This window comes from Callospermophilus lateralis, chromosome 15 (genome assembly GCF_048772815.1).
Source record: "Callospermophilus lateralis isolate mCalLat2 chromosome 15, mCalLat2.hap1, whole genome shotgun sequence".
Taxonomy (NCBI): Eukaryota; Metazoa; Chordata; class Mammalia; order Rodentia; family Sciuridae; genus Callospermophilus; species Callospermophilus lateralis.
In genome coordinates, this window is record NC_135319.1 from 76,650,425 (window position 1) to 76,722,513 (window position 72,089).

The following is a 72,089-nucleotide window of genomic DNA, read 5'->3' on the forward strand; positions in this document are numbered from 1 at the left end:
TTGAGTCGGCAAATGACAGATGGTCCCGCAACAGGCCTTCTTTTCACAATCTCATGGCTTCTGCTCTCCCCGCCTAGGGAAGCAGGTGGCCGTGTTGGCCTTCACAGACCATCAAGAACTGCAGCCTGCTCCTTGGGTTTTCATCGTATATGCTCCAAGAAAACTACTTGCTCCCAGTGAGTTCCAGGAAACAGTGGAACAAATATGAACCTCTTTATTCTGCCTGAAGAAACCATTTTAGGCACAAGGGCTACTCAAATTCCACAGTAAAAACTAAATTTAACTGATTTCCAGTATCTCGAGAATGAGTCACACTATCAAATTTCTTTAAAATAGAACACCACATACCCCTCTTCCATAGATGTCTTGCAGAATCAAAAAGAAATGATAGGCTTTTAACAACAGTCCTTCATTGGAGAAAACACAACTGGATTACTACAGAGCAAATCCTGCAGCTACAAGTAATGGAACTTCAGAACAACAAATTCCAACTGTTGAGCTCCAGCACCCTAGCATAATTAAAAGACTACCGCAATCCACGCGAATAAACTAACGTAATCATGCACACTACAGCATAATCTTGAGGATGATATAAGGCCAATTTAGGTAGGTTAGCCTAAATAGCAATCAAATGATCAATATCTCGCACACTGTCTTGTTCATTCTCCTTTGCTATAACAAAATTCCTGTGACTGGGTAATTTAGAAAGAATAGAAGTTTATTTGTTTTATGGTTCAAGACTGGAAATTCTAAGAGCATGATGCCAGCATCTGCTTGGCTTCTTTTAAAGGTCTTCAGTCTGCATCATACAATGGTAGAGGGCAGCATGCAGTGAGATGGACCAAGCGGGCCAGCTTGGATCTCTCTTCCTCTTCTTAGGAAGCCATTCACTAATGCTGTCACCAGAGTCCTAGCCTCATGACTTCATCTAACTCTAATTACCTCCTCAAGGACCCACCACTAAATACCATTTAATATATGAATTTGGACATTAAGTTTCCAACACATGAGTTTTTTTTTTTTTGAGGGGGTACATTTAAACCCCAGCACATGAATTGAGGAGCATCATGGGTCTAGCACTGAATTAAGATTTATTTGTTGTCCCAAACATGGGAGTCCCATCATTATCTGTTTTATAGCTAGACAAGCTAAGCCTTAGGTGAGGCTAAGTAACAGGTCTCTCTCTCTCTCTCTCTCTCTCTGTAACTCTCTTTATCCTCTGACACCATTTCTGTTTTATTCCCTACCTGTCACTGGACTGAATTAAGAGAATTTAACATGCTGACAATAATATGCTACCTAAATCCTTCAAGTTTTGAAGACTACTTTTACGTTTAGAATGACTTGGGACACACATGTCAATTGAATCCATCCTCATTTCTTGTAACTATCTTGTGATGGGGATAATTGCCCCTGGAGGCAGTAAAAAGGTCCTCAGGTTTGGCTTAGTATTTTCAGAACCATTGAGAAAATGGGGGAATGATTTGCCAGAGGCTAATCCTTAGGAAACGCATCCATCTAATTTCTCAGCAACTTTACTTGTATATTTAATCTGATGTTGAAAGGCAAGTACGCGTAAGAGAATCAGGTGACAATCTCCCTGACGATCTGTGATATAGTCATTATACCAAATTTCACAGATAACAACACAATGTTTCATAGTCATGCACCCAAGTCACATTCTCCCCACTTAATCTGTGAAACACCTGGGAAGCAAATAGCCGCTTCCCTATTTCGGGCCGTGGCAGATAGCATCATGCATGGTATTTGTCTTAGGTTGGCTTCCCCCAGAAACAGATCCTGAGATAAAGACTAGAGTATAAGAAATAGATTTGTCCTACCAGGAAACCAAGGTAGGGAAATGAGAAGCAAGACAAGGAACTAAAGAATGGAAGGCAGCCGGTACCCACGGCATATCAAGAAGCCCATTTGTCACCTCTGACAAAACCACAGACCTTGCCTCAGGTTCTCCTCCACAAGGGCACAAGACTGAAGGTGTTTTTCACTTAGTTCCTGGTATTCCCAGGAGCATTAAGGGCTGCCTATCTTACTTATGCTAACTACCTGTTCAGGTAGACACAGGTCCCCCTAACAGGTAGAAGTCCTAGAGTCTAGGAGCACAGAGCCCTTGAGTGCAAGGGAGGTATGGATGGGGGTGCTGGCAAGAGTGGGCCACACATGGTTTCTTGCTACATGCAGAAGTCCTTCTCCACCTGCCCTACAGGAAGTCCCCACCAGTGAACTAGAATTGATCTGCAAACTGACACTTCTTGGGCATTTCGGTTCTGACTTTGCTAATCTGATACATGGATGATTTGTGCTTTGATTGCATTATAAATGATGATCACAGGCGACATTGTCTTATGTTTTCTAAAAGAGAAAGGGCAGTGCGGTACAGTGGTTAAGAGCACTGGCTCTGGCAATGGATGACCTAGGTTCTCCCCCAACTCCCAGCTTTGCAACCTAATTGCCATATGACCTCAGACAAATGACTTAACTACTCCATGCTTCAGCATTTTCACTGAGAACTTTGAAACAAAATAGTACTACTTTCTTTTCCTTTTTTTAAATTTTTAGGGAGACATTTATCTAGATTTATTATTGATGTATAATTCAGATACAATGCACCGATTTAAGAATGCATGCTCAGCATGTGAAAAGCCCTGAGTTCAGTCCCCTGCACCAAAGGGAAAACAAGTATATTTAGCCAACGATTTTACCGTGTTCACAGAGTTGTATAACCATCATCACAGACAAGTTTTGAACCTGTTTATCACTCAAAAACAAATAGCATGTTCATAGCAGTCTCTCCCCCATTCTCATCTCTATCTGTTTAGCCTTAGGACACCTGCTAATCTATCTCTGTGGATTTGCCTTTTCTGAACATTTCATATAAATGGAATCATATGATATGTGGCCTTTTGTGACTGTTTTATTTTACTTAGCATAATGTTTTCAAGTTTCATCCATATTATAACAAGTATATTAGTGCTTCATTCCTGATTATTGCCAAATAATATTCCATTGCCTAGATATACCATATGTTGCTTATCCGTTCATCAGGTGATGGGCTGTATTACTTTGTGGCCATTTTGAATAATGCTGCTATGGATAGTCCTGTGCAAAGATTTGGGAGGACATATATTTTGGTATATACCTAGGAGCAGAATTGCTGGGTTGTAGGGTAACTGTTTATCTTTTGAAGGGACTGCAAAATTATTTTTGAAAACAGCTGCATACATAGATTTTTGTGAAAAGTAAAAGAGTATCTGTCTATCTGTCTCTTAGTAAACAATATAAATGCAATCCATTATTATTATCAATATACTGCATACAACTTAGAAAAAAGTAGCAGAACAGATTTTAAAAGGCAAGTGCAGTGAGTCTTTAGTAATTTCATTTATCATTCTACATGGCCACTCTTACGTCATTGGGAAATCCAGAGGCTGAGCTCATATAGCTGTACTTGCTAACTGAGGAAGGGAAAAAAAAAAAAAAAACCTAAGAAAGAAAGAGCACCACTGCCCCTCGGTTTTTTTTTTTTTTTTTTTTTTTTCCACAATTTACCCAGAAAGAAACCCTCCTGGAAATGGAACTAGGACCCATATACCCTAGTGCCTTTAAGCCTGAGCGCTGAAAGTGCCTTGGTTTTCATTGCTTTCATCTGGTAAATTGTCCCTGGGCTTCTTTAATGAGGCAAAATTGAAACCTAGGTCTTCAAAGCCTGTACTCTAACAATTCAAAAATCTAAAATCACAGACGATACAGGTACACGTGTAAGAGAAGAAAATCCACACCATTTAAATGAACCCTTTCTGCTTTGGGATAGAAACCAAGCCAATGTGACATCTGACTTATAAAGGATATGTGCTTCCTTCAACCTCCTGGCTCAGGTCAGTCACAGGTTAGGCAAAGAGGACTGTTGGGCAGCTTTTGCAGAACAGAACATAGATCCCTTTCTTCCAAATCATGAGCTCTGGCAACTATCCTTGATATGTCACCAAGCATCAGTGGACATCCAAACCCTTGCCCTCGTGTGGGGAAATCCCAAGGAATCACTGAATGCATTGAAGAAGAAATGTCCATAATCTGAAATCACCAGGGATATATTTTTCTACTCACTTGCTTCCTTTCCTTTTTCTTGTGATCACAGATATGCCTTGAATGACATAGCTTGATATCCAGAGCAAGGCAGATAATAGGATCTTTTAACCAACATAATGTAGTCATTGTACCAACCTGTTTCAAAAGTAGACTCTGTGCCATGCACATGTATTCTAAATTTTAAATTACTTTCCCTCTGAAAGCAAAGTGTATATGACAAAGGACAAGCTATAAAATTTTAGGTTAGCTACATCTGTCAATAAAAGATAATAAAGATGGGAAGTTCCTGAAATCCTATGGGCTGCAATTGTAGACCTCCAATGAGAGAGAGAGGTTAGGGGGTAGGGAAAGAGAGAATGAGTTGTTTGTTGTTTGGAATGACTTGGAAGCTGAATGCAAGGAAAATAACATTTGAAAAACATAGTATGTTTTTCACAAGGCAAGCAATATGAAGCCACATCATGAATTTTTCACTTTTTATTTACAAGTAAGTGCTTGGAAGTTTGTAGAAATTCTTAAGAAACTAAATAGCAATGCTAAAACTAATGCAATACCTGTTAGTCTACCCCAAATGCCAACTGCAGCTCCAGTGGACTCTTCTTACCCAGACTTCAAGGACAGGTGACATTCTGCTTGAAGACCTTTTCTGTCTATAGACAACATTGATGAAAGGAGCCATTTCCAGCCAACAAGGGATAGAATGTGGAGGAGGATGGATACCTGAGGCTTCTTGTCCCTCAGTGAGACAACCCTGCAACCGAAATGCCAATGGGGAGTAAACATTCTGAAAGAATGGAAGGCATCCTTCATAACGCAGCACTCTTACTAAATCAGAGCCTTTGTGTGGCACCATCTCCAATAGGTTGCACAGAGTCCCAGAACTTAGGGATGAAAACTGGAGTGTCCCCATACGTGCTTCCTGTTCCCACTACCCTGGGCTCTTCAGTATTGGAGATGCTGGTCTCAGGGGGACACACTCTGCAAAGGGGACACAACAAAGGTGTTATGGAGTTATGGCTGCCACCAGGGGGCACTTTGAGCTACTGTTTTCCAGGGACCAGATGGTGAAGAGGGACCATCATGCCCAGGGGTGACTGCCTCTGATGAGCAGGAGGAGGGAGGGCTGCTTTCGCACAATGGAGATGGGAGGATACATGCAGAACCCACGTGGCCTATGGAGACGCCTCCTGTCATTGCCTGTTAACTGAGAACTGATATGTGTTCCTAGACTAGAGAGGATATTGATATCAAGCTTTCAGATAGCTCAGGTATAGAGGTCTAGATGACATCACCAGACAAACCACCATGACTCACGGAGGTAGCAGGTCAGGGTGAGAGAAATTTGGAGTGGACAATGGATAAGGGAGAGAGTATCAGCCGTGGCCCCAAGTTCAACAGCAGGTGTGGAGTCTGTCCATCATCCCATTAACCTTTAAGTGTCCCTTAAGAAGAAAGCCCCAAGGAACTATGGAGAGTTTATTCCCTAAACCTGTATGGAGACAGAATTAAGTGGGTGAGGATTTTGTTAGGAGAAATATTTATGTGAAAGGAAGTGAGGAGCTGGAAAATGTTGAAAAGCCATTGGTCTGTCCTACAGATCTGACCCCAAGTGAAGGAGAGAAGGGAGGGAAGGTTGATAGAAGAGAATTAAGCTGCTCTGTATTCTGATCTTTCAGGGAGTCAAAGTTGGCCAACATATCTTCAGTTTGCTTAAAACATGAGGGGAAAATAAATCGTGGACTAGAGAACAGATGAACCCCTTGGTAAATAAATGGAGGGAGGTGGTTTGCATTCACGACCTTGCAAGGGAAGAAAACAGAAGACAGTCCACTACAGCGGTGATTCTCAATGAGGCTTAGGGCACCAGAAAAGCAAGAGTCTCAGAAACAGGAAAAGTTAATGAAGGCTGGAAAGGTCTTTTGATATTGGCTAATATTTACATTTCAGAGAATTTTAGAAAATTATATTTTATAGACTACCATCGATTATTATTTTTAATTTCTGTGACATATAGCCATCTTTGTAGTACTTAGAATTATTAAGGGTCTTCATGTGGCCTGGGTTGAGGTGAGGGGTGTGTGTGTACATCAGGAAAGGGAGGAGGAGGATCTCAGCAGGCAGAGGACCTTATGGAATGAGAAAGTACATTTACTCTACCTAGTAATTACGTTAGGGCCACCAAAACATGGCCTTTCACAGGTGTCACCTCCATCTAGTCTTGTTTTAAAGGAAATGTCCCTTTCTCTGAACAGATGACTTCTCACTGTTTCTTCTACCTTCCTTCCCTTCCTCCTATTTGGCTTCTGGATCCCATTTTTATGCTTGCACAGTCTCATGTATAAATTTGTCATTCTCTTTGAATTAAAAAAAAAAAGACATTTAAAGAGGCTAACATTTTTTTTTCCCCAAAGAAATCAAAATGTTTAACAATCCATCAGGCCCTGGAGAGCCCTGAGGGCAAAACGAAGACAGGAGGTGGGGAAGAGGGCAGAAAATTCAACATGGTAGATTTTCATTCGGGAGCACAAGAGGTTTGTCAGTCTGAAATCCTTATTTGACCTATCCGCCCAAACTTCCTCCGCCATCTTTGGTTTATAAACCTTTTGTTCAAATCTTCCTTTCATCTAAAATTTGTTGTTCAATAGTTGCAACCAATTCCTGTACACATTAGCCAATTGGCTCCTTACTAGGCAGTGATATCCATGACAGCAGAGACCATGGCAGAGAGCAGTTCAGCCCCAAAGGAGTGCTCAGCAAGCACTGGTGAATAGTCCCATTTCATTTGAACGAATGTTTTATTCTTTAAGGCAAGATATCGCATTTGTTGCACAATCCCCTATGTTTAAGGACTTTGCAATCTAGTGGGGTGCAAAACCATAAAGGAAAGTTGAACATGCTGAAAACAACTTGCTATTCACTTTCTTTTGTTTTCATGCTACAGGCAACGTTGAACCTCATTTCCTGTTTGGATTGCTCACAGCCAATTCCCCAAGTCCCTCAGTGACAATGCTGGAGTTTGTTTTGGCTCTCTGTAGATGGCTCCATATTTGGAGAAACCAAAGTAGGTGATGGGAACAAAGACAGATGGACCTCCCTCTTGGGGAAACATCAGGTTTCTCTTGTCTTTTTCAAGCATGAGAAGACATGTCAACTGAACTTATTCAGCTCAGCACCATGGCAAACATTTCAGGGGGTCAATCATATTTCTCCTCCCCAACTATGTGCCATACGGGATGGCAGGCACCTGGGAAGCAGTGATGGACAGTTGATGGGCCTTCTATTTCTGAACACATTAACAATGAATCAGCTAACTACCATGCAGCAAAAATGGACAAGGTGCTGTCTCAAGCCTTTAAGAATTTCTAATCCAAATAAAGAGGTATTAGAAGAGCCAGGTGAAAAACATGTAGGAGAAAGCAATAAAATCTTAAAAATTACATACCAGAAGAGGTAGGGAAACCATAATCTTACTCAGTGCCCTCTGCAAATGGTTATGGTAATCACTTTTAAATGAAATTACATTTCAGGTGTAACAGCAATAACACATAACAACTTTCACTGAAAATAATAGAAAAATTTCTCAGTCACAGAAACTCATCAAATGTTTTTTCTTTCAATCGCCCCAAATCAAAGCTTATATTTACTGTTTTCTGCTCTGCTTTCCTAATCTTGAAGAGCACACTGGCCCTAAATCAGATTATATACCCAAACCCCCAGTGTAGTCAAACATAGACCCAGGACTACCAATGGTTAGCAAGATGACCCTTGGCAAATCCCTATCCTTCTCTCAGCATCTATAAAGCATCTTTATAGATATTCCCTATCTATAAAGTAGGGATGATGCTATGTATTTCATGGGCTCAGTGTAAGTAATAAAGGAAGTGAGATAATGTATATTAAATGCCCAAATCAGTAGTGATCAATGATTAGTATCTATTATGATCATAGTGGTCATTACTGCTAGAATTATTATTGATGCCTAGATTGTATCCCAGTTTTTATATATCCATCCTGTCTCTCAGAATCTTAGCTCCTTGGGACACAGAGATCACACTTTATAAGTTTTGAGCAAAGTCCATACAAATGCTGGAGATAACCTTCTATATAAAACATTAATATTAATAGGTGTACTTAGGTTTTATTTTTCTTGACTTAGTAATTAATTTCTTTTCAAAAATTATTCACTTCATTTTAATTTTCAAATGTGTTGGTATGAAATTTTTCAATATTAGTATTCTGAAATTTCTTCTCCAGTAGAATTGCTCCTCCCCTTTCACTATATATTTTGCTCATTTGCCACACTGGTTTTTTCCTTGCTAAGTCATACACAGCAACACTAGTGGATATACCACTGCAGTCTGCACCAGCTGTAGCGTAGCAGGACTGGAATGGCAAGAAAGTGGTTCCAGGGTTGAATCTTAGTCTCACCCAAGCAATAAGCTTTTCTTAGACTAAGAAAGTCGTAGCCCAGGCTTGTACTAGGTTCTCTTCAATAGTGTTTGTTGTCACTAATTATAAATTTAAGGGGCTACAGGCAGCAGCAAACATACAGGAACCCCACAAGGCAGGCCTGCCTGAAGCCATGCTCATTCTCTCCCATTAGTCCTTCCCCAAGCATTACCATTTATTTCAAAAATTCAAAAGCTGGAAAGTTTAATGTGCAAACCAAAGGTCAAAAAAATACCTACAGTTCTGCTCAGTATCCTGATGAATGTGTTAAGAAGAAATGTGATTAGAGAAGTGATACAGTTAGCCAGGGCCTTATGTGGCCTACTCATGTTTTATGGATTCCAATGGAGAAAGAGGAGGGGAGAGGGGCAGTACCAGTGCTCTTCTGAATGGTAATAGTCCAAAAATCATGTGCTGCTCGTGACTTAATTTTTTAATGCAATATGGAGGCTTAAAGTGCCTCAAGTCCTGATCTGCATAATACTTCCCAAATCTTTTACTTTTTACTGGAAAAATTTCAAGGATAAATTGGTCCTTTTGAACCTTTTTTATTATTAGAAGACTTTTGTTTATATATGTGGGATGGGAGCACTAGAACCACTCAGAAGGTCACCAACACAATTTGCGAAGTAAATTACAAAAATTTTAGTCCCAAGAAAAAATGTTAAATTTCAAGCCAGGATATAGGCAGGACTGTATATGGAAGGACATATGATTTAGTTGCCAGTGTATCTCGTTAGTCTTCCTACTTTGGTCTGCCATAAAGATTCCAGATTCTACTGTCTGGAGATTCTGTGTATTTTGTCTGCCTCCTTATAGTAATACCTCTCATATTTGTAGCTCTAGAGAGCTCACAATGCATTTTCTTGAGTATTGTTTCAATCGCTTTCTGTGTTGTCCCAGGAAAATAAAAGGGACAGGTATTATTTTCCCATTTGTAAAGATAGGAAAGAACGAGGCCCAGAGATTCAGAAACTCAGTAGGTGGTAATAGGTGAAAACCGCAAGGTGGGTTTAGTTTGGAATCCTAGCTCTGCCAGTGATGCAATGTATTCTTTTCTAAGGCAACTTGGACAGTGTGAGTCACAGTTTCTCCCTCAACAAACCGTGGATGATCACACACACCTGACTTGGCTGTGATAAGGAGCAGAAGTAGCATACCTAAGGACTCACTTCCGTGTCCTACAGGGGAGAGGCTCAGAAAACACTAGCTTTCATTATTAGCTAAGTTTAACAGGGTCTCCCAACATGCCTTGTGTGGGCCACTGACATCACCAGCCAGGAGTTGTCTAACAGAAAATAATATCATGAACGCATTAAGAACGATGCCAGAAAGACAGTGTAAATTAATTAAATATATACAGTCATGAAATATTCAAAACAACTAGATCCAAAAGGAATTTTAAAAGAGATCTGGATGTGATGCTCACTGAAATCCAGAGAACAATTCCCCATGTGTTTTTCCTGAAATGTACTTGTGTTCAGAACACAATTACTTGGGTGATAGGAAACAGCAGAGGCCATTTCCAGAAGATTAGCAATTTTCCTGTGCCTAATCATCATGGCAGTGTATGCAAAAGCAAAGGTGAGGCCAAGGTCACATCATCCCAAGATCTGCAGTCCGATCTATTGGTATATATTACCAGGTCTCTTTCTGCTGCCTTATGAGCATTCTGATTTTAGGCAGGAAGGGATAAGAAGCAGTAGTTCATGAAACCAAATCTAATCTCCATGCCCTGGGCCAAAGGAAAGATTGGAAAAGATATAAAGTCCCATACAAGGACAGAACAGTTTTAAATCAGTCTTCTATCCAGTGTCTCCCTAAAAATGTGAGCAATAAATCTACAGATAATCAGAAAATAAAAATCTGAATTGTTAATTATCTTCTTCTGAGGATGTGCCTGTTATATGTGCTAGCATACCTATATTCCACTTTACTGACAAAGGAAGAGCTAATAAAATTCCACATGCCCATAGATGGCTAAGTCATAATAGAAGTCCTTTTATCAGCTGGATAGAAAGCAGCACTGTAAGAGAGAAAATGCTTGTACCCTGGTTAAAGGCATGGAAATATTTCTCCCTATACTTTCTCATTCTCTGGGAGAGCTTATGTACTAGAGGAGCATCTCATTAATTCAGCTAGCACTAATTGGGAAGGGGCAGAAGTGAGGTTGAAGAAGGGTACATACAACATAATATGTGAGGTGTTTCAAGATGATTAAGCTCTGCATTTACTAACAGCTAACCTATGTGATCTGCTGACTTGTAGGTGTCTGTCCTGGTGGCCATCAGTCACAAGTCTTAGCTCTGCTTCTGGGAACACAATGCCGTGGAGCATTTCAATCAAAGCAAAGTAACCAGACCCTGCCTGCTGATTCATGACTTAAACACTCATCCAAGTGGGATGAGTAAGGCAGGGGATCTGGAGATAGGCTTAATTAGAAACAGACAAAGGAATTCTTGCCGATATTTTTGCCTGGACAACCAGAGTTTGTTTGGACCATTGCATTCAATAATTGAGACTCAAGGCTTTTTATTTGAAGCATTGATTTTACCTGCTGAACCAGGAGAGCTGGTTTTCATCTTACAGACCTGTGATGAGATTACAAACTCTACCTTCCGGGCAAGGAACTCAGCGAAGGGAACTGTATTAATTGTTCTGATTCCACAAAAGAAAAAGAATCTGCAGATAGGTGTGCAGTAGAGGATGACAGCATATTCCAATTGTGAGCAGGACTCTCCTCTCAGGATCGGGGAGCAGCCCCAGCTAGTTTCTTTGGCTGGTTGTTTGGCTCTGCATTCCCACATCACGTTGCAAACCAGCTGGGCGAGCTCAGGCAAATTCAATAGGCTCTGAAAGGACTCTTCTATACTCTGTAATGACCTCTTAGGGTTGTGGTGAGCAGGAGATAAAATTATGCATGCCTGTTATCTTAATAAGTTCTCGATAATTATGGCTGCCTTATAAATCTTCATGTTTATTGCTAGAACTCATGAAAATGAAAAGGAAATCTATAGTCTCTGTTTTGTGTAAACTACTAGAAATACCAGAGAAATGTCCACGAAAGAGACAGTAAATACAGAAACATACAAACTGAGTAGGGACACATGTCCAGTGGGGGATATTTCTGGAAGGCTGCAAAGACTGATGCTACCACCAACCACAGACATGTGTTGAGGGCCTACTGTGTGACATGCAGCATGTGCCCTCCCTTGCTTATTTCACACATATGTGGCTTTTTGGACAAGCTGGCTCAGTAGGGTATGGAAAGGAAGAAAGCTAATTTTTGCTTCTCATCATTGCCATTAAAACCTGCTTTTTAAAAACAATTAAAGTTCAGTAAAACATCAAATGGATTCCCCATCGTTTGTTGTCATTTCACATATGACAATTTCTTATTTGGGGGAGGTATTTTGCAAGTCCAGTGTTTTCTAATATCAAATTTTTGTTCTCTCAATAGATTTACAATGACCCACCTTGAGGTTGGGTTGGAAACCTACAGTGGGAAGGTGAGGACCTCAGCATCCTCACTAAACCCTTGCCTCACTCTTTCACGTCTCCATCCAAGTGACTAATTTGGCTCCCTTTCCTCCAGGGTTTTTGCAGGAAGGGGAGAGGGACGAGCAGGAAAGATCCCATCCAATGGGGCCTACCTTAATTGGGCTTGGTGGCCCACTAACTGTGGCAACTGACCAATGCTGGTGCAGAGAACCCTTCTTGATGGCTCCTTTCCTACCTTTGGGATGTTCCTTCTGCTGATCACTGGTCACTCCTTCTCAGGTCCTTCTCTGATTGGGGTTGTCCTTTTGGACTCACTTATTAAATTATCTGAGCCAATTTCAACCCTCTGCACACACTTGGCCCATATTTTTTTTCCTGACTAACTCACTGTAGACTGCTCAGTTCCTGTCCTCAGGGCCTTTCAAAACAGTGTGCCCCCTTCAGAGAGTCAGGTGCACTGCATCTCCCAAATCGAAAGGACATAGGCATTACGTTGTGATTTAACTCATTTTAAGAATGTATTGAAGCCCTACCACTCCCCAGGTACCATTCAAAGCACTTGGAATATAGTGACAGACAAAACATGGACCCTGTTCAGATAAAATTTACCTTCTTGGGAGGAATAGAGAATTAACTAAATAACTGACAAATTACATGATAAATTAGAAAGTAATATATGCTATGGAGGAAAAAAATGAAACAGTAAAGAGAGATGGGATTTTCTAAAAGGCAATTGTAGTTAAATGGTCAGGGAAGACTTCACTGAGCAGAGGAGTTGAAGGGGATACAGACATCGGGTGAAGACTCTCCCCACATTCAACATTAGTCCCTGAGTGATCATGGGATCCCAGCTGCCCAACTCCCAGGTGCGACAGGGGTTAAACTTCCCTTTTGAAAACATTCTCTTCTACAAGAAATGGACTTGAGGTGAGGGAAGCACACTCTTCCATTCTTATCTTTTCCAAAGAGACTCTGCTTCTCTTCTCCATCTTCTCATAAACTTAAAGAAGTTGATGAACTGTGAAACTACCCCTCAGCAAACAGTTTGGGCTTCATTTTTAAATATGCATGAGTGTTTCATATCCTTTGTTCCTCAGCTTTTGGACCTCAGTCAAAATTCCAAGACAACAGGACATCTCACCTGACTTTCTAGTCGCCTGGATGAGAATGAAGATATTGAGGTCCATCACTTGCTGAAGTTTTCACAGATGAGAGGCTACCGGGATTTAGAGCCAGTGTGTGTGTCTTTTCCTCTATTACATCCTGTTGGAATCTTAAAAAGGTATGACTAAAGCAAGTAAACCACACAAAGTGAGACTATTTAATGAGTTGCCTATCAAACTGTGGCTTATTCTATATCAGTTTCCCAAGAAGAATCATTAACATCCCCGCAGTTCCATTTTGCATAAACTCTACTCCCAATTTCTCTGCTTTGATGAGATCATTAAAAAATAAAATCATTGAAATGTTCTTGTAATGGATGTGTTCTGGTGATGTCCCTCGCTGAACAGGTAGTTCAACAACTAGAATCACTTGAATCACTTCCTTGACCAAAAAAATAGCTATGACCAAGTACCTCTTGGGAGAGAAATCTTTCATCAAGAAAAAGAAAAGTACATTATCCTTTTAACAGCATCAATTTCTTGTCTTCCCTTTTGTAAGGGCATATCCTGGTTACTAAGCCATGTTTTAGCTTTTCTCTCTTCTTATCATTTTGCTCCAAATAATGTTATAAGCTTTTAAAAGAATCATACGGCTCAGTTGAAAATTAATTCCAACTTGAATTTGGAAAGTAAATTACCACTTTAACCCGCCGTGTTCAAAACCATTGAGAGAGCTGGTGTTGGAAGATATGGCTCATAAATGGAATAATTTTCTCTCTGCATTATTTCGCAGACATTTTGTGCACCATGATACATTTTCTTGCACATATTGGCACATTATTTAGAGTGGCCCAACAGTGGGCAAAAAAAATTCCAGTAAGCTCCATCAGATCATTACAGAATTTAGGGTCATTTAACCCTTATTAAAATTATGCCAAGGCAAAGTTTTCAAATATCTACAAAATGTATTAATAAATTAACTTTCCATGCCTTATTTTCCTCAGCCATTGAGTGGCAGAAACTAGGGATGCCATGTGATGCAGCCTCATCCTGCCACTTACAGCTACCTGGGTCAAGGATGGGCAACTGATCTAGGAAATCTACTGTCCCACAACAAAACTTAGCGTGAAGGACTTCATCCAATAGGATCTGAGCTGAAGCTACTCAGATTTACTCTATGGAAGCAAGAATTGGGAAACTAAGACGCTCAGCTCTGAGCAACTGGACCCATGGGTCTACTAGACTTGAGCTTGAGGCACCTGTTATGAGACAGATTTAGTAATGATAAATAGAGAAAGATGCTTTGTAAAGACTGGAGAGAAGCAAGCAGAGAAAACGAGGTGGAGAACAGCCTCAGAAATCCTTCTTTGCTTATTTCCAAGTTTTGGGTTCCAGTAAGGCCTGTCTAGCCTTTGTTTTCAACTACATTCCCTTGAGGCACCTCTTTGGCCTGATAAGAAATCTGATAATAAATCCTTTTTATTTGAACTGGTTCATGTAGACTCATGTTACTTGTAACAAGTAAAGTCTGAATTAAAACTATTCATTTTAAGATAGCTCACCTTGTGCCACTCCTTCATCTATTCACCTTGACAAGTTCGATCTTTTTATTTTTGGCATAGTGTGCAGTCCATGATGAATGCTTAATAAATATCTGTTGGACTCATTAGTGGCTAGTGAGTGATGGTCAAGAGCTTACATCTATATCTTCTCATGCTGTCTTCATTATACCATACTGCTTGGTCAACCAACAACTGATTTAGTTGCTAAATTATAAAATATATAGTCATAGACATCTGTCAATGCACATGGGGTTAGTGAGCCAAAGAGGAGGCAAAAGAACCACAGGTGTTCTGCAGGTACCACCAAAGCATGCCCCTTAGCTGGCCAGAAAACATTTCTTGAATGAACAAAGAAAGATAGTACTAAATGTATTTAGCAAAAAGTGGGTAAATAAGCACCCTCTTTTCAAAAGTCTTTGAGAATGTTAAATCATGAAATGTACAGATTAGCTGCTTTTGGATAGAAAATACTAAACAGATTAATAAAATAGTTTTTCCTTGAATCAAAGGCCTAGGAGAACATTTTGGAAATGTTCCCCTGCACATTAATAATGGTCTAATAACTTAAAATTGTACCATATGCTTTCAAAGCTGGACTTTGTTTTCTCCCCTTTTAAGTACAGGAAAAAGCTGACCATCAACTAAGGGAAAAAACTCCCCAGGGAGCATAAGGATTAACTTTCCCCCATTAACTCAGAAACAGAAATGGCCCAAGTACCACAATCCTTATTTGAATGCCTGTGGCTATGCAGGTGCAAATTGGATTAAAATGTCTTCCAAGTGACTTGTTCTCCCAAGGCATAAGACGTTTACCCTCCTGGTATCTTGCCCTACCTCCCACCATGCAATTCATCCCACTAGTTCAGTTGTCATCTCAGCACCTGTTGAGTATTTTTTGAATGAATTCTCCACCAACTTTCAGCTCCCAAGACCAAGGTCTGAGAAATCTTTTGCAGTTTTTAGCATCTAGCCTTGCTCGGCCCATAGTTGCTAATACCTGTACCCATGAGATATTAAATTACATCTTGGTTAAGAGTTCAGGTTCAAAGTTGTTCCACTGTATTATGCCTCAGTTTTCTTATTTGTAGAAGGGAGCATTAATACTAATCCACTTCATAAGGTCATGCACAAAGTGAATGACGTGACACAAGATTAACATTCTATATGGTCCAGCTATTGTTGTTGTTCTTATTATTTAATTATCATTGAATGTGTAAAGGACTGTCCTTAGAAATTTCCCAAGTCCTTGTTTCTTTCTATCATAGCATTCAGTGCTGTTGGAACCTAATGGAGGAGGTCCCCAGCACCACAAATGGGAAGTTAGGGGGCCATGGATGGGCTTGTGGTAGTAGGACTGAAAACCATGGAGATCAATAAAAGGAAAAAAATCTTGTCTATTACCTATCCTCTCTTCCCCACCCTGTGGGTTATAAGCATTGTTCTGAGCCCCGGGGTCACCAAGGGAGATTGGGACAGGTGGGTGCAGAAGAACACCAATGAGACAAGGTAATTATTGAGCACCCCTGGGTACTAGTAGGTCTGGATACATGAGACCTCAGAGGCAGTCTTCACCTCATGGAGCTCACACATGTCCATCAGGGAAGACAAACATTTAACAAGGAACACAGCATTATGGGATGAAGGAGCAGGTGCCTGGTGCTACGGCGGAATTGAGTAGCGGTACCTGACCCAATCCAGTGCATCAGTGAGGTTTCTGGAAAGATGCATTTTAATTGATACCTAAAGGACAGAAGCTTTAGTTCAATGAATGGGGGTGAGAATGTTTCAGGCAGAAGGAAGAGCAGGTCCAAAGGCCCAAGTGGGAAAAGACAATGTTTTATGGGAACTAAAACAGTATGTCTGGAGGACAGAGAAAAGAGAAGGGGGGGGGGTGACAAGAGATGGGGGCGTGATGACAGCTTTTCCGTTGATCCTGCCCCGTCACTTCCCCCTCGACTCAGACTCTCTCTTGCATTCAGTGTCCACCATGGAAACCTCTGACCTATTACCACCCAGAATCCCCCTTTCCTTTTCAGTTTGATTCTGTCATTTTTGTTTTTGAATACTTTGTTTTGACACACCTCATCAAACATGTAGTGCTTATTAAGACATGGATTAATTACCTCATTTTAATTAAAGTCATCTTTAATTGCTAGTCACAGTATCAGATCACCATGATGTAAACATTCCTATCACCAAAGCGGATGGAATCCCAGTGAAAAGCATACATATGTGACTGCTGGTTTCCTCATTAGCAGTAATGGCTCATGTTGGTTTAACTCTTATTATATGCCAGGCATAGTAGTAACACTTCCTGAGCATTTCATGTTAGTCTTCCTACAGCTTTGGGAAACATCCATTTTCCGAAGGAGACAATTGAGATTCGGACAGGTTAAGTAAGTTATTAAAAATCCCAGTGCTAGCAAGGGGCAAACCTGGGATTGCGACCTACACAGTGCGACCCTGGCCCCCGCACTCTGAACAGCTACTCTTAGAGATTCTGGTCACACAGACTTGTTATTAGTAAATCCATTTGATTTTTAAAGTTATTGAAAATAACCCTACCTTTGCTCCCCTCTTCCTCCCCTTTCCCAAACTTGATGCCTTTGAAGACACTCCTTCCCTGGGTTTTCCATTCCCTTAGGCAGTTCCTTGCCTTTGAGCCTGGGATACTCCTTTGAATACCAGATTCACAAAGCAGGGGTCAGGTTCTGGTCTCTCCACTTTCCCTGGACATGGGTGGCAGTGTTCCTTCAAGGATTTTGGTTTGAATTTTTACTTGAACTCTAGAAAAGCATTTATTTATGTGAGTAAATCCATTAGAAAAGCTTTTTTGTGTGTTGGGGATGTGATTTTGTTGAGAAAAAGTTCCCACATTTTCTTTGTACATACAGTACTTAAAAGCGGACACCATGGAACAGTAATTTAATTACCATGATATTCGTGAGAAGGAAAATAAAATGCAGATGTTCTATGTGCAGCGTTAACATTATGATAATGAATCAAGCTAGAATTTCCAAGTATCTTTAAAAGTAATGATAGATGGACTATGTGTTATCAACATTATGATATTTAAAGTTTGTAGGATAATTCTATCCCTTCAATTTGACAGCGTTCCATTCTAAAATGGAAAACAATACATCAAAGAAATTATTTGCATTATGCCCAGACAATTGTATTAATTTATCTATTTGTTCCTATGGCAACAGAAGATGAAACAAGATGAACCTAGTTATAAAATAAAATTGCTAAAAGCAATTATTTCAAATTAAAATTGAGTTATCCTAATGGTTTATCTCCAAAACAATGGTGAGGAATAATAATCGTATGCTTATGGCTTACATATTCCACAGAGTTTTGCTATTTCCACAAGTAAGAAGGATGTCAGTAAACTTCTAGACTCATGGCTCTGTGCGTTGTTAGATGAAATGTTACTATCTAAGGAAATTTTGCTCTTAGAATCTCCAAACAATTAATTTGATTGTATTCCACTAAACTGAGTGAAGGAATTACTCAGCAAAGATACAATCAGTAAAGAGATAACAGCTTAAGGAAAACATCAGCTACTCTGTGACAAGGCTTGTCAGCACCAAAAGACAGGAAGGAAGGAAGGAAGGAAGGAAGGAAGGAAGGGAGGGAGGGAGGGAGGGAGGGAAATGGGGAGGGAGAAAGAAGGAAGAAAGATGCAAAGGGAATGGCAGAAATCAAATGCATACTTCGCTTACCATGCAAGTACCAGATACTTGGCAGGCTGAAGATTCAGAAAGATAAATCATGCCTTGTTCTGACTTTAAGGAGCTTTAGATGTTTATGTTATTTAAAAAACCCCTCTTCCTTGCTCACTTGTTTTTACTATTATTTTTAATAGATTTTTATCTTTTTGAGAGCAGTTTTAGGGACATGGCAATGTTGAGTGGAAGGGACAGAAAGTTAGATCCCATATTATTTCTTTCCCTGAACATACATAAGCTCCCCTATTGCCAACATCCCTCATCGTAGGGGTACATTTGTTAATGTATGAGTCCACTCTGACACATCATTATTACCTAAAGTCCATAGTTAACATTAGGATTCACTTTGGAAGACAGTTTGGCAGTTTCCTAAAAAAACTAAACATTCTTACCCTATGACTACATGATCATGCTCCTTTGTACTTACCCAACTTAAGTGAGCCTTATGTCCACACAAAAACCTGAACATGGATATTTAAAGCAACTCTATTCATATTTGCTAAAACCTGGGAACAAACAAAATGCTCTGCAGGTAAATGGATCAACTGTGGTCGCCCCAGACATTATCTAGCACTAAAAATAAATGATCAATCAAGCCAGGAAAAGGCATGGAGGAAATTTAAATGCACATTATTACTAAGTGAAAAAAGGTAAAATAAGCTACTTCCTCCAACTAGGTTCCTCCTCACAGTAGTCTATTCAGCCATCCGTGGATCAATCCACTGATGAAGTCAGAGCCCTACTGATCCAATCCCTTCCCCAAAGCCCTCGGAACATATAAGACTCTGGAGAATATTTCAGATCCAAACCATAACAAATATATACACTGAGAATGCAAGATGCTTCTGTATCTATGTTATTCACCTGTCACTTAAAGTCTAAACAAAAAACTTACAGTTTAAAACATTTATTCTGGGGCTCAGTGTTCAGAGCATGTATTTGCTGAAAAAAAAAAAGAAACAAAATAAAAATCATTGTGGAAATAGGTCATAAAAAAATAGGAACCCCTTTTTGGAATTGTAGAAGAGAAGTTTTATCTCAAAATCCTAACAAAAGCTTCTTTTGACTAAGCATGCCTCACTTAAAAGTAGATTTGCATATTCAGTGCAATGTAACTGCAGGGCAGGTTGGGCCCACAGTAGCAGGAATTAAAACATTTGGAGAAGAAGAAGGAAAAGGAAGAAAAGAAGAATCATAATTGTCCTATCCATGAGCTGAAGAAATAACTAAGCTTAGATTCTCCATTGTCTTCATCCATCTGATTAGAGGGCACAATGCAGGGGACAGAGATTGTTATTTGTTATCCCCATTTACCATTGATGGACATGATCATTGTTTTCTTTTAGAACATCAGGGGGATCTTCTGGCTTGATAATTCATCTCTCTGCCACTTTCCTAAAGCTTCACCCTTTTCTGAACATGCTGCTCTCCTCCATTTAGGAAATATTGGCCAGATTCCTTCCACCTCTGGGTCTAGTCTTGGGGTATTTTTCTCTCTCTTATGCTATTCTAGACTCATCTTTTGAATACCAGCTCACATTTCTCCTACTCTTAAAGGCCTTGCTTGACTTCTCCAGTTCACGTTATTTGCTTGGCCTTTCATTCACTGGACTCTTGCTTTACTGAGGAAAAGTCTCAGATTTCCAGTTAACCATTCTATGTATGCATTTATTTTCTTCAAATCCAGGTTGTGAGCAATGGAATGAAATTTGTCTTATGCATATTTCCTACAGACTGTCAGACTGCAGAGCATATATGATGCACTTAAACATTTTTTCATTGATTTATATAAAATTTTCTTGGGATGATCAAAGTTTGCTGTCAGATGGGCATGTTGCTTTCCCAAATGAAACCCATGCAACTATTTATCTCATCAACTCATAAGGGATTTTAATAACAACCTTTGAAATTTCTTTCTTCCTAATGAGGTTCCAAACAATGACAGATGAGTAAATCTCATGACACTGAAACAGACACTGAGAGCCAGATTTCAAGGACTGGTTTTGTTGTCATTGTTTTTAGATTTCACATGGATTATCATGAATAGGAACATGTTAAAAATTCTGGTTGGTTTAACAAAATTAAACATCTCTATATTAAGAATAAATAGTTTTGCCGCCAAGACTGACTAATAAGAAAAAATTTATACAAAACTTTATTAAAATGTTTAATGTATTTCATGCCTAGAAAATAGTTTGCATTCTTACTAGTGAAACAGCAGATAGATTGGAATGGAACTAATAAGAGATGGAGAAAATAAAAAAAAAAGAAGACATAATGTCATTTTATTTATTCATGGGATTTTTTTCCTTTTCCCTTTATAAAGACTCATTTGTGATCTATGCTTTTCCATACTTCAGCTTCTCCACAGCTCATAACTGGATACTCACAAAGCCCTCTCCCCATGGTGAAGCCTAAACAGCAACAAAAATTCATTAAAACTATGGAAGGATGCAAATAATTATTTTCAAGCAACTCCAGGGTGGAAAAATATGCCTTAGGAAATCTTTCAACTAGCAGAACCAACTTAAAAATGTGGCATAAAGTCAAATGTCTGGACCTATGTGTATATATTACCTTCTACCCAAAATCCATGTAATATTAGAAAATATATTTTTTTAAAGAATAAGAACATTTTTTTTCCTGGAATTTCCAAGTTGGCACAGACTTGACACTTCCTGCTCCTCACCATTCATTAACTACAAATTCGAGAAATAATAAAACAGGCAATCACTGGGAAATTATAAATGGCTGAAAGGTAGTCAGACTGACTGAGGGTAGGGCAGAACTGGGGAAACAACATTGACCCAGGGGACCACAAATACCATCCAGTGGCATAAGATGATATAAGACTGGAATCTCCAAACCCCCAACTAAGTAGCAGAAGATATCTCAGATACAATTCTCCCCTGGATCAAAGAGAAATCCTGTTGAAAACAAATAGGTTCAGGGAAACGGATTCCATCTCTGAAGGCCAGAGACTTACTTCCTTCATCTAAAATCATTCCCTCATCCACCACTGAAGAGGGAATCATGGACTAGTAGGAAATCCCATGGCACCAGACAAAGCAAATCAAAATAGTAATGCAACAAGACTAAACAGTCATTGGAACCACAGCCCACAAAAGTAGTCCAAAATCTGCCTGCTCAATCCAAACAGGGTGATGGTCGGTAAGAAAAAAAAATTAAATAGGAGAATGAAACTTGTAATATAATGTCCAGAATACCATAGAACATAACTTGTCTTATCAAGAGTCAACAGAAATCACAAGAATGATAATAACAACAGATGTTGTTATCAAGATGAATCAGATGTTGGAATTATCTGAGAGAGAATTTAAAGCAACCAGCACAAATATTATTCAACAAGCAAATATAAATATAAATTCCTTTGAAACAAATGAACAAACAAATATATACACATAATTTTATCAAAGGAATAATATATAAAAAAGAATTAAATGGAAATTATGTAATTGAAAAACACAAAAATGAAATTTTTAAAAACTCATTGGAGGGTCAGTATCAGAATATTTCAGAGGAAATAATCAGTGAACTTGAGGGCAGATGTTATGGGCTAAATTGTGTTCCCTCAAAATTTGCATGTTGAAATCTTAATGCCAGTACCTTAGAATATAATATTATTTGGAGAAAGGGTCTTTAAAGGGATAATCAAGTTAAAATGAGCTTATTAGGGTAGCTCTTATTCAATATGATGAGTATTTTTATAGAAAGGAAAATTTGGACACAGAAATTCACAGTCAAGGAGGATGCCATATGAATACAAAGTGGCCATTCCTCAAGTTAAGGAGGGAGTTCTGAAACTAAAGGGCATCACGAGGCACTAACCCTACCAACACTTTGATTTCAGACTTTTTGGCTACAGAACTGTGAGGGAATAAATTACTGTTTTTTAAGCCACCACTGGTATGATTTTTCTTATGGCAGTCATCAAAAATCTGTACCACAGAATAATAGAAACTATTCAATCTGAAAAACAAGGAGAAAAGAGACTATAAAATATTGCCTCAGGGATCTATGAAATAATAATGTAATTCCAACAATCATGAAAATAGAGTCCCAGAAAGAAAGCAGAATAGCATTGGGGCTTAGTATTTTTTAAAGAATTAATGCTAACAATTTTCTAAATTTGTTGAGAGACATAAATCTACAGATACAAGAAGTTGAGTGATTACTCAAGAGGATGAACACAAAGAAATCTAATCTAATACATTATAATTAAACACCTGAAAACTAGACAAAAAACATCCAAACATATTGAAAGCAGTCACAGAATGACACATTATCTTATAGAGAAAAACCAGTTTATATGACAGCAAATTTCTCATATGAAACCCGGCCAGAAAAAAAGTAGCTCAATGTTTCTTAAGCACTAAAAAAGAATTCTCAAACTTGAATTCTATAACTGGTGAAACTATTCTTTCAGAATAAAAGGGAAATAGAGGTATTCTGAAATAATGTTCAAAGAGTAGAATTTGTCATCAACAGACCTACCCTGGAAGAATGGCTAGAGGAAGCTCTCCAATGATAAACAATGATAAAAAAGAAGACTAAGAACTACAGAAAGCAAAGAATAATAATGGGATGGGTAAGAAATAAGAGTAAATACACTATTCTTCTCCCATGAGATTTCTGAATTATAGCTGAATATTGAATAAAAACATGTAATACAACCTGATGTGGTAAACTATGAACGTAAAGAAAATTCTAAAGTAAATTTTGAGAAATCAGTAATGTATATATAAATGATATGTCTGTCCTTTATTTGTTATAACAGTGATAGCAGGAGACAATGATAAGCTCTGTATGAATATTGCAATACCTACCCAAAACCAAAAATAGCATTCAAGGCAATGTATTCTAGAGTACTTTAAATATATTCAAATGGTTTCAAAATATGCTTAAATCACCAAAGGAAGTTAAGAAATAATGAAAAGAGGAATTAGAAATAATGAAAACAAACAACATGCCAGACCTAAGCCCTAACATTAATAAATAACAAATGTAAATAGCCTAAAACACCAATTGAAATATATAGGTCAGTGGAGTGGACAAAAACAGACTTTAAAAAAACCCATAATTATTTCAAATGCTATAATATTTGACAATAAAAGTTCAAAAAGCAGACCCCCAGGACTGGGAACAAGAGGTAAGTAAATCAAACTACCATTCTGTTTTGATAGGTTTTAGTCAGCTTTTTCACCACTGTGACCAAAAGACTTGAAAAGAACAATTTTAGAGGAGGAAAGTTTTATCTGGCACTGATGGTTTTAGAAGTCTCAGACCATAGACACCAACTCTCCAACTGGAGATATATAAGAAGTACCCCTAGAGGTTTAGCTAAATCCTGATCAGAGCAGGTGAGGAACCACCATGTCTAAGAAAAGAACCACCTGAAAGGATCAGTAGAAAGAATTTCTGATGCTTGCATAAGTCTGCAAATAGTGTTTGCCCTTAAGAACCAAATTAGAAAACCTCTAATTCAGAGAACATTGGGTAGAATGCTCAGAAAGATCTTGCCTCTGTGTTGAGGATAATTTATTCCTAGAAATAATGTTGTTTTGTTGTGCTGCTTAAGAAATCTTAAAAGCAAGATCCAAAAGGATCAAATAAGTATATTGTATCCTAGAACAAAGAAAAAAAATTATAGGAATGCAAAAATATCTCGAATCTGATAATATAAAATCCACACTATCTAACATACCACACATGGAAGGAAGCAAGAAAATATGATCTATATAAGAAGAAAGGTCAGTTACTTACAAACAAGCACAGAACCAATACATACATAAAAATTATCAGGTACAATGACTATAGTTTTCACCACTGAATTTTATATTTATAAAACTAAAGAAAAGATTTAATATAATAAGGCAAAACATGGGAGATATATCTAGAAATGCCTGCAAATGAATTTCTAACAATTAAAATTATAATTCCTGAAATGAATATATATATGCTGGATGAGCTTAATGGCAGAGTAAACATTGGGGGAAAAAGCTTAGTGGACTTGAAGATAAAGAAAGAGAAGTTATCCAAAATGACACACACAGAAAAAAAAAGACTAAAAAAAAAAAAACAAAAAACAAAAAACAAATAAGAGATGCAAAGAGCAGTTTTCAAGCATCCTAATAAGCAAGCAATTGTATGTCCAAAGGGAAGAAAGGGAAGAACAATGTTTAAAAAAGTATTTCCTGAAAACTTTCTAACTTTGATGAAAATTATAAACCCACAGATTTGAAAAGTACATTAAACCACAAAGACAAGAAATATAAAGAAAAGTACACCAAGGCAATCCTAATCAAATTGTCCGAAATCAGTAATAATTGCAAGATCTTAAAAGAAATTAAAGAATAATACGTAACATAAAGGAATAAAAATCATGATTCTAGGATATTGCTCGTTAGAGTGCAAGTGACAAGTCAGTAGAATACCATCTAGAAAATACATCTATTAATCTAGAATTCATTATCCAGTAAATGCCTTTCAAAAACAAAGGCAGCTCCTTGTTTTCCACTATTTTAGTCAGTTTTTTTTTCCTTCTATAACTAAAAGACTCAACCAGACAATTGTAGAAGAGGAAAACTTTATTTGAAGGCTCACAGTTTCAGAGGTCTCCATCCATAAACAGCAGGCTCCATTCCTGGAGGCTCAAGGTTAAGCAGAACATCATGGCAGAAGAGTGTGGCAGAGGGAAACTACTCACATGATGATCAGAGAGCAGAGAGAGAAAGAGGTCTTCACTTGTCAGACACAAATATATAGCCCAAAGCCATGCCTCTCATGAAGCACTTCCTTCAGCCACCCCCATCTGCCTCCAGTTACTACTCAGTTAATTCCACCAGGATTAATTCACTGATTAGGTTAAGGCTATAACCCAATCACTTCTCCGCCAAACCTTCTTGCACTGTCTCACACATGAGCTTTTGGAGGATACATCACATTCAAACCATAACATTCACATATAAGAGCATAGAAATCATTAGTCCATCCTATAATTCAAAAGCTGAAAAGACTGAAAAATAAAAAAAAAACTCTTCTTCAATCTGTAAGGGAAGTGAAGACACAGGGCAATCTGTTGCCCCAGACTGGAGAATCAAATGCCAAGTGAAAGGATTCCCAGGTACTAGGGTAGACCCATAGCAGAAACTACTACAGTAATTAGTAATGAAATAGAGAGATGGGAATAGGAAAGACAATAGAATGAATCAGACATAACTTTCCTATGCTCATGCATGAATACATGTCCAGTGTAACACCACAACATGCTCAACCATAAGAATGGGATCAGAATTGTAATGGGTTGTACCCCATGTATGTATTATCTGTCAAAATACACGCTACTGTCATGTATTATCTAAACACAACAAATAAAAAAATATATAAAAAGAAAGCCTGAACTATAGTTGGTGAACTGCTAGAGTCTCGGTGTGAAGAACTTGAGTTAGAAAACTTCTAACTCAGGGAAGACAGTCAAGGGGGGTGCGGGGGGGATTCCCTCGTATTTCTGTAAGTTTTGCCTCCAGGAGCTGAGCCAGGTTCTCATAATAAATATCAGAGAAAAGTCCTCTGTTGATTCTGGTAGGGGGAGGAAAAAAGAAGCCATTTTGAAATATGCTAGCTTCTTAATAATCAAAGAGAGCAAGGACTTAAGAGAAAAAGAAAAAAAAAGAACCATAATAAAGGACCCCAAAATTATAAAAAAATATGCAATGAAAATGCAAGAAAGAGAAGAAAGAAACAAAATAATTTTTGGAAAAAATGATGACTGAGAATTTCCCAAATCAATGGCAAATCCATGAAGTTCAGAAAATATCATGAGGATAAATGTAAAAAAAAAAAAAAAAAAAAAAAGCAAAAAACCCAAATCAAATCAAACAAACAAAAAAACCCACGGAAAACAAAATCCCTATACCTAGACATATCATTTTCAAACTTTCATGCAAGTAAGAAGACAGAGGAATGAAATATTTTAAAATACTTCAAGTGTTGAGAGGAAATATCCCATGAACCTATAATTCTATACCCACAAAATTTCCTTCTAAGGGCAGGGAGGAATAAAAACTTTCTCAAACAAACAAACATTGAGGGGATGTTTTGCCAATCGTCCTCCATTGTAAGAAATGTTAACATTCATTCTTTGGAGAGAAGACAATAATATAGATCAGAAACGCAGATCTTCATAAAGGAAGGAGGAGCATCAAAGAAGGAGCAAGTGAAGATGAAAGTAAACTGCAGAGGGATGGTTAAAAAATGAGAGAGAAAAGTGAAAGCTTATGTTCAAACCAAAACTGAAAGCTGGATATTTAAAGATGCTTTATTTCAAGTGGCCAAAGCTTGGAAGTACCCGGGATATTCTTCAGCAAGTGAACAGATCAATAAAACAGTGGTACTTCCAGAGGATGGATTGTTGTCTAGTCCTAAAGAAACGAGACACAAAAAGACATGGAGGAAGCTTAAGTGGATATTACTAAATGAAAGAAGCTCATCTTGAAAGATGCCACACTTTATGACTCCAGCTATGTGACATTCTGGAAAAGGCAAAGTAAGAAAACAGCAAAAAAGATGAGGTTGATAGAGTTGGGGATCAGGGGAAGGAACAAACAGGCAGAGCACAGAAGGTTTTTAAAACAATGAAAATACTCTGTATGCCCAATTACAGTGTAGACATCATTCTACTTTTATCCAGATGCATGCAGTATACACCAAGAGTGAACCCACCTGTAAACTATAGACTTTGGGTGATAACGATGCATCAGTGTATATTTATCAATTTTAAGCAACACACCACTCTGGTGGGGTGTTGATAATGCTGGAGGCTAAGCATATGTAGGGCAGGAGTTATATGGGAACTCTTAGTTCCTTCTTCACAATTTTGTTCTGAATCAAAAATCGATATTGAAAAAATAAAATCTTTTACAAAAACAAAGACAAAAAGAAATATTTTTTGTAGACATAAAAATGAAAAAGTTCACTGCCAAAAGATATTCACCATAAGAGATGTTAAGAAAGTACTTTAAGAGCTGAGGCTGTGGCTCAAGCGGTAGCGTGCTCGCCTGGCATGGGCGGGGTGCTGGGTTTGATCCTCAGCACCACATAAAAATAAAATAAAGATGTTGTGTCCACAGAAAAACTAAAAAATAAATATTAAAAAATTATTTCTCTCTCTCTCTTAAAAAAAGAAAGTCTTTAAGCAGAAGGAAAATGATAACAGCTGAAAAACTGAATTTCAACTGTGAGTTTAAGAGCATCAGAAATAATAACTACATGGGTAACTATCATTTTTTCTTAGTATTTAGCTTTAAGAATACTAGTGTATCTAAAAATTAATGATGATATAGCATGAGTTTTATAGCATGTTAGAAGTAAGATGTGTGGCAACATTATATTAAAACCAAGGAAGGGTGAAATGGAAGTAAGCTATTGCAAGATACTTAGGTTTGGAATGTCATAACATCACTTGGAGGCAAAGCTAAAGGTGTACACTGCAAACGCAAAAGTATCCATTGCCATAGGAAAACAAGGGCTTACAGATAAATAAGTCAATAAAAGAGATAAAACAACATCATAAAAATACTCAACTGCTCTAAAACAATGCATAAAATGAAGAGAAATAGGGACAAAAGATGGGTGCAACAAATAGAAAATGAATAACAAGATGATAGATTTAAAATTAAGCCTATCACTAATCACATTAAACATAATGTTGGTGTAGGGAAGGAGGAAAGGAGATAAATCAAGACTAAATTCTTAGTTTTGGCATGAGTGATGATGTATCATCCAGAAAGGTGGGAAGGCTTGCAGGGCAGAGTGTCATTTGCACATCTTTACTAAAGAAACCCCATAAATTCATGCATCTGAGGCTAGAGCTCACAGGGAGAGGTCTATATTGGAGACAGGATTTTGGCTGTCAAAAGAGCCTATGGTACTTCAAGCAATAGAACTAGTTAAGATCATCTAGGAAGTGATGTACTTGGAGATGTTCTTGGCACCACCATTTGGAAGTCTGGTAGTTGGTAAAGACTCTTTTCAGCCAGACTGAGGTATGGCTATAAAAAATAAGACAACAGCAGGTGAATGTGGTTCTCCAAATCTAGGAAAGAACCTGGTCTTAAGAAGGTGGGCAGGGTCAGTCATGTGAAATGCTGCTGAGAGGTAGAGTCAGGTGAGGTCAGAGACTTGACCATGGATTTATCAATGTGTAGAAAGGGGTTGACGTTGACATTGATCTTGACCTGTTTAAGTACAGGGCATGATTACAGAGCACTTGGAGCAGGCAAGAAGACCATGGGAAGAGTGGAATTGTTGACCAAGGGAATGAATGACTTTAGGGTTCCAAATTTAACATGACACATTTGAAAGTGGCCAGTCAACTCGAATACAGATGAAAATGTGGCACTGGGGATGTGGCCTATTAATGGAGCGTGCAGCATGCATGAAGCCCTGAGTTGATCTCCAACACTGCAAAATAGTAATAATGTGAATGATGAGAGAGAGAGAGAGAGAGAGAGAGAGAGAGAGAGAGAGAGCGAGAGAGCTTTCACATGAAATCTCCAAACTCAGAAAGTACTTTCAGTATCTAGTTCACTATGTTCCTGAATATATTAAACATTAACAAAAAATACAGTTAGCTTAATAAATAAAGAATCATTGCTTTTTTATCTAGGACATTTTTCTGAATCATGGGCACAAAGCCATATAAACATAGATCATACACAAAAATTGTTTTCTTTCGATTTAAAATCATCATTCTCCCCAACCACACAGTAAGTATAATCAATTGTTATTAGAAGTTGACTTCCTTAACATTATCTGTTTAGACAACCATTCATTAGAATTCTGTAAAACAAAGTATGTCATTGTCTAAAACAGATAAATAAGCCCAAAATGCTAAAGAATGTTCCAAGGCAATTTGGTTTTATGACTCATGTCTAGTTCGAAGTCACAGAATGACATAACACCTCAAGTGGCCTGGAAGGCTTAGTCAAGGCAGAATGATAAAAAAACTAGGAGCAGTGAAAATCTGGCTGGTACCTAAAACAAGGAGCTAAAACAACGGTCAGGAACAAGCAACCCATATCAATATCAAGAAAGCTACAGCTCCCCAGAAGAGATACTTTGCTCTCTGATAAATTTGTCCTAGCAAAAGGGAGACAAGTATTAGGGAAAAGCATTGCAAAACATTCAAGCTCTAAATGCAGAAATTGCAACTGCAAAAATCTCTTTGTTCCTACAGTGCCTCGAAGAAAAGAATTGGTGACAGTTAATCAGGTTAACTTCCTTGCCAAACTTCAAAGAATCTGGACCTTAGGAATTTTGCTAATAGTTATTAAATGCTGCTATATGATGGCACTACATTTCTCCTTGATATATGTCATCTCATTTACTCTTCACAGAAGCTTCATGAAGCAAGTACTATGGTCATTCCATTTTCCAGTTCAAGAAATTCAAGGTCAACATGTTTATGGGACTTGATCAAATTTATACAGCTAGAAATTAGCAAAGTTGTATTTGTTTCTAGGCAGCCAATATCTCCTCTCTCAACCCCTAAATTCCCACTGATTAAAAATCCACATTTATTATATTTTCTACATATGGCTACCTTGCCATAGTCATCTAGAAATTGAGACAAATTTTAGCTGATGCTTGCCATTAAGTATCCACTGACTTTGAAACCATCATTTAATCCGAGACTCCGCTCATTAGTAAATGGAAACAATACTGTCAGAACATATTTTATGGCAATCAAGTGAAATAACAATATGAGGAATTATTAGTGCTATGATTTTTGCCAGTTTTCTTCTCTCTCTAAAACGTTTCACTAGATTCTACCTACAAAATGTAGAAATCAAATACTTCATATCTACATTATCCTAGAATCCTGACTGATTAAGTAAGTGGTTATGGTTTGGATGTGAGGGGTCCCCCCAAAAGCTCATGTGTGAGGCAATGGAAGAACATTCAGAAGTAGAATGATCAGGTTATGAGGGTCTTAATCCAATCAGTGAATTCATCCCTTGACAGGGACTTTCTGAGAGGACACGGGAGGCGGGCAGTGTCTGGCTGGAGGAGGTGCGCATTAGGGGTGTGCTTTTGGGGTACATAGTTGGTGAGCTGAGTTAGGTTCTCTCTCTGCTTTTGATCATCCTGTGAGCCACTTCCCTCCACCACACTCTTCTGGCATGATATTCTGCCTCACCTCAAACCCTGAGCAACAGAGCTGGCTGTCTACGGACTGAGACCTCTGAAACCGTGAGCCCCTAAATAAATTTTTCCTCTAAATTGTTCCTGTTGGGTCTTTTAGTCACAGCAGTGAAAAAAAATGACTGAAATATGAGTGCTTTCCATTCTAGCAGGACATATAAGGAAACAGTGTTTCTATTCTTTTTTTAGGGGAATCTGGACACACCTATCAAATTACAACAGATCTCATTTTTGACCCAGAATTCCTGTCTTTTTCTAAAAATAAACTAAAGGAAATCATTCAAAGGAGAAAAAAAAACCCAATATATACAGCAAGTTTTTTCTTATGGTTTAAAATAAAGAATATCAAAGTAACAAAAAAATCTTCCATGCATTGCAAAGGGCTGAAGGATACCAGGGCTAGTAGGATACCAGGATGATGGAATACTACACAACTCAATAAAAATTTACATTTTAAATGTCGAAGAAATATCATGAAATGAGATTAAATAAGAAAAGTGAAATAGAAAATTATACATACACAATAATTATGACTATACATGGAAAAAATTGGAAAAGAATTCACAAAATTACAATTCATTATAGTTTTGAGGATTTTTTTGCCTCATTTCCACCAATTTTCTTTAAAACATTTATTTTCTATAATAATATTCTAAAATTTAAAAATACAGACAACAGTTTTTGGTACCCTCCTCTCAACAGAAAAATAAAAAAGCTTACTTCCAACTCTTTCTTTATTCCTATCTACTAATCTGGCAAAGTGCAGCCGTCTGTTCCTGGTAGACCTGCCTTTGGTATACAAAGTCAGTTAGCTCAATCTGGCCTGAAAACACTCATAGAGTATTCCAGCAAGTTTGGTCAGCTAGCATTATCTGGCCTTACCTCAGCCCTGAAGTGCAATTCTGACCCACCTGATATCATGTGGCTGCTGTTAGGCTATTATCAGCAATTCTTCCAGAATCAGAATCATGCCCATCTTTCACTCATTTAATAAGTAATTATTCAATCTTTACTTTGCTGCAGGTACTGAAGATTCAATAATGAACAAAACCCCATTCCCTGTGCTCATAAAGTCACTGATATTGTCTGTAACATTTTAAATTTTTAAATGAGGATATATTTAACATCATTTTTCAAAAGGAGAGAATAAAACCCAGCCATATTCCATATCCTAACACAATGTTCTTTCTGGTATATTGTCCTCCTGTCTTTGTCTTCATGCATACATATTTTATAAGTTTATAATTACAGTGGAAGCAGTAAAGTATGATTCTATGTTCATAATTTTACATCAGAATCATAAAGATTTTTTTCCAGTTATCTACAAAGGCTTCATAATGGTCTTTTTTTTTTTTTAATTTCCTAGAGTCAACCAAATATCCCATAGTTTCTTTGTCCTCCAATTTCTGGGTATTTATCCTATTTTCAGTTTACTTTATAATGTAGATAATACTAGGAGAGAAGAAAAAATAATGCATCTGGCTCATTGCAGCCTGATCTATTTGAACCTCTCAAGTGTCTCCCATTTCCCTGGACTGATTCTAGGCTCAGGTCAGGCTAATACTTGGAGGATCCCAAATCTCTAAGCTACAGCCCTCTGCAGATGCTCTTGACCCTGTCCATTAGTGCTTTTCCCCATACTGTACTTGATTTCTCAATCTCCCAAGTCTTTGTCAGGCAACTCCCTCCTCATCTGCTGTGTTTTAATGCTTATGTTCTCTCCAAAACTTATGGTGAAACTTAGTCCCCAAATGCAACAGAATTAAAAAGGTGGAGGCTCCTAAAAGAAAGTGGTCAGTCCCCAGTGGCTTCTTCCTCAAGGATGAGATCAACACCTTATAAAATGGCTGGAAGAAACTAGCCAGGTACTTTCTTTCCTGTCTCCTCTGCCACCCTTTGAGCTCTCTGCCCTTCTTCCTTCTTTCATCTGAGGAAGTGCACCAAGCAGACAATAAGTCCTCACCAGACACCAAGTGTGGGCACCTTGATCTTGGACTTCCAGTCTCCAGAACTGGAGGAAATACAATTCTATTGTTCACATCAATGTTTACAGCAGCACAATTCACAATAAATAAACTGTGGAACCAACCTAGCTGCCCTTCAGTAGATGAATGGATTAAAAAATGTGGCATATATGCACAATGGAATTTTACTCAGCAATAAAAGAGAATAAAATCATGGCATTAGCAGGTAAATGGATGGCATTGGAGAAGATAATGCTAAGTGAAGTTAGCCAATCCCCAAAAAACAAATGCTGAATGTTTTCTCTGATATAAGGAGGCTGACTCAAGTGGGATAGGGAGACGGATCATGGGAGGAATAGACAAACTCTAGATAGGGCAGAGAGATGAGAGGGGAAGGGAAGGGGTAGGGGGTTAGCAATGATGGTGGAATGTGATGGACATCATTATCCAAAGTTCATGTATGAAGACACGAATTGGTGTGAACATACTTTATATACAAACAGAGATATGAAAAATTGTGTTCTATATGTGTAATAAAAATTGTGATGCATTCTGCTGTTGTGTATTTATAAAATAAAAGCAATTTAAAAAAAAAATAAATAAATTCCCCACTCTCTGGTAGTAGTAACATAATACACTCAAATATCATCTTATAAGCCTCAACTTATGTATCAATTTCTATATGGGAAACTTTTTGGAACCTTAGTTAAAGATTATGTGCCAGTATCATAACCTGTCACCTACTTGCTAACCCAACAATCCTGAAACTTAGTATGAAATATTCCATGTGCCTCAATTAGTTTCCTGTATCTACTGCTAGACTGTAAATTCTGTGAGGGATATGTCCTTCTTTTTTACCATCTATTGTTTTCCCCTTCTGTTCTCTTCTTTCTTCATAAGACACTGGCTTTTATTTTTTATTATTAAGTATTCTATACATTCAAAATAGTACATGCAACACATGTCAATAATAAAACTTAATAAGATGAATATACATGTATCAATCACCTAGTACAGTCTTGTGATTGTATTGATTAGTGTCTATAGCAATATTTTGAATAGAATCAGTCAAAGCAGTATTCTGTTCTTGTTCATGATTTTCACAGGAATACTTTTAAGTCTCAGCAAATAACATTTATTAGGTGAGGAAATTTTCCTAACCCTAACTTCCTTGAGATAGTGAATTCATCAAATGTTTCTGCTGTTTCTACTTAGATATGGGTTTTCTTCTTTAATCTGTTAATCAGGTGATTACATTTTAATATTTTTTTTCTAAAATTAAAATAACCTTGCATTTCTAGGATTTAGCCTAGATTAAGAGGTGTCTTTTTTTTAATACATTGCTGAATTCAGGATACTAATATTTTGTTTAAAATATTTCATGCATATCAATGAGTGAGACGAACTTATAATTGTCCTTTCTTGTACTATCCTTGTTTGGTTTTAGTATTGAGATCATAATTAACCTCACAAGGAAAAAAATACCTTACTAACTCAGTCTCCTTATTGGAAGATTTATGTAGTATTGGGTATAAGAATCCTTCAAATGTCTTGTAGAATTCATCTATAAAAATGTTGAGGTCTGAAATTGTCTCTGAAACAAACATCACTAATTCAGTGACATTGTCCTGGGTATTTTACTCATTTTATCCATTTAAAAAAATTTATTGGCATAGTTGTTTACATGCTTTCACCATCTTTTAAAATCATCACTTCATATTTAGCTTTTCTGTGGTTTACATGATATATCTTTTTCTACCTTTTTAATATTTTAATTTATTTTTTTAGATTTAATTTTTAAATCTATTTGTATCTTTGGAATCAAAGTGCACCTTTTGTAGATGACATGTGGTTAGATCTTATATTTTTTCTACTCAATCTGATAATATCTCTTTTTTTTAAATACCGAGGAATCTTTTAATTTTAATTAGATTGTTTAACCCATTCACATTTAATACTATATATTGATATGGTTAGATTTGTGTCACCATTTCACTTTTGGGGTTCTAATTAGTTATACATGACTGTGGAATGCTTTACTGTTCTTTTTCACTTTTGTGATTTACTTTCGCTTTTCTTTCTCTGATTTCTTAATTAGATGCTATTGTATTAATCTTTGGCCTTTTTCTATTCTAATAGAATTACTTCTTCCAGAATTTTTTCCTGAATTCCATAATAATTACTATGTGACCCATTGGTCTTTCTAGACTTGTTTAAAAATTTATTTTTATTTCTTGGCAGTGTTGCTAATTTATACATGAATTATATAATATATAATTATATTATGTTATATAACACACACAATGCCTATATGATATACAATTTGGGGGATTGGTTGACAGTTTTCAATCAATATTTCCTGTATTTTAAAATGACATGTGTTTTCTAATTATTGGGGTATATTCTATATGCTCATCATATCAAGCTTAATAACTGCAGTGTTTAAATCCTTCCTAGCCTTTCAAAATTTTATCTACTTGATATATCAGTTACTGATAGAGAATATTGGAATTCATCACTTCTTCAGAGTTCTGGCAATTTTTGCATCATATATCATGTAGCTATGATATGAGTTTGTATTACCTCCTTGATTGACATTTTTTCTCGTTATAAAGTGACTATCCATACTTTATGCCTTGAAATTTATTTTGTCTGTTGTTAAGAGATACAAATACAACCGTTAGTTGTATTTACTTGTTACTCTTTTTACACTAACTTTCAACCCTCCCTGTGTTTACTGTGGGTCTCTTGTAAACATGCAATTGCTTTCTGAATTTTTTGGTCATCTTTGCTATTGTTTTCACTTATTTTTTTAGCTTTGTTTTGGCATCATGTCTTGTGTTATTGCCCTATGCTTACACAGTTTTACTTTTTCTTCTCTTGCTTTCCTTTGCTGTACTTATTGATTTCAATGTTTGTTCTTTGTCCTGTAGACCTTTAGACTTTAAAAGTAAATATCTTCACTTTACTATTAAATATAAAAGAATCCTTAATCTTAATCATCTGTCACAAAAACCAACTATTATGCTAATTTTGCTCATGATAAAAGCCACCACTTGTTTTTATTAGCTCTCAATATTTAACATAAGTATTATTGAATTTAATCAATATTTTCTTCACATGTTCAAATGTTTACTCTCTACTTTGGACAACATTCCTCATATCTTATACCTTTGTCTTGGATTATTTCCTACTGTGCATAATAAAAGTGGTACTAGAGGTACTAGTAAACCCTTTAATTTTTCTAAAACTGCCTTGATCTTCTTCTTGTTTCTGAAAGTAGAGAATTATAGATTGTTGCTCAGTTTTTTTCCTCATTACTTTGAAGCTAGTCCGATCCAATAGTCATTTCTTTAACCTTCTGTTTTCTCTGGCTGCTTTTATAATATTTCCTTTATAATAAAATTACAAAAAGCCTCAAAGGCAAAGTGCTTGTATGTGAACGTAGTTTTAACCATTCTCCATTGGACTTCCTCAATCTGAAAATGTACACCTTTAAACAATTCCAGAAAATTATTGGCCATTTTTATTTCAAATATTGCATATTTTTTCTCCATAATCTCCTTCTAGAGGTCTCAGAGGATGCATGTTGAACCTATTCCACTTTCTTTATTAATTTTTGCTCATGTCTCTTTGTCTGTTTGTCCTAGTTCATATAATTAAAGGTTCACATCTCCTTGAAGTTCCCTGTTTCTTTTCAGTTCTGGGTAATCTGATGTTAACCAATCCATTTTAGTTGACACATAATTATTTCTAGAAGTTCAATTCTTTTCCCCAATGTTTCTGGTCATTTGAAGATAATTTCCAGTTCCTGATTATGACTTCATTTGCTCTTCTATTTTCTTATATAAATTAAGCATGCTTATTTTGCATTCTGTATTAAATAATTAAATCTAATGTGTCTGACTCTGTTTTTTTTTTTCTATTTTCATTTATTGGATTGCCTTTCACTCATGACACCCTGTTTCCCTTTGTGTAGGACTTATTACTATTATGATGATGATTATCACAAATTCACATTCTTGAATCTCTATTTACAGGAGTTCTTTTGTTTTAGTTTTGCAGGGCTGGGGATTAAACCCAGGACCACAAGCATGCTAGGATTCTAAGTTTCTCTGAGAATATTTACATTTTTTTCCCTACCAGCTACCTGAGAACAGTACCATCTTTGCTATTTTAAAGTAGAAGTTCTATTGGGGCTTGTCAGTCCTTAAATATGAGAGTCAGTCTCTAGCTCCTCCTGAGGTCTCACCTTGGGTCATAGATTCTCAAGGGAAACTTTCCTCCACCTTCAGTCAAGGCCAGTGCTGGAGCAGATGGGATCTCTCCTTTCCACCTCTGTGCAGCATGTTCTTCAAGCTGGTTTTCCCATGCATCCTTCATGGTTTCATGCCTGCAGAGCAGCTGTTTTGCTCACCTTCAGCCAGTTATGGCCCCATTGTTTCCTTGAGCTTTCTGTCAAACTTGATGGTCCTTTTAAAATTTCATTTTTAGGTGACAGTTGCTTTGTAGGAGGAGAGTTTCTGATTCTCAACACTGTCATACTTCCAGAATGAGAGCCATTAGCACCAGATTTCCTGTTTACTGTTAAATCCTAGCACCTAGCACAGTGCCTGACATAGAGCAGACACAATATGAAAATTTATAAATAAATAACATAATTAATTAAAATCGATGATTTTGTGTGTGCAACTTTTTTGCTTCTGGATTATTTCTCTGGGATCAGTTTTGACAGTGTGGGTTTCTATGTTTAAGGTATGAGTAATTGAATGTCTCTGACTACACACACTGCTATGTTACTTGCCAGAAAAGTTGCACAATATTCAGAGGTAGGTTCGTATGCAGAGTAGGTATGCTTTACATTTTTGCCACTTGATCAATAATTTGTTTCATCCCATCCCTGTGGATGTGCCCATCATTCAACCCCGTCTGTGCACTCTGTGCTTCCCCATGACCTCTAGAGCACTGACAGAATGCTCTGCAGACCAGTTTGCTTTGCTGCCAATTCTCACATTATAAGGACACAAACATTCACTTGGCTCTTATTCTGTGATGCAAGAATTTGAAAGGCAGGTTAATTAGTATGAAAGAAGCATATTTTTTTCCTCGTGAGACATGACTTCATTGCTTAGCTAAGGTTGCATCCTATTCTCAGTTTCTTTTCTGCCCAAATATACACTTACGGAATTTAGATAGAGAAAAACACAATCCCTCTAATGTTCCTTGTAACCATTTTGACCGTGAAAGGTTAAGTACTTCCATGGGCAACTTGAATTTATGTGACTAGAATTTACACACACAATAAACCGAGATCACTCTTCTCATCTGCACTAATGGGATGATATTTTCCTAAAGAAGAAAGGCTCCCCTGTGTATTAATTAGCTTTGGTACTCATTGATATAGACAAGAATGTCTCCAGGGCCTGATGTGTCCTTATTATACAACTGGAGTCTAGAAAATCAATTTCAGAGTAACTATATATGGGAATAGCTTCCCTGGAGTTTTAGAAAGATGCAACTGGGCTCTGAGAAAGTCATTCTGGGATATGTGTGCAGACAGCATGATATAGACATGCTCAGGGTGTTTCTGCTGAATGATTTAGTTTAAGTGTGACTTATCTCCCACCAAACTCATGCTGAGGTTTAATTCCTCAGTGTAACAGTTTTGAGGTGGTGATGGCTTTAAGGAAGGTGACTGGGTCACATGGGCATCATCCTCCAAAGGAATTGATGCCCATCTCCCAAGAGCATGAATTGTCTTACAGGATTGTTTATTACGAGGAAGGGTGTTATAAAGCAAGTATCTTCCTTGGTTCACTCTCTTGCTTCCTCCCTTGGCATCTGACCTCTGACTTTCTAATGGGATGGTATCACACATGCTTTCTCTGTGTGATACCATCTGCCATGTTGTAATGTAGCATAAGACCCTCACCAGAATGCAGCTACAGATCTTGAGCTTTCTGCCTCCAAAACTGAACTAAACAAACCTCTTCCCTTTATTAATTACTCAGCCTCAAGTATTTTGTTACAGCAACAGAAAATGGATTAAGACAATGAATTGAATGTAAATAAATTAATATATAGGCAAAGGTTATTCTTTATGTTTAGCCTAGAGGGATCTGATGGTTCAGAGACCATGTTATCTTTCTTAGGATTCCAGGGTTCCTGGGAGTAAGAACTACTTCATCATAGGTCACTTTCCTTCTTTGACTGCTATAATAATCTACCGGACCAGGACAGCTTAGAATTATGTTGTTTTCATAGCATACCCTCATGTCCAATTCTCATCCAAGAGTCCAGACCCAAGCTCAATATTCAGCCTCATATCTCTTTTTCAGGTTTGGATCACTATCAAGGACAGAGCTGGAATCTGAATCCTTAGAGTGGTTGTCAATAAGTTGTTTGTCAAGGCTAGTATATTAGGACAGTTGTTACCAGTCACTGAAACAACTTCCAAATCTCAGTAGCTCAAATATAAAAAAGAAAATAACCTCACTCAGGTCCGGCAATTCTTCTTGGTGGCTCTCCTCCAAGAAAATAAATAGGAAATCAAGGTCCTACCCTTTTGTAACTCTGTCATCTCTTTAGGTCTTCCTCAAAATCCTTGGTTGGGTTTTCTATATTCACACAGTAAATAAGAAAAAAATGGGTGAGGAAGGTCTTATGGGTAGTTTTATACCAGGCCTGGAAATAGCCTACATCAGTTACATCCATCTACATTCTCTTGGCCAGAATGGGCAACGTTGCCTCCAACAAGCAACAAGACGGGCTAAGTTCTGTGAGCAGGAGGAGATGGCTAGAGAGCTGTGAGTCCCTGTCTGCCACAGCAGATTTGTGCCAGGTATACTTTCGATAGATACGGGTCCAAATGGAAAACCCAAGATCCTAAAAAGGGTAAACTAGAGAGTTTTACTTATTTATATTATTAAAAATTTGACAGTATATTTTAACATTCAGAACAATGGAATTAGCTGAAATAATCAGGACCCCATCAAATGAGGAAAGTCAAAATTCAATGACATGTGATAAAACAAAAATAGCATTCAAAACCTATAAGATTGATGGGAACAAATCAAATTTAGAAATTTAGTGAAAAAATTTATTGGAGGATGGAAAAATCTTGAATAAAATGGGAGGTGTGTGCTGCTACTTAAGATGAGAACTCAGCATGTCAAACATGCCCTTTAATCCTCAATTAATCTTTGAATTCACTAAAGTACAAAATATGATGGGCATTTTTAAAAATTCATATGAATAGAGGAATAAATCAACTAAAACAATCATCTAAAAGAATAATGAGGACTTTGACCTACCAAATTCCAAGTCTTGCTGTAATGCCATAATAATTAAAAGGATATGAAGCTAAAGCAAAAATACACCATAGATGAACAGAATAAAACAGAGAACTATGGAATGATCTTATATATACATGGGAACTAGTGTAAATGCTATCACAAATCAATGAAGATGATGAGGAATGGATAGACTACTCAATCACTTTCTATTAGGGGAAAAAATAGGATTCTTACATTAGATCATATACATCAAAAAAATGTACAGGTATATTTTTAAAATAACATGAAAACAAATTCTTTAAAATCCTTACTGTGGACAATATAGACTATGGACAGAATTTCTAGTTGTTATAAATATTTAATGCATACTAAGTATTTGCCACAGATTAAAATTGACTATGTCAAAATTAGAATTCTTAATATAAAAAAGTTCATCTCTAACCAGGTCAAGTGCTGGGCAATAAAGCAGCAGGAACATTTGCAAAACATGTTAGTAAAATATCCAGAATAGCTAAGGAAACCAAAGAAATTAACAAGAATCAAACCACATAATTAAAAATAAATGTGGGCAAGAAGTACGACTAGGCAGTTCACAAGAATGGAAATAGGAGTAACCGATAAGCATATGAAAAGGTGCTTAACTTTACTAATAACCAGGGAAGAGCAAATTGGAGGAATAATGATATATTATTTTTCACACAATAGAATGTCTAACAACAACGAATGGTGGCAAAGATATGAATAGTGGTCCTCTAATAGCTTATTAATAGAAGGTCCTATTGGTAGGATTGTATTGTAGGCTGACCTGGTAAGATCTATGAAATTGAACTGTGATACTCTGTGGCTCCTTCCCCATGTACTTCCAGGGATCTATCATAAATATGATTACATATGAAATACAGGTTCACGTAAGTGGACATTCACCACAATTTTTGTAAATGTGAAGACACTGAAGCATTTAAATGTATACAAATAATAAAAAAATTGAATATAGTAATGTTTTATGAATCAGAAAACTATACAGCTGTCACATTTCTCTAAACCCACCAATATGTCAATGAAGAGACCTTGAAAATACAATGACACTGAATAAACCAGAATGGGATAGACATATGACACCATTTAGATAAACAGAATTACAAACAATATAATTTATGCAGTTAGTGGATGGACACACATGCAAATCAGATTATTTAAAATGTTATAAATGAGCATATATTAAACTCGCAATAGTTACTGTCTCTGGAGTAAAGGGCAGAGAAATAGTCAAAGACGGTACATCCAAGGGCTTTGAACTATTTTAATTTAAATACCTAGTATTTTCATAAAGAAAGTGTGGTTAGAGTAATATATGTTTTAGTAATATGCTTATTGAGTAAAAATATGATATATGTATGTGTTTTGTATACATATATATTCATATATATATTCATATATATGTAACAACTACATATATGTAAAAAATGCCAAGTTCTCCTTTAAAAAGGAAAAAGAAAATGAAGGCAGACAAACTCCAGTAGATATTAAAAAATATTTCAAGCCTATAATAATTAAAACATGTTGTATTAGCATAAAAAGATACTGATAAAAATAATAAAATGAAATACAGAGCCAGGACAAGGTTTTATAAAATATCAGAACTTAGTAAATTATGAAGCTAGCATTGGAAGAAAAAAAATATTGTTCAATAAGTGTTAGGGAATGAATTAACAGTTTTTTCAAAAGATAGATCTTTATACCAAGCAAGAAAAAATGGATTAGTGAAAATATATTACAGATTGAAGAAAATATAAAGTGATCAAATTTGATTTCGAGACAGATTTTCCAAGCATAAAACAAGTAAAATAAAAATCACAAAAGAAAAGAATAGATTATTGGACTAAAATATAGAAGTTTCTGTGTCTCAAATAATGCCAGAATTGCAATAAAAAACAAATATTTGCCTTATATATGATAAATTAATAAATTAATAAAAACTTTAATATAGAAGAACTTAAAATTAATAAGAAAAATAGAAATGCCTAAATATAAAAATGCACCTAGCACATAATTTATAAAAGAGTATATTAATGCATAATACACATAAAAATTATTCTAGCTAACTTATTAGGAATTAAACATGCAAATAATTTAAAATATTCATTATTGGTAGAAGTGCAGATAAACATGTCCAGTCCACATGTACACCATGAAAAGGAACAGGTGATAACTTTCTGGGGATTATTTGTCAAGAAAGAACCAAACCTTAAGTTATCCCATACACGTTCATCTAGCAATCCGAATTCTAGATTTTACCCCAAGGAAACAATTATGGATATGTAACAAAATACCACAGGAATTAGTAGAAGAAATAAAAGGAAAGGAGAGAAGTGGAGAAGAAACAAAGAAACAGTTTAATGGTACCAAAAAAGAAATTATTAAGTGATACTTTGAATATTCCAGTTAATGTTCATTGAAATGAAAAAGTGCAGACATCAAGTTTCCCAAGCTGCCCTGGTTCTGCTTCCAGCCAGGATGATGTTCTGCTTCCAAAAAACTGCACATGCACATTCAGAAAGTTCACCATAACAAGTTCATGCACTGGGCAATAAAATAAGCCTGGATAAATTTTGAAAGATAGGCAGTAGTATATTCTCTGACCACCACAGAATTAATTGAAAAACCAATAACAACGAGTCATCCAGAAAATTCCAAAATATCTGGAATTTGAATAACCTACATCTAAATCACACACACACACACACACACACACACACACACACAAAGAAATAAGAGAAGTTAGATGCACATCAGACTGAATGATAATGAAATATCATGGAGTGCTCAGTGCTGCCCAGTACACAGAAGGAAGTTTATACCTTTAAGTGTCTGGATTAGAAAAGAAGAAAAACTTGAAATCAATTATATAAGTCTCTACCTTAAGGAGCTGCAGAAAGTAGAGCAAACCCAAAATAAGTAGAAGGAATGAGATAATTAAGAGCAGAAATCAATAAAACAGAAAATAAACAGTAGAGACAATTAACAAAGTCAAACTTTCATTTGGGAGATTACATAAAAAGTTAAGAAATCTTAGCAAAAATAGTTTAAAAAGAAAGAAGAACACAAAATATCGATATTGGAAATGAAAAGGTACATTACAGTACAATCCTGCAGATAAGAAAAATATAAGAATGGGAAATTATGAACAATAATATACCAGCAAATTCAACAACCTAAATGAAATGGAAAAATTCTCGAAAGATAGAACTTAGAAAACAACAATTACAAAAAAATCTAATTCCTTTATCTATTAAAGAAACAAATCTGTAATAAAAACCAACAAACAAAAACTTGCCATTAATAAAGGATCCTCCAAACTCTTGGAAGACCTAACAACATAAAATAATGACTATTGTAGCAAAGCTGGAAATCAAAAGAGGAAGGGATTCTTTAGGTGCCTGAAATGAAGAGGAAATTCAGAGTATCCACAGGCATGAAGCTGTGGGTTCTGGGACCCAGGTCTGGGCTTAACACTGTGGAGTGTTAAGGGTTCAGAAGACAATTATGAGGAACAGACCTGGTGTTCTCACGAGGCTGCAGATGAGTCCTTGCCTGAGACCTGAAGTCATGAAGGGCTATCCCACTCCTGAAATGAGAATTAGAAATAGCTCGCCACTAACCCAGGAAGGATTGATGGAGTTTGTAGAAAACCTGGGGCCATAATCCTAATATTTTTTCTTATGTCCCTCCTCCCCTTATTCTTGCCATAGTTATTTATATATTGGTATTTTGAAGGAAGACTTGTGTTAGGGAGAATCATTCCCAAGGTCTACCCATCCCCAGCTTTCTGAAAAGAAAAACTTCTAAGAAGTGTTTTGGAGACTTGAAGGAAGCCACTGCTTTCCTCAGGAAACAATAAAACCTCTTTTGCATTTGTATAGCGATTGCTCTCCCCAGGCAAGAGGAGAGGTAAGAATTATATTTCAAGCAAGTGAAGTATCCAGCAAATGGATATTTCTGTTGGTTTCAAGGCGACTGAAGGAGAAAGGTGGGCGTGAGGTGCCTGGAGTTAGGCAGGGAAGAGGATAGAGGGAGGAGAGAAAGGGTGGAATGCTTCTGCTATGGGCAGAGATCCAGAGCCAGCCGGTGGATCCCCAGATGGGGTGTAAATGTGGGATGCCTTTGAATGATAGGCTTTCACTGCTGAGTTTTGAAAAGTGAGGACATCACTATAGGTGTTGAGGCAAAACTGGGTCACCTGACTGTACTGTACCCATGGCCTCTGTAAGCTAAGGCCCAGACCCTTCCGCCCTTTCCAGGCACCATCTAAGCCCCTCAGAATTGTCATGGTTCCAAAGAATTGACATTGAACTTGCTAAAACACAACAGAGACAGAAACACTTGAATACTTTCATGGATGGGAGTTCAGACTGTTTTACTTATTAAGAAAAATGAAATAACGTGACTGCTCTTAAATGCTGAGGTGGGGATTCATATTCACTTTTCAGATGAAGATGCATCCATTCCCATCAGGAAAGGCAGAAGTTACTAACATCCTCTTAACTGTGTTTTCTCCCCTGGAAGTTTTGTAGGGGACAGACAAAGCAGGGCACCGAAGATAGCAGGAAACAGTTTTATTTGATTGCAGCTGGGCTCAGAGGTCACTGCTTTTGCTGTAATCAATCCCTTGAACCCTGAGTTCAGGGAGTTTCAGCACTTCATACCCAGTGGGTAAGGGGAGGGGCTCAGAAGTTCAGTCTGCAGTTCACAGCAAAGCAGCTTTTTCTTTCACTGTTCTGGGCAAGTTAACCCTTCAAGGACAATGCCTGAGAAGAGGAGAGTTTCTTCTCCCCCTTCTTTCCTCCCCCTGCCAGCTGTTACCCTGGAGCCCAAGTGGTAACTTCTCTTAGAAATGTAGACATCTCTGGGAAGCTCCAGCTCAAGGCCAGAGTTAAAGGAACTGTCTTGTTATTTTTTTTTAAATCACATTTTGCATTTGCAAACACACTCTACAAACTACTATACTGGATACATGTTTGTGAAAAACTAGTAAAGTGGTGTTCGACACCTGGAGTGCTTGCTGATTTCTTCCAGGCCAGTGGCCAAGTTAGATAGAGCAACAGGAAAACAGGAAGTTTACCTACATTGAACTTTTTTGTAGAGACTCTTTTGCTGATTGTCCTAAAATCAATTATGGTGAAGATTTCTGGAGATGCTTAGTTAAGATTTTCTGTGGAGGAGGTGCCATTACAGAAGTTAAAGGAACTGTCTTGGAAACATTTTAAGGAACAATCTTGAGCATTCAAGTCCTGAAGAGTGTCATCTTTTAAAAGGGCCATACTCTGGTAATCAAGGCAACTTCCTTGGCTTGAGTCAGTTGACTCTGATTAGCTTTTCTTTCTCCTAAAGGAATTTATTCTAAAACTTCTCCAAAGGAGCTGAAAAAAGGAGAAGGAGGAGGAGAAGAAGGAGAGAGAAGTGGAGGAGGAGTGAGAAGAGGAGGAAGAGGAGGAGGAGAAGAAGGAGAGAGAAGAGGAGGAGGAGGGAGAAGAGGAGGAAGAGGAGGAGGAGAAGAAGGAGAGAGAAGAGGAGGAGGGGGACCAGCAGCAGCTAAACAGAGCTCCTACTCCAAGTTGTCCTCCTGAGACTGAAGTCTAGACAAGGAAAGAGAGTCAGAAGTGGGGTCAGGTTGGAGGAGGAGCTTCTAACACCCCCAGGGAGGCAGGCTTTTTCCTAAGAACTTTGACACAGCACAGTCCTGATTACAGAAACCAGGAAAGGTGGAACAATGAGGCACTATCTACACGACTCAAGCAGATAATGCCACATCAAACCAAATTTTAGTGTAAAAACTACAAGCCCAGTAGTGAAAACCAGGATTTGCCCAGGCTAAGGAGACCCTCTGTTATGCCAGATTTGTGGGACCCCAATAGACCTCCAGGAGCCGAATCCGATGCAATCACACAAGGGTCTTTATTGCAAGCTTTAACCTGGATTCACAACCTTCCCGACACAGTGGTCCCAGGGAGTGAGTCCTGGTCCTTTGTTCAGTGAGGTTTTATAGGTTTTTGGGGGATACTCTGTGCGTCACAATATCACATAGCAAGTCATTCCATCCACGGGAAAATCAAACAACAACTCTTAACATTGATCAGCACATTGACTGGCGGGAACAAGTTGGGTAGGGGTGATTGGTTAGTACAAGAGGGGGATCCCTTTGAACTGATTGATTTAAGCCACGAGGGGTGTACGTGCTAAACTACATGGTTTCCCCAACATGTTATCAACCACCATAAACTACTAGGGGGTCATCTGGCATCCCAGGTATTTTCCTTGTCTCATACTGATTGGAGGTTGCTAGGGGGGTTGCTATGGGTCCTCACCTAGCCTGACTGAATCAGGGACACCTGGCGCTGCAGACCTCTCCTGTTATTTACAGTCAAACAACTCAGCAGGATGGGTATGTGCTTAGGAGTGCTCTGTGGGTTTTTCCAAGGACAAGGGTCACGCCCCCTTCCTTGGACAGGCTTTGCTCTGAGGTAGAGGCTGGTTTCTCAAAAATGGAGTCACATTAGTTTCTTACCCTCAAGTCAAGATTTTTGGGAAAATTGCCCCAATGCTTCCTTCTGTGTGCAGATGTACCACTGAGAGGCCTCTGCTATGCAGACCTTCCTACACACAGGTTCCCTAAAGATGATAAATCATTTATTTTGGCTGCCTCCACATAATCAAACATCCAGAAAGTACAGAAAATTATGACTTTATTCCCCCTAAAAGAAGTTTCTGAGGACCGTGGGTGTAAGCAGATTGATCTTCTAAAAGCATAATTTTGATAACCTTATTCCTTTGCTCAGAAAGTCCCCACATCTCCATTATCTAATAAATCCATCTCTGCTCCTCATCATCCATCGAAGTCTACTTTTAGCACCAGTTTTCTAACCACTGTCCAGAATGTCCTCTGGGTCCCAACTAAGCCAGGCCACGTCCAACCAACCACATTTAACTCTATCCATTCCTTTGCTGTTTGGGCTCCTGAAATTCCCTTTCCTTCTCTTATCTATTGTGTTGCTTGTGTCTGTTGATTTTTTTTTAAATTTTCTAATCTGTTTTACTCTTATGCTGTTAATATTTTTCAATTTTTGTTTGCATTAGTAGATAATAACTACTCAAGGCATCTTCTATGATTTGGACATGGTTTGTTCCCTAAAGGCTCATGTCCTGGAAGATTGGTTCTCTCTATGGCAAAATTGAGAGGTGGTGGAAACTTCAAGAGGTGGAGTCCAGTGGAAGGTGATCAGGTCACTGGGGCTACTGCCCTCAGAAGACATTAAAGCAGTCCTCCTGGGACCCTGGTTAGTTCCCAGTTCTTTATTCAGTAGCTTTAAATACCTAATAGCTAAATGTACTGGATTTTCCTTATTGTTGAAAGCAATATAATATAAAGCTCTCTAGCTATTATATAAAGAGCAAGCTTCGACTATTGGTCCCTCTTGCTTTCTGTCTAACCATGTAATTTCTCTCTCCCATGCACATTCACCACGATGCTATCTGCCATGTTGTGATGGAGCCAGAAGGTCCTAACGAGAGTCGAGCAGATGCTGATATCAATCTCCTGGACCTTCAAAAGTGAGAGCTAAATAAACCTTTCTTCTGCATAAATGATGCTGCATTGGGTATTTTGTTATAGAAACATAAGAAGGACTAAGACAACATGCATTCTAGTTCTTTAAAGTTTGATTCCTGGGGTGCTTTTATAATCCTAATATAATCTAAATTCTATCTTTTCCTTGTGGTGTAACACAAGCCTACTCATAAAATTTTCCTCTTTAATAGGTAAGATCCCCAGTAGCCATGCATGTCTTCTAGTCGAAACTGGTTATTTTGAGAGTTGGCAAACGAACTGCATATTTGATTCTATGTACTTGAGATTTTTAACTAAGACACAAAAGAATTGGAGATTGAGGGGATTATGTCATATTAATGGTGGTTATCTAAAGAGAAGGACTATAAACAATTTTTCCTGAAGTTGCCCAAAGCTATCCTGGTTTTTGTTTTTTTTTTTTTGATAGACCATTATCCATCTTTTCTTTAAATACTACAAAACACCAACATATCCTTCCAAAAATTATCCCTTCTTACTTAAGCGGGCTCAAACGGGTTTCTTTATATTTTCAACAATAAGGAAAATCCAGTACATTTAGCTATTAGGTATTTAAAACTACTGAATAAAGAACTAGAGGACTGAGTAGACTAGAGGGGATAGTAATATTGTAAGAAAAAGGAAATGTGTCAAAATGTTGGAATTAGAGGACACAGAGGTATTTTGTCTTCAAATATGTAATTAGGGACTCCCGCCAATCTAAAGTTGAACCATAACATATTTCAATTTGTGATTATTAATATTTGGTCCTTTTAAATTTGGTCCTTTATGTGTTCCTGCAGCATCAAAGGTCATTTCAGAAGACATTAAAGACTTGAGGACCTACAGTGTGGAAAGGAATGCGTTAGGATCCCCAGGGTCTCAAGGGAGGGAGGAGAGCAACCTTGCTTTTTAAGGAAACTTACAAACTATTCTAAGAAAATTAAAGATACACAAAATCTATGATAAAATCGTTTCCCCTGACTTAGATCTAGATGCAGAGCCTGAGGCAGGGATTTGGACGTACAATTTATTGATGAAGTACTCCTGTAGAAAAATCTGTGGATAGAATGGAAAAGAACAAGGAAACAGGATAGGGAGGCAGAGCTGTGGTCTTGGGACAAAGCTGGTCCTGATGGTTTGGATACAAGGGTGTGCTGGGCTCCAGAGCATGAGCTTCATGTTCTCTCGTGACACAAAGGGTCTGGCCTTCTTTTATTCCCTCCTCAGTCAGTCATTGGCTGCTCCAGGTGAGGCTGTGGGTCTCCCTCCCAGGGCAGAAGTCTGCCTTCAATGAAGGGCTAGTCCCTGGAGAAGGAGTCAAAAGTCCTCAGCAGACAATGCACAGAGTCGCTGGGGATGGGTGTAGTGACCGAGATGAAAGAAGCAAAAGGTCCTGGGCTGGTGAGCAACTATGTTCGTCACCTGTCCCTTAACTTTCACTTGGTCTTCTGGAATACGGATCAAGGTCTCGTGTGGAGCATATTCAGTACAAAAGCACGCCTGCAGAGTCAACCGCCTGAGTGACACCACCTTGGGTGATAAAGCCATCTTAGGGACTGCACCCGTGTGTGCGACTCATGACGTCGTCATGATCTAGGAGTATTGGGCATGAACCTTGAATGAGACCAACCTTGCTGCAGACACACGGGCAGAAAGGCTCCTTCGGATGATGCTGAGTTCACAGAGGTGACACTGGCAAGGACAAGTTCTTCAGCTACATCGTCAAATCCCGTGTGGCCTAACAATTTAAGGTTTCCACTTTGGATGTGAATGTTACATGTCTTACCTTGTTTAATTAGGTTTTTAATTTGCGAGCTAACTTGTCTGTTTCAAAGGAAGGAAGTCTGACAGAATCTAAGATCAAATACAAACAACAGAACTGAAATCTACCTCCAATGCCCCCTTGACCCCATGTTTCCTTTCTTCTGTTCTATTACTTTCTCCCTTTTCAATCTAGTCTTCGGGATCACCCTTAAGGAGACCTGATAGCCACAAAGTGTCTCCTTTTTTTTTTTTTTTTTTTTTTTAATTCAAAATCCACTCAGCTTTCCCAGGTGCTGCAGGTGCCCAAGGTTGGTTTTTCCCTCCCTTCCTCCCTTGCAGTGGTCTCTGCCTCGCAGCCCATTTGACGTCAAAATGAGGCTCATTTGCCGGGTTCCATCCGGCAGCCCTCATACGTTTCCCCTGTGGTTTATTAAGCACTTCTGTGGCCTCAAGGAACTCTCCTTTATTTGCAATAAGCCCATCACTGAAAGACACTGGAGGGAGAATAATTTATCCACACCACTAATCAGAACCCTGTGTGCTTTATGAATTATGCGGTCTATCACTCCGTGCCTTTAGCTTGAACTTAGCTTGCTCCAGACCCAGCACAGAAGAGCTAGATGGTAACATGAAGGCAGCTTTGGAAAATTCCACTGCATGAAAATGAGCTTCTGCCTTGAAATCAGCAAATATTTTCAGACACAGAGCTGGTGTACTAGTGAGGGAAAATGATTGGCTCTTTAGCCATGTTATAAAAACAGAAAGGTAGCATCTCCATTTAAGTTCCCCCAGCTAGTTGCTGACGATCTGCTTCTTAAGAATTATTTTTCTTAGGACTCTGTCCCCGAATTGTAAAACTCTGGCACATACCACTATATTCTACACTAATATTTCTCTAGAGAGGCTGCTGCTTTTGATCTTGGTAACTGTAAAGTTAAGCATTCTCATACATAATGGTAGGATTATAAATTAACATAATTTGAAAAGCCAATCTTAAAAGTCATCATGTTCTACTTCCTAGGTGTATACTCTAAAAAGAAAATCAGAAACATAGGTAAAGATTTATTTCCAAATTTGTTCCTGAGTACTTTAAGTTCTTTTGATCATCCAGACACTTCTTAATAGTCCTCAATTCAACCCACTTGACCTTAGCTCCTATTCCAATCAATTGCAATGTTGTATCTATTCTTTTTCCAAATAGTTTCTTCTACTCCCATCCCCATATCAGTGGGATCCTGATACGAAGGCCAAAATTTTGCAATTTTCATAGATTTTATAGGTCCTGAACTAAAAAATCTATGAAAATTGAGAAGTTGAGTAACCCAACCTCAAACTTGCCTGCCAGGTTCATTTCCCATGGCACCTTTACACTTTACCCCTGCCCTAATTTGAAGAAGGTACTCAGCAGCTACACTGAGCTCCTTGCTGCTCTGACTCTATCACACTTTTCATGCTACTTGAGCTTTTAACAATGTATTTTTGTTTGCCTGGAAAGTTACCCTATTTTCTACCTAACTCCCACTCACCTGTTAAAGTTTAATTTATATGTTATTCCTCTAAGGAAATGACCCGACAGCATTCCATTCTTTTGCATAGCTTGTTCATTTTTCCACAGTGCTTTTGGGTATCTACAGAATGCCATTCATTGTAACATCAGGCACCTCTTTGATTGAACTTTCATCTCCCCTTCTTTATCTATTTGTGGTTTGTGGGAAGACTTCAGCAATGCAAAGTTGTGGATGCCACATAGAATTTGTTTTCCTATTCTGAAGAGCACCAAGATTTTCTTTCAGGTATCCATCCATTCTGTAGACAGCTTCAGGAAAAGCTGATCCCAACTCCAATTCTACAGGTGGTATGAGAGGTCTACAGGTAATCATTCCCCCCTCACATGAATCAGTTTAGTGATATAGACACGAAATAACAAGAATATGGCAATCCTGGATTATAAGGATCAACTCTGCGGTATTACATTATCCAACTTGGGTTACTAAGAAATTGAGGGGAAGGATGTTTGCTGGGAAAGATAGTTCCTCACTCTAGAAAGGAGCCTGCAGAAGAGATGATCTTGTGTATGCACGTATGTCCCTGAAGTCATCTCTCTACGCCTTGAGATAAAACAGTGTATGTGGATGAGGATAGAGTGAGACCATGGTAGAGAAGTGGATTTAGAAATCTGGTTGAATAATTCTTGACTTCTGCCCTGCCTCGGAACTGTTTTAGTTACATGAGGTAACCAATAAATCTCCTTTTAATGTTTCAGCCTGTATGGTTAGGTTTTCTGTTACCCAAGTCCAAAGCCATCCTAGCTAATACAACTAATTTATGTCTCAACTTTAACACCAGGTTTTATCTCTAATCTTTAGTCAGTTCCCAAGGAGTGCTTTAATAAATGAGTTAGTAGTCACTCTTCCATAATTTAGTCATTTAAATCTCATGTTAATCCTCTGGATTTTTATTGTTGCATTAGTTTTTTTCTGGTACTGCTTTAACAAATCACTATAAATGTGGTGGCTTAAAAACAACATACACTTATAATCTTACCATTCTGGGGACCAGAAGTCTGCAATTAGTTTCACCAGCATAAAGTCAAGATGTCAATAGGACTGGCCACTTTTGAAGCTTCTGGGGAAGAATCTGCTTTCCTGCATGCTCTAGCCTCTGGAGGATGCCTGAATCCCTTGGCATGAGACCCCTTCCTGACATCACTTCAACCTCTGTTTCTGTTGTCACATCTACTATTTCTTCTTTTGTAGTCAAAACTCCCTCTCTCTCTCTCATAAGAAGAGTCATGATTGCATTCACAGCCTGGCCAGAAAATTTGGGATACTTATTCCTTTCTAAGATCCTTGACTTAGTCACATCTGCAAAGTCCTCTTTGCTCTATAAGTTAACATTCACAGATTCCTTTGATTGGGACATATATATCTTTCAAGGCTGTGTTTAGCCTGCCATATTTGCCTAACTTAAATAACAAAATTAATGAAAATTGGGCATTTTAAAGGTTAAGAATATCTGATAGATAACCTCCAATACCTTTACCTTTAAAATGTAGAAGACAAGACCCATATGTTTATTCAAGGTCACATAATGATACCTAGAAATAAGATCTCGGAGCCCAAGACACATACATTTTCTAGTATTCATGTTCCTATTGCATTTTAATATGTAATTATAATCCAAGTTATCACCAATATTTACCAGTGGAACATAAAGTTACAAGAATTTTCCATAAGAAGCCCAAAAGAATCTCAAATAACAACAGTTTAAATTTTTCCCCATCTTTCTGGAAGTCTGACCCTAACTGGCTTCTGGATTGGTTTGTATCTTCATACTGATAATTTCTCCAGTAATGTTGCATACATTTTCTAGCTTTTACCAACTCAGTCAATAACATCCTGAGAATCCTATTACACAATATACTGAATCAGGCTAAAGTAACTTCATCATCCTATATTCTTCCTGTTTTGTTTATTTCAGCTTGAATGTCCATTGGGCATAATGATGTTCTCCACTGGCAGTAAATCTATTTTCAATGGACTGAACCACACTCTGGATCCTTCAACTACTTCAAAGCACATCATCTTTTCAAACATACTGATCTACCACTGCACATCTTTAGAAAAATTTTGTTTAGAATGCCTGGTAAACAGGGCTGTGATTTTCTCCATAATTACACCATTAGACTTCATTTTCCACAAATATATACTCTTGTAGCAAATCATTTGTGCCATATTTTAGCTTGAGTCAGCATCAAGGTATGTGAGGGGTGATGTTTTTGCCTCAAAAATGAATAAGCTGTTTTCCTCAATTATGTTCTGAGTTTGTTATATGCCTTTTAAAACTAGTACTGTAGAGTCTCTCCCTGTAGTTACCAGCTAATCAAAATGCATAGTCATTGAATTATTTGAAAACAAATCAACATTATCTAGGAAAATTATTGTTTTGACAAGTCTTTTCCTTATTTGAAACAACTTCCAGAAGTATTCTGTGAGAAAGAAAACTTATCTTGATTAGTCATCCTTGATGGAACTACAAAATAGTACTCATGGAAAATTTGCAGCAAAATTTTATGATAGGAACAAAATTCATCTTTTTTATCCTCTTATAGATAAAGCAGCAGGAAAAAAAAACAATAATTATAAGAAAATATAATTTTTTAAAGTTTAATGGCCACTATGACATTGTAGGGGTAGTTGAATCAATCATTGTATTTAATATCCCTATACAGTGAACATCATTACTCCCACTTTATAAAAGAGGAAAGTCAAGTTTCAAGAACTTATGGAAACTCAAGTTTCAAGGTCATGATACCAGTATATGTAATCAAGAATTTCAAAACCTAATGGCTTAAAACAATTTTTTGTTGCTCACAGTTCTGTGGATTGTCTGGCTGGTTTGTCTGTTGATTCCACTGGGTTCCTTCATGTGGCTAAATGGCACTGGAGGGTGGGCTGGGAGCACAGTCACTGGTCCTCTCCTTATGTTTGCTCAGTCTCAAGAAGGATGCTAACCTGAGCTTCCTCCCAGGGTAAAGGCAGTATTACTCCAAGTGTTCAAATGCTTATCAAACCTGTTTGAGTGACATTGGCCAATGTCCCATTGGCCAAAGCTAAACTGGGAGATGCACAAGCATGAGCATCCTGAGAGCTGTGATTCACTGGGTGGCCAGGGGTTGAGGGGACTCTTTAGATCAATGAAGTACCACAGTCACAGAGCTGGAGTTCTAACTAAGATTCCAGAGCTCTCTCCTAAAGTGGGGAAATAGAAAAATGACCACTTAAACGATACCTCAGGATGTACTGGTGGTGTTTCCATGAATAAAATTAAGTGCTTAATTTTGGAATAAAGCTTTCCCTTTGCTAATTATCAGGTAGACAGCTGGGAAGAATGGATCTCTAATTTCAGAGCTCTGGATTTAGTAGGACATTTTCTGCTATTAAGGACGTGTCCTAACAAAAACAATTGAGTTCTGAGAAACTAACGTTTACCATTCTTTTTCCGGGGAGTTCTGAGTCTGTACCCCCAGCCAGATAGGCACTTTAATATGTACTAAACAGCTCAGGGGCTAAGCCAGCAATATTCTGTATTAAACGAGCCTCTCCCTGTGCTCCTTGCCAGGCCTCATGTCTTCTGAAATCCATAAAAGCAGAATGTATCACCTTCTCCCCAGTCCCATCACGTGCTGACTTGGATATGTAACAACGATTTGTCTGGTCTTGCCTCTGCCTGCAGGGATTTCTTGGGTATACCAAACCTAGGCAATTCAAGTCAAGCCAAAGATGACCTATTGGCTTTGCTCTTGGACCCTCTACTTTCAGGATAAATGGAGGCATCCAGGTGGGAAAACGAGACACCTCAGGTAGCCCTTCACTGGGGATGGGAGAAGGGAGAATGCCAGAAGCCCCTTGGAGCTAAATACTTCATCATCTAGTACTGAAATGCTGAAACTAAAAGAAACTTAACAGATCATTTGGTCTAGATATACGAAATAAATTTAATTCCATGTAATCTCATTTATTTTTGCTCTAAAACTATGCTGAGAAAATTCAATAAAGTATGTGCTATGATTTGGGTATTAATTATGTGTGTCTCCCAAAGTTTATATGCTGAAAGCTGGGTCCCCAGTTTGGCAGGGTTGAGGTGTGGGAACCTTTAAGAGATGAGGCCTAGTAGATGGTAATTCCATCATGAACACTTCACCCATGGAAGGAATGACCATGGGTCTCAAGAGATGAGCGTTGGTTTTCTTAAGGGAGCCTGTGCATCCTCTGAATCATCCTTCTGCATGCGCCATTCATGCTCCTGTCATGTGATGCTATCAGTCATGAGGCTGTTATTTGATCCAAACAGAGGCTGGCACCATGCTCTTAGACTTCCAGAACTGTAAACCTCTTTTCTTTATACAGTACCCAGCCTCAGGTACATCAGAGCAACACCAACTGGACTAAGACAGTAGGTATCTAGGAACCATTTGCAAAGATCTCTAGATTGGAGATTCCTGACTATGTGCCATGTACTTATCATCTTCAATTAGTCTAATTTCCTACTCTTATAGAAAAGAAAATATAATAAGAAAAGTGACTGGTTCAAACCCTCAAAGCTATTCAATGACAGGTTTTAAAAAAATGGCAGATTACTTATCTGGTTTCCCAATTTGAAAACTGTTCTGAACCATACAACAGCTCCATTACAGAACACGAATGTGGATTTTTGTCTTCTTCTCCTAGATATTATTCTTCAAGATATTTCCATATATGAATGCTACAATTTCATCAATTATTTTTCCTACTGTATATGGATTTGAAATACTTTATCTAAAAATAAAACAACTCTTGAAGGAGAAAGTGTTTAAAAGATAATAATGATAATAAGGAACATAAAGGTAAAAATGATCAAAACTATTGAATATGCTGAGAAATGGGACTATGTCAGTACAGAACAGGCATATCTTTCATGGTGCTTCATCTGTTCCTGCCTCAAACCTGCACTTACAATGTCATCTCTTACCTTTCTCTCTCCTATTCACCCAATTTTATACACTCCAGCCTCCTTATCATTCCTTCCCATGTGAGCAACATGGCTCTCTTCTTCACCTACTTAAGTTCTTGGCCCAAATAGTGCTTCAACAGTGAGGGCCTTCTCTGATCTCTCTCTGTGAACTATGGCCTTCCCACGCTCCCTATTCCCTAATACCCAGCAATCCCCACTCTCTAGCCCTCTCACTTTCTTTTATCTTCTTTGCTTTCCTTCTTACAACATTGCTGGGTGCAGTGGTGCACGCCTGTAATCCCAGCGGCTTGGGAGGCTGAGGCAGGAGGATCATGAGTTCGAAGCCAGCCTCAGCAATTTAGGAAGGCACTAAGCAACTCAGTGAGACCTTATCTCTAATAAAATACAAACTAGAACTAGGGAGTGGCTCAGTGGTCAAATGCCCTGAGTTCAATCCCTGGTATTAAACAAACAAACAAACAAACATATCACCATTTACCATATTAAACACCTACTTGCTTTTTTGTGTCATTTGCTAATGTGTCTCCTGCTATTAGATAGTGAGCTCTGATAGGCATGGGTCCTACTACTTTGTGCTCACCACTATATCCCCAGTGCCTAATGTTCCTCCTTACATGTAGGAGGAACTGAATGAGCAGACCAAGAATATTTTTGGAAAAAAATGGAGTTTGAATCTATGTAATCATTATAAACATCTGCTGTTATTAATGTTATGTCTATTTAGCAGAGATCTAAGAGTTTATAATTAGAGAAAGCCCTTTCCAAGAAATCTGTTGCAAGTCACAGTCACAGATGGTTCAACCTCAAGGTCATTCTGAAATCTCATAGCATCTAAGAGTGGGAATAGTGACAATCACACATGTTCACTGCTGCTAAGGAGTCATTATTACCACTTATGGAGTACATCAAGTTTGGAGACAGTGACTTTAGCAGATTGTCAGTGTACATGAGATCCTCCCATTATGGAAAAAGGATGCTTTTCATAATATATATCATCATGTAGTTGCAGAGAGCTAACTCAGACTCTTATTTAGGAAATATTCATGTGGAAATTGCAAGATATGAGCCCGTTTAATCACTGTGAACATATAAGAACATATAAGAAATGAGTATATAGAATATACATATAAGAAAATGAGTACATGGGTACAACTTTTAGAAATACAAACTATTCATAAATTGAGGAGTTTCTATAGTTCAAAAGACTATCTAAGAGGAAAGGAAGCATGTGAGGTCCTACGAATATAGAATTTAGACTTGAAGAAACAGAAATAATAAATAATAGCTAGCATTTATTAAATACTGCATGAAAAGCACTAGCAAAGATTATCTCATTTAATATTCACAATTGGTACGTTGGGTATGCTGGAAAGTAATCATTGCTCCCATTCTGTGACTAAGGAAATGAATTCAGTGCGACTGAATCACTACAGTGTGATTCAGGGTGACTCAGTCACAGAAGTTGGTAAAAGGCTGTACCAGAATACTGACCTGGGCAGTCTGATTCTAAGCAATAACCTTAGTACCAAGCTCCACAAAGGCCCTGAATTCATTCTATGAAGTGTTCATTGATACATCCATTGATTCATTCATTCATTCATTCAAGAAGTATTTATTAGTCATCCACTGTGTGCCAAGTTTCTTGTTAGGAGAATCACATGACATAGCCCTTGCCCTCTTACAGGTCACATTTGAAAGGGGGAAAATAAGAAAGTCAGAACACAAAGAACAACAAGATGTAACTTCAGGTAGTGAAAAGTATTAAGAAGAGAAATGTGACATGTAAAATTTTCATTTTACAAATGTTTTTCTGCTCCATACTCAGGAAGGCCAAGAGAAAATACCTGTACCTTGGCATTGAATTTTCAGTGTTTACCTCCCTCACTTCCTGCCTCCTGCCCGAGCCAAGCTCTGGCATATCTACAGCTGCACGGGTTTACAAAGACCATAGGAAGCCACAGAGAAAGCCAAGTGGGAGACTAAATAAATTATTCAGATAATTTGGGCAGAAATATTTCCTGCTGAGGCCTGGATATTTGGCTAAAGTACTTAGTTTGACAAATGATTTTGGTAATTATTCAAGCCTTGATTTGGCTTTGGAAATTCTCTGTTCTTGAGGTAAGGTAAGGACATGCTTGTCAATTATATGAGTTGGACCATGGTATATATACTGGAAATAAATTGTGAGTGAGCCCCCAGCTTTTATATGGTTAGAATTACTTATAATTAAGATAATCTATTCACGCATCCAACCAGTATTTATCTATTATCCACTATGCCAGGTAAAATAAGAATAGACAGAAATAATTGTCAGGGTAAATAAAAGTAGAGAAGAGATATGAAGGATGGAGAGAGAGAGAGAGAATAGTATACTATTCTTGAACTTTAAGACAGAGGGTACTTGCACAAAGAAAGAAAGAGTAGGTGAGAGAATGATATTTTTTCAGTTAAAGATTAAGTTCATTTCTGAAAAAAAAAAAATGGCTTAACAAAATAAAGGTTTAAATTTTTTCTCACTTAATGAGAATCCAGAAGAACACCAGCCAGGATTATAGTAATTCCACAAAGCTATCAGGGACCTGGGATCCTTCTGAATTTCTGCTCTTCCATTGTTGAAACATGTATCTTTTCCTCATGCTGGCAAGATGACTGCTAGGATTTAGTAATTAATTACACTATTATTTCTCCTTTTGAATGTGTTTGAAAATGTATATTTAATAACTGAAAAAAGAAAAAAAAAGCCACCCATTTTCAGCTTTCATATAAAAAATCCTTGGCAGTCATCCCTTCCATCCCCACAATAAGATAAAGCTGAACAAACAGAAAATCAAATGTTTCCTTTGACCCATCAGAGAACTGAATTTACAGGGCAAACTCCCACCCTGAAATCTGGAGAGACAAGAGAAGACAGAAATTCAAAGTTGTCATTTACTTAGCCAGAGCAGAAGTAACTGAGGTCCCCAACTGGTAGACCACTTAGATGGTAAGTGTTGACGAAGGGCTGGAGGCTAAGTGTGAAATAACTTAAGAATGAGAAACTTGGGCTTGAAGACTTGGGGATGAGGTCATGCTTTCATGGCTATTACTTATAGGAAACTCACCAGGTTCTAAGGATGAAGAGACCAAAACACATCCCTCATGCTCAGGCAGGGAGAGGGCAAAGTAACCACTGTGTAAAGCATCCAGATATTCTATATAAGGAGGGACTTACTCCAGGTGGAAAGACGGACGCCTCTCCTTTCTGGAAGAAGGGTATTTCTCTGATTCCAGCCCACTCTTGTCTTCCTGACTCACATAAAGGGAGACCAAGAGCTATGAAACGCACAGAACACAGCATGTCCCTTCCACCATCACATTGCTGCCATATCAAAAAGACTCTAAAGAGGATCTATTTCTAAACAGGATCTATTAAGGAAGTCCAAAGAAAATGGAGGATACAAAAATAAGGGCACCAAAGGAAGGGAGAACAGTTAGAAATAGGAAAGACAGTGTAAGGAATCTGACATCTCTTTCCTATGTACACATATGAATACACACAGTGAATCTCCACATCAGGTACAACCACAAGACTGGGGTAAGATGTACTCCATACTTGTATAAATCTGTCAAAATATACTGTCATGTATAATAAAAAGAACAAATGAAAAAAAGGAGGTTTCTGTCCAGAAAAATACATGAATAGACAAGAGCAAGGGCACCAGAGACCTGGAAGCCTATGGAAACCACAGCTAAGCAAACATTGAATACTACCCAAATACAACAAGCTTAATATAAATCCTCACACCCAAGGCCTAATTACCTCATTTCTAATTACCTAGAATATTGTGTTCAACACTCAACAACAACAATTAGAAAGCACTCTAGGACCCCAGGAAACACACATTCTAAAGAGACAAAACAGGCATAAGAACCAAACAGATTTAACACAAATTCTGGAGTCCTCTGACTGAAAATTTAAAATAATTAAATAAAAGTTCAAATGGAAATTTAAGAGTTCTAGTGGAGAAAATAGACAGCATACAAGAACAAATGACTTATCCAAGTAGATGGATGGGGGAAAGAAAGAAATGCTAGAAATCAAAAACACCATAACAGAAATAAAAAATACTTTTGATGGGCTCATCAGATAACTGGACATGGCCAAGGAAAGAATCAATGAACATGAAGATATGGCACAGTGGAATATAATAATAATAGTAATAATAATAATAATAATAATAATAATAAGAAGAAGAAGAATAGAAGCAGAATCCACACCATCTATGGAATAATTTCAAAAGCTGACACGTGTGTATAATTGGAATGTCAAAAACAGAAGAAAGACAGAAGAAATACTGGAAATAATAATGGCTGAAATTTTTCTCAAGTTATTGACGGACACCATACCACAGACCCCAAAAGTCTAAAGAACACCAAGGAGGACAAATCCCCCAAAAGAAAAACACAATCGAATCTAGGTATATCATATTGGAGCAGCAGAAAACCAAAGACAAAGATTAAAGTTATAAAAAAATTTCAGAAATATACAAGAATAAGGAGAAGAATGACACCACACTTCTGAGATATCATATAAGCAAAAAAGAGAGTAGAATAAATTGAGAAAAAAGAAAAAGAAAAACAAACTCCACCAGCATACAGTTCTGTATCAAGTGAAATCACCCTTCAACAATGTTACCTTTAGGTAACATTTCCTTTATTTTATATTACCTTTCCTTGTTTTGTTGTGCTATTTAGGATCAACAGTAAAAGTTTGAATAAAAGAGATGACAGCCAAAAATAAAAATAAAAATATGTAAAGATTTTCTAAGATTAAAAAAAAAAAGTTGAAGAACTAATCACCAACAGTTTTGCCCTACAATGTATGTTAAAAGAATTTCTTTGTGAAGGAAGAAAATAATATAGATCAAAATCTCAACTCTACATTAAAAAGAGGCACACTAGAGAAAGAATAAATGAATATAAAATAAATTCTATTTTTCTTTTTCTTAGTCAATCTAAATCATAGTGTTTAAAATGATATCAACATTTGAATAAATCCAATGTATTATGAAAATGTCATACAAGAGGAAGAAATTGGGAATACATTGTAATATATTACCTGCACTGACAGCAAGTGAAATGGTATAGTGTTATTTAAGGGTAGATTTAGTTAAAAATGTACATTTCAAACTCTAGGGCAACCACTGAAAAATTTTTAAAGGAGAATAATAGTTGTGCTATGCAAGGAGATAGAATGGGATTAGTATTTTTTTTTAAGTAGGTATAAAGAAAAAATGCAATACATAGGAAAAGTTCCATACATAGTAACTATTGATCCAATTATATCAATATTCATTTTAAACATAAATGTTATGAATAAAAAAATAAAAATAGATTTAGAGTGGTTAGGAAGAAAAACAAGACTTAAATACATATTATCTACATGAATATATCTACTTATTATCTACTTTATATATAAGACAGGTCAAAGAAAAAATGAGAGAATATTATATTATGGAAACACCAAACAAAAGAAAACTGGAGGAGGTATATTAATTTCATACAAAGCAGTCTTTAGAATAATAAGACCAGGGATAAAGAGGAGTATTATATAATGATAAGTATTGTGACGACATAACAATCATACACATGTATTCATTTAACAATAAAAATATAGGGGCAAAAATTGATAGAAACTAAAGAAGAAATTGATAGAACCTAAAGAAGAAATAGAATAGTAAATTTGGAGGCATCCATTCTCCTTTTTCAGTTGTTTAATAGATGAAGCAGGTAGAAATCAGTGAGAAAGGGTATAGTTGTCCTGAACAAACCTTCTAACAACTTGATCTAATTTACATTTATATATTACTCAATAAGCATTCACCTCAAACTCCCTAAGCATGGAAACTTCATCAAGCCAGTTACATTCTAGACCATGAAAATACTTTAACAAATTTAAAAGAATGGAAATCTTACAAAGTAAGTTCTCAGAAAACAATGGAATTAATTCATTAACAAAAGATAGCTGCAAAATTCTATGTTATTCACATATTAAATAACATACTTCCTAAATATTCTTCATGGGTTAAAAAAGAAATCTTGAGAAAAATTAGAAAATATTTGGAACTAAATTAAAATGAAAACAAGGAGGTATAAAATGTAGTGAAAGTAGTGCTTTGAGGGACACTTACATCATTAAACACATGTATTTTAAAAGAAGCAAGTCTAAAATCAATAATCTAAGCTTCCACCTTAGGAAACTAAAGAAAGGAGAGGAATTTAAATATCTAGTAGAAGAAAATAGATAACAAAAATTTAAGCACAAATCAATTAAATTGGAAGAAACCAATCAACAGAAAAAAGCAATGAAACAAAAGCTGGTTGTGTGAAATGATCAATAAAAAAAATAAAACTCAGTCATGTTAGAAAAAGAAAATAAAAGAGAAGACACAAAGACAAATTATCAGTAACTGAAATGAGAGAGGTTTCATCACTACTGACAGCATAGATAATAAGAGAGTAATAAAGGAATACTATTAAGTGTTCACGAATTTGAATACTTTGATGAAATGAAGTAATTATTTGAAGTCACAAAAGAGTAAAACTCACACAAAAAGTTGCGTGAAAATCTGAATATGCTTATATCTATTGTTAAATAGAATCAGTAATTCAGGGTCTTCCTAAAAGAAATAGTCCCAGATGCTTTCACTGGAGAATTTTATTAAATATTTAAAGAAATTAAACCAATTCTTACCATATCTTCCAGAAAATAGAATCAGAGCAAACATTTCCAAACTCACTGTTTGAGGGTAGCATTACCCTAACACAACAACCAAATGAAGATACTAGAAGAAAGGAAAACTATAGACAAATACTTCTAATGAACAAAGACATAAACATTCTCAACAAAATATTAACAAATCAAATCCAACAATATAAAGAAAGTATTATACACAAAATGTAATTTATTCCAGGGATGCAAGGCTAATTTCAGGTTTGAAAATTCTGCCACATCAACTTGATTCGTGATAAAATTTTTCATCAAAGTGACAATATAGAATATCTATAAAGCCCTATAAAGGACATTACAGCTGATGATGAGAAAATGGACACTTTCCTCTTCAGATCAAGGCAAGCAAGGATGCACCCTCTCATTCTCCTACAGAGCATTTTACTCAATGTTCATTATTGAAATAACTAAAAACAGGAAATACAGGATACACACATTGGTAAAGGATAAATAAAGCTATCTTTGCATATGACTTGATTTACTCTCTAAAATCCCAAAGAGTTGACTTAAAAAAAAATTACTTGGAAACTAAAAATTGAGCATAGCAAGGAGGGCACAGGTTACCGAACAAAAGTCAATTGCTTTTCTAAATACTAATAATAATCTGGAATTTGAAAAAAAATACCATTTACAATAGCACACCCATATAGTAATATATAGATAAAAATATTATAAAATATGTAAGAATCTCTATTCAAGAACTGTAAAACTCTGATGCAAGAAATTAAAGAAGATTCAAACAAATGGAAGCACATTCTATAGTCCTGATTTGGAAGACTCTTTCCAACATAAACTATAGATTCAACACAATCACACAGTATGAGTTCAGCCCTCATTTCTTGAGTTCTTCAGATCACTCACTTAAGTATCTAACAGTCTTTATAGAAAGATGGGATGAAGGGATGGGGTTACATTATAGCAAAGTGAATGCTTCAGGATTCAACATCAGACATCATGTTCCTAAAAGTACTTTGATCACTCCACAATCAAACATTATTTTAGTCCTCCTCTTTTTTTTCCCCACAAACAACAAAAATTCTTCCTTTTTTCTTTGAACACCTCTCTCTATCTACAACTGTCTAAAATTCTCTTAATTTTTTTACTGAATCAATATTTTTATATCTTTGCTTTGCTGTCTCCTTTTGGACCACATCCTCCAAGTCTTATATTCTCCAGTCCAACAAGAGCCTCATTCAGACACCATCCACTTTAGAATCTATTATGTGTTGCCAAGAATTGTAGGGAAAATTGTAGGAAAAAGGGCTCATGCAAAGGTCGTGGCTTACAAGAGAAAATTGTAACAAATTTATTTAACATAGATTGATGTGACATGTGAGCCTTCAAAAACAATCACCTCCAAACCCAGAGAAAACTGGGTAATTTTATATGCAGTTTGACGAAAGCAGTGGATAGTTGTAAGTAACATGATTAGAAAAAAAAAAAGAAGTTATGACCTAATTATGTAAAAATCTGAGGAGAGAGCCCAGCAAGGCCTGCTTGTTCCGATGCTTGAAGAAGCAGATCCTTTAAAGGGTTTTGTCACTTTGTCTTATTCTCCAAGGTCATGGCTCAGGTGGAACAACACAGGTGTGACTGGCCAGCAGTGACCACTGATTTTCTACTTCATAGTCCTTCATCCTATTAGTTTCACTTCCAGGCTAGTCACATGACACTACCTCTTACCGGCAGCATGAGCAGTCAATGGTTTTATACTTAGGAGCCCGAAGAACAAAAGGACATGAAATTCAATCAAGCACAAGAGAAAAAAGATATAATCAAGAGACTTGGTGAGCACAGGAGCAATAAGGCTGGCACAGCCCTAACACGGAATACTGTTTACAGCAAACTTGTTTTTTATATGTAAAACAAATGTAAGTATGCTCTAAAATTAAGTATACCCTCTATGTGTATGTGTAATATACCAATCATATGTATAGTATATGTTAACAGAAGTATACTCTGTACATAAGTATTCTCTAATCAGAGTCTTCTACAGGGCTAGACTTATTGATTTAATCTTTGTGCACATATCATCTTTCTTACTGATTAACCTAGTTGGAAGATGTGACAAATCTACGTGAACACAATCAAGCTTCATAATATTTGTCTTTCAAATCAAGACTTCAAAAAAGTCCCACATGAATGAGTGTGAATACAAAAGGAGACAAATTCACATATTCCCATATGTTCCTTACTTACACAGTGGGAAGAGAGAGACTGAATGTACAGGGTGACTGATCCACAATCTGTGGTAACCAATCCAAGAAATGAACCCATTACCTACAGCAACCGCCCAGGAAGCCAGCCTGCTGTCTATGAGACTGGAAGTTAGACTTCCATCTCTAGTAACCAGAGTAGGAAACTAGTTAACTCCTGTAATAATTAATTAAAAGTGATCAGAACGTAAAAAAAAAAAAAAATAGCTAATGGCTTCCCTAATTTTTATCAGTACTTCCAACTTAGAACAAACCAAAGAAAACCAAATGTGTAACCCTAATCAGTTCTCTAGAGCACCGGGTTTCTGGTTGCCTGCAGCTTCCCCAAGTCAACAACCTCCAATCAGAGTACCCCTGAAGTTTTGCTTTTTTTCTACTATACAGTCTTCCAACTGCCTGTCTGCCTTTGACTCTGACAAAGCACAAGTGATGTTCTCTGGCCCCTTGCTATTGCACATTCTGAATGAATATCCCGTGCTGGTTCTCATTTGGTTGGGCTGTATGTATTTCCACAGAAGAGAGTGAAAGAGAAGCTTCGCCCTCTGTATCTCAAAGCTGTGAAGGTACAAACGGTGGGAACAAAGTGAGATGCCAAGGTCTTCCAGCACGCTGCTCCTGAAGAAGTTTGTGCCAAGCTGCTCTACCCCTGTTTCTCAGTTTTATAGTTTATACATCTCTCCTAATACTCCAGAGAGTAGTAAGTGAGTTTAGCACAGAGAGAAAGAAGTAGAGAGGAAATACTTTCTCCTTTGGGAAGTTTGAAGAGTATAGATTAAGTATGGATCCCTAATGTCCAGATAATTATCTGTGTCTGCAACTTCAACCAACCACAGATGACAAATATTTGAAAAAAAAATAAGTGTTCTAAACATGTAAAGACTTTTCTTCTTGCATTATTTTCTAAATGATGTACTACAACAACTATTTACATATCATATAATTAGGTGTTAGTCGTGATCTAGAGATTTTTTGGTGGGTATAGGAGAATACGTATAGGTAATATACAAATTCTGCATCATTTTATGGGTTTTCGTATCTGAGGGTTTTCCTAGAATCAATCCTCCTGGATACAGACAGAAGACTATAGAGTATTTGGTCTTTGAAATCTTAATTCTTTAATTCATTTCAAAATTAGAATCACATAAAAGTCAAGAAATTACTAGGCTCCTATATTAATCATCTTTCTGTCACTGTGACACGATACCTGAGATCAACAACTTAAAGGAGGAAAGATTTATTTTGGCTCATAATTTCAGAGATTTTAGTTGATAGTCACTTGGTCCCATAACTTTAGGCCTGTGGCAAGGCAGAACATCATAGTAGGTACCATTTTGTAGACCAAAACTACTCACCTCCTAATAACCAGGAAATGAGAGAGAGAGGGCGGGGAATGAAAACTTTTATAACAAATCACTTTACCCTCAATCCATTAAGTTATGAATCCATAAACGGACTAATCCATTAATAAGGTCAAAAACCCTCAAAATTCAATCACCCTCCCAAGCTCCACCTCTATTCACTGATACACCAGAAATCAAGCCTTCAGTGCAGGAGGTCTGGAGAGACATTTCAGATAAAAACCATAAGAGCTTCTTGCTCAACTATTCTTTCTTATTTCCGAACTACTCTTCCCAGGATCCTTCCTCTGCTTAAAATCTGCATAATCAGGAAATTATTATTATATAACTCAACAGGACCTCAAACCTCTGTAGTGGTGAGTTACTGGGGTCCATGCATAAGGTTTCATTCCCTACCTCCTGATTGGGTAGAAAGGGAAGATCAGAGCAAATACCTTCTTTCCCAAAGCCTGAATTCCTGGGATTGTGAACACAGGGATAGAGGGGTGATGGGAAAGGATTTCCCTAATATCTCCCTATCTCCTTCAATATAGTAAATGTGAAGAAAAGAGGGGTGTGATGTAAGAACAATGCTGCCTGCCAACAGTGGTCGCTGTGAGAAGAAACAGGTATAGCAGTAAGCCCACTTCTCCAGCTGGGTAAGCTCAAAATATGAGCAAAGGATTTGTAAACAGTCCTGGCTGCAAAACTGGGAATTTTTTCAAAGACTCAATAAAACCATCTTGAGCCCAGACAGGACTTACTTTGCTATTCTCGGCTGAGAATCTAGACCATATTTATGACTTGCCCTAATATCTTAATTGGATAAATAATAGGATCTCCTAGTTGTCAAAATTATGTGCATTAATACTCAGTTTGGATGATGCAATAATCCAAAAGTTCCCTTCTTAGCACTTCAAGTCTCAGTTGTGACGAATGGTGTGATTAAACTTTGCCTATCCCCTAACACGGCAAAGAACTGGCTATTAGATAAAGGTACAGAACAAAGACAAATGCATCTCCAGCAGAAGCTGCAAGTCACTGCCTGAACAGATGCACCCAGGCTGTGGAACAAATGGCACCTCAGCACATTTCTGGAATGGCCACAGAGCATGAAGTGCAGTTCAGTTCTTTTCCTGTGTGGTAAAAGTAAATGAGTGGGGAGGTGTTAGAGTCAACTCAGGAGAAATAAGAGTCTGTACTGAGAATCCACTCCAAGATGCAATGTATTTTTACACGTGATTCAAGAGCTTTTCATCTCATAGTATGTAGTCATCTTTACTACAGAGTGACTCCTGGGAAATCAAGGTTTCACCAAGGAATTCAAGACCAGATCTTTTATTGATAGATCAATCAAAAACATTTATTCAATACTCAGTAATAAAGGTTGTATTAGGTATTGAGAATCAGATCTGGGTTTCATTTCCACCTCTTTTCAATCACTAGCTGTGTGATCTTGAGAAATTTACTCAAATTCTTTATGCCCCCGTTTCTAAATCTATAAAATAGAGTGAAAGGTAGATATATGTACAAGGTCTCATCATAGACACATAAAAGATGATAACTATTACTTGTTCTAACTTCAATGAGTCCTGGAACATGAGCCAGGTGTTTTTTAATATGTTTTTGCAATGGTTTTATTATTATATTTGTTTTTCCTCCTCAACATGAATTTGAAAGCATATTCACATTGAAAATGTGTCTACCCCCATGGTCAAATTCATGAGTATATATTTCTGAAAAGGACAGCTCTTATCTCTGGGGATTTGAATACACCAGGAAGCAGCACAGTCAGAGAGTGTAGAGACCTGGTTTCGTATCTGCTTGCTTGTCATCGTAAAGGGTACATTAGATAAATTCCTTAATCACTGTAAGTCTCCGTTTTTCCACTTGCCAGATGGGTAAGATGGAAATAATGTTCCTCTTATTGATTGTTCCTCTTATTCTACACTTATGAGCTCGTGCAATCCTTACTGTAACCCTTAAAAGAACCCCGTTCTATCTCCATTGTCCAGATGAGAAAACTGAGCTCAGTGAAATCTGGTGTACACAGAACCACTCTGTGGTAAGAGTTTTAACTTATGTTCAGTTTAACTCAGCTCAAACACATCCTGGCCGATTCCACTTTGAATAAACTATTCAGCACTTTTTGACTTCAACTTCCTCATCACTTTTTGGACTTGTCAATATTACAATTAAATAATCATTGTGGGTTACATATTCAGGTTGGTTCCTGGAATATAGTTGGTGCTCATTAGCTTTAAGGATAAAAACTATGTTCTGATATCAAAATGGGGTGGATAGCAAAAGGTACATTGGAAATTTCTAAATCTAGACACAGCTTCAGGGAATACTATTAGCTTGGTTTGTTTTGAAGTCCCTGACATCATCTTCTGCTCTTCTGTCTTTAATCTTCAAAGCAGAAGAGTTCTGTGGTAGTTCCTGATACACAGAGGTATGGTAGTTCATGCCGAAGCAGAAATAGCCTTGAACTCAGTTCTCCTGACTTTCTTTGGTTACTGGCTTATGTCAAGGTTCAACTCCCAGCTGTTTTCAAAGGTATATTTGGGGAAAACAGTCATAATGCAAGGCCTTAAGTTTGTACCAGGGCATGGGGTTCATTGAAGAACATATTTAATGAACATCTACACTGTGCCAGATGCCTTTCAGGCAGAGTTACTTTAGTAAATAAGATAAAGATCGTGACACTCAAGAAGCTTATAATTTGGAGAGAGAGACAATAAGTAGAATAAATAACTAAATTACACAGTGAGTAAATAAGTAATCAAAGTGCTATGAAAAATAAAAGATCAGGATAGAGGGTTGGAGGCATGGGGATGAGGGAGACTGACAGCTATTAAATTGGTTGTCAGAGAATTTTACTCAACTAGCATCAAAATTAATATCACCTTAGAGATAATAGCTCTGAGCTGAATTTTTCAGGTGTTCAATGCTACTTTGTGTGAAAAGTGCATTGAAATGATAATTTAAGAATAATTATTTTAATTGATGTTTGTGTATCAGAGAGGCAATGAGCTCACTGGTGGGATAGGAAGGTGTGTTTATGATCAGGGATGTTCAACTTCATTTATTTCAATGGATTTTTTTATTCAAGTCTCTTTGCTGGATGGGAGGCAACACTTCCAGATAATCATGAGCAGTCTCTTTATCTGGAAATGTCTACTAATTTGTTCTCTTGTGATGAGCACAGAAGGTTGAAAGCAGCTGTGAGAAATCTTGAAATGATCAGCCAAAGATTAGAGAAGAGAGCTCAGCCAATTGGCCAGGAAGAGCACTACTGTGCTTTTTGCTCTGACCTGTCCATATGCTGGAGGTGGAAGCTCACAGGAAATTTTCCACAACTGAGTAGTTAAGAGACTCTTCCTTTTCCAACAAAATGAATGATACTGTGTACAATGCCTTGCAATTAATTCATATGCTAATGATGTAAAAAATAATTTTAAATATATTTGCAGTATATCTAGTTATCTAGAAAGATAATCAGGATATATAGAATGGGAAAACTCTATGTAATATGATGTTATATTTTGGTACTATTTTTATATATAAATGAAAAATGACTAAAATATTGGCAGAGGTTATCTCAGGATGGACATATGGTTGAAGTTTCATAAAATTTGGGTATCATTTTTCAAAAATAAGAAATGAACAATAAAAGTAGTGTTTTGTTGTGTTTGTGGGGATTGAACCCAGGTCTCTAGCACTGAAAAGAATTCGAAAAATTTAACACCAAAAGAAAACCAATCAATTAATGAGCTAAGGAACTAAACAAACACTTCCCAGAAGAAGAAATACAAAATATATACAAAACTGTTCAACATCTCAAGCAATTAGAGAAATGCAAATCAAAACTACTCTAAGATTTTATCTCCTCCAGTCAGAATGGCAATTATCAAGAATACAAGTAACAGTAAATGTTGGTGAGGACGTGGGGAAAGAGGTACACTCATATATTGCTAGTGGGACTGCAAATTGGAGTAACCACTCTGGAAAGCAATATGGAGATTCCTTAGAAAACTTAGAATGGAACCACCATTTGAACCAGCTATCCCACTCATTGGTTTATACCCCAAAGACTTGAAATCAGCACACTACAGAGATGCAGCCACCTCAATGTTTATAGCAGCTCAATTCACAATAGTTAAACTATGGAACCAACCTAGATGCCCTTCAACAGATGAATAGATGAAGAAAATGTGGTACATATACACAAAGGAATTTTACTCAGCCTTGAAAAAGAATGAAATTATGGCATTCACAGGTAAGTGGATTGAACTAGAGAATATCATGCTAAGTGAAATAAGCCAGTCCCAAAAAACCAAAGGCTGAATATTTTGTCTGATCAGCATTTGATGATCCATAGTGGGGTGGGGCAGGTAGGGAAGAATGAAGGAACTTTGGATTGTATCCAGGGGAGTGAAGGGATGGGTGGGACTGTGGGTATGAGAAGGACAGTAGAATGAGACAGACATTATTACCCTAAATGATCACTCTCCTGGTTTGACTGCACCATGTACAACCAGAGGAATGAGAAGTTGTACTCCATTTGTTCACAACATGTCAAAATGCATCCTACTGTCATGTGTAACTAATTAAAATAAATTTAAAAATCTACTCAATGTTAAAAAGAAAAGTAGTTGGGCTGGGGATGTGGCTCAAACAGTAGTGCGCTCGCCTGGCATGTGTGCGGCCCGGGTTCGATCCTAAGCACCACATACAAACAAAGATGTTGTGTCTCCTGAGAACTAAAATAAAAATAAATATTAAAAAATTTTCTCTCTCTCTCTCTCTCTCTCTCTCTTTTAAAAAAAAGTAGTATTTAAAACATAATAAATAAATCCAAACCCTTAAAGATATATTTTCTTACCAAAATACTTTAAATCCCTTTAACAATGTTAGGCTGCACTTAGGTTGCATTTTCAATGTATGTAGTTTTAAGAGGAAGTCACTAGTGATGAACTAATAAGTATTTAACAACTGGTGTTCCAGCTGCCACTCCCCCACCCCAACACAATTTGAAAAGCCCTGATTTTTAGTGTCTGTCAATTCCTATGGTGTAAATACTCTTTCCATGCCTCCTTGCAAACTCCCAAAGTCAAGTCACTAAACATGGTACCTCATTTACTGAAAAATCCATAATGTAGAATTTTCAAAGTATTAAGTGAAAAATAAACCTTATAAGAACAGCTATTTATGACATCAAAAAGCAAAAGCCTTTCTAGGAAAAGGCATTTGCTGCATACATGTTGTCACTTTATGAGGATTTGGGGAGATTGGCTCACAAGGCTCTCTTAAACTTGCATGCTCTGTTCTAGTATTCCACTGAATCATGCTTGCCTCTGACTGATCATGGAGGTGGGCATAGAGCATAGAGCAAAAATGGTCTTAGGAACTGGTTGTCTCAATGATGGTTCTCTTTTCTCAGAGGAAGGAAGAGGCAGACACAACTAGCTCTTGTCTTCCATGACAAGGCCTGCAGAGAACCATAGAGTCTTTGTCAACAGAAAATTCACTGCTCTACTTCTTTTATTTCTTCTTTTTAGTAATACATGACAGTAGGGACAATTTTGACATATTTATACAAACACAGAGTATATCGTATTCTAATTAGGGTCCCTGTCTTGTGGATTAACGACTCTCACAAGACTTTTTTCTCTTCAATAGTCTAGAGATTCAGGTTCAAATTTTTCAGTATATGAGGTTTCATACCCAGTGTTTGAAGAACTTTTCAGAGATTCTGTGACAGGAGGGAGATGGTCTACTTCTACACACTTGATGTTTCTAGGTGGGGGTGGAACTTCAACATACGAGAAAGGTCACAGACATGCACATTGAAGCCGTGTTATTACATAAAAATCACAAGGAGTTGATATTTGCCCTGAGAAACCACCTAACATAAATAAGACTGGGTTAT